At 46.5% G+C, this 60948-nt stretch overlaps 3 protein-coding genes across 6 annotated transcripts; 2 read left to right on the forward strand and 1 right to left on the reverse strand.

Moving 5' to 3' along the window:
• Positions 1 to 37863: 37863 nt before the first annotated feature.
• Positions 37864 to 39726, reverse strand: LOC136528352 (GDSL esterase/lipase APG-like). The gene is made up of 4 exons (XM_066521302.1): positions 39376 to 39726; positions 39161 to 39291; positions 38619 to 38852; positions 37864 to 38498 (listed from the first exon to the last, which is right to left on the reverse strand). The coding sequence occupies exons 1-4, from the start codon at positions 39641 to 39643 to the stop codon at positions 38046 to 38048; spliced, it is 1086 nt and encodes a 361-aa protein (XP_066377399.1). The 5' UTR covers positions 39644 to 39726; the 3' UTR covers positions 37864 to 38045.
• Positions 39727 to 50095: 10369 nt separating this feature from the next.
• Positions 50096 to 54199, forward strand: LOC136528336 (RNA-binding protein 2-like). Of its 3 annotated transcripts, XM_066521287.1 has the most exons (7): positions 50096 to 50246; positions 51000 to 51109; positions 51189 to 51543; positions 51631 to 51692; positions 52929 to 53010; positions 53078 to 53134; positions 53308 to 53431. In XM_066521287.1, the coding sequence occupies exons 1-6, from the start codon at positions 50153 to 50155 to the stop codon at positions 53116 to 53118; spliced, it is 744 nt and encodes a 247-aa protein (XP_066377384.1). In that variant the 5' UTR covers positions 50096 to 50152; the 3' UTR covers positions 53119 to 53134; positions 53308 to 53431. The 3 variants fall into 3 exon arrangements, with proteins under 3 accessions (XP_066377384.1, XP_066377382.1, XP_066377383.1); XM_066521285.1 differs by lacking the exon at positions 53078 to 53134 and having other exon boundaries at positions 53308 to 54199; XM_066521286.1 differs by lacking the exons at positions 52929 to 53010; positions 53078 to 53134 and having other exon boundaries at positions 53308 to 54199.
• A 2013-nt stretch (positions 54200 to 56212) lies between these two features.
• Positions 56213 to 59456, forward strand: LOC136527530 (mitogen-activated protein kinase kinase SIPKK-like). Of its 2 annotated transcripts, none has more exons than XM_066520292.1 (9): positions 56213 to 56426; positions 56543 to 56627; positions 57434 to 57568; positions 57723 to 57947; positions 58054 to 58236; positions 58344 to 58549; positions 58941 to 58986; positions 59092 to 59180; positions 59295 to 59456. In XM_066520292.1, the coding sequence occupies exons 1-9, from the start codon at positions 56359 to 56361 to the stop codon at positions 59311 to 59313; spliced, it is 1056 nt and encodes a 351-aa protein (XP_066376389.1). In that variant the 5' UTR covers positions 56213 to 56358; the 3' UTR covers positions 59314 to 59456. The 2 variants fall into 2 exon arrangements, with proteins under 2 accessions (XP_066376389.1, XP_066376390.1); XM_066520293.1 differs by having other exon boundaries at positions 59261 to 59437.
• Positions 59457 to 60948: the final 1492 nt, after the last annotated feature.

The raw sequence follows: 60948 nt of genomic DNA on the forward strand, positions 1-60948 counted from the left end.
CAAGTCTAGGAGATCACAGGAGGCAGCCCGACGAAGATGGGCCAAATAGGAGCTGACCATGGTGGTGCGGCCGCACCCCCACTGGCCCTGTTTGGCCCAAGACTTGGTCTGTTGATGCTTGCCGCCTTGCCCAACGTCGGTATGGTGGTGTCACCTAGGTTCAATGTACTTGGAGGTCGGTTTGGTGGTTCCATATGGAGATGAAACATTTTCAAAGACACCCCTCCTCCCTACCTATAAAAGGAGGCTCCCTCCTCATTTGAACAACAACACACCAAGGCAAGAGCTACACCACAAGAGCATCATTCCAAAGGGTCTAGGCCCTAGCTAGCTAGTGGACTTAGTTTAGGAGAGATGTGAGGGAGAGTACGGGGAAGAGCCAGACTTGTCGGTGTCACCCCGAACTTGTACCTCGGCGAGCACTTGTACCTCGACGGAATATTCGCTAAGTAAGTGATCGGGTTTCTTATGGTATAAAGTCTTTTGATTAGTTAAGCTTTATTCATAGTTGTTTGCGGGGTCGTTGTCCGTTCTCATAACGGATGCTCTAGTAGAGGGTCCTGATAAAGACGGATAACCCTGCGCACGTTAGAATTGTCAATGTTTCAAGTTGCCACTGACTAGTAAATTTCTAATATTGTGCGTCTGGCTCGGATGGTGTGCTAAGAGGACACGAGGTTTATACTAGTTCGGGCAGAATGTCCCTACGTCCAGTTCGTTGATATTGCTCGTGTTACTAGCACTGAAAGTTCATAGTAGGGGTTACAAACGGTCGAGAGAGGGACGCGTCCCAAGTCTCTAATGAGAGGAGCGAACGTGTGCCGAAAGCTCGGTCGGTTCCTGGCTATGGGCTTATGTGTTCTGATTGGTTCGATGCTCGATGGGTTTGAGTTTGAATTGATGCGATGTGTTGCGATGCCCCTTATGGGACGCCCTGCTTTCCCTTTTATAGGCTAATGGAAAGCACGGGTTATAGTGGAGGAAGAGAAGAGAACGAGAGGAAGAAGTCCTTCAGGATCGCCTGGTCCTTCTTCTCCTCTATGCGGGTCCCGCCGACCCTGTAGACGTCAACAGGGACGCTTCTCATCGTGGCCCTGTCCGTCACTGGCGCCATGTGCAGGCATCGTTTGCCGGTCATGGCGCTCATACAAAGAAGAAAAAAATAAAATAATAGCCATGTCTCAAAATAAAAGGCTAAGAGAGATCACTCACACAAAAGGAGTATAGAATAGATTTAGAAATATTTATCCACACACATGCACTTCTTAATCTAAGGGTATGACATCTTTCTCCTTGGATCTGAGCTTTGACTCAGCAAAATATGCAGAGTAAGTGTGCCTTCGTATTTTTCCCCACCCAAAGATCCACATATGCTTTTTAGAAGTAGGAAAGAAAGAAGGCAACACTATGATATGCCTTGGTGAGGAACCAAACACATATATGAGCCATTTGAGAGAATCATTTGAGGAGTTAAGCTATGTTTTTATTTTCAAAAATCAAATGAAAACCCAAGTTTCTAAATTAATTGATACAAGGGGATTTGAATCCATGCTGTTCCAATAGTCAATTACCCAAGATAATGTGGTAGATTGTAACACCCAAAATTCTTACTACAAATTAGCAATTAATTCTTATCCTTTAATACATTTTCTAGGTATTTTTAACTTAGGCCAAATAATAAATATTGGATAAATAAAATAAACTATAAGGTTTAGAAACTTGTTTGTTGCATTCATGCTGAAGCATATTGGTTTTGGACGAGTGTAGGGTTAGATGAATTGAAGTTGAATTCAAATCACATTTGAATTTGACTTAAAACTAAAAATAGAGGAAATAGATTTGGAAAATGATTTGATTTTGAAAAAATCATCTTCTTCCATTTTGGCCCAACACCAGGAACCAGCCCAGTCCCCATTTTTCTTTCCTTCCCACGCTGGCCCACTGGCTGCCCAGCAGCACCCTTCCTTCCTCTTTTCTTTTTCCCGGCGCCTGGCTTGCTTGCACAAGCCCACTCGGCAGCCTGCCCCGCACTGGCCCGCAATGGCACCGCACGCGGCCCAGCCTACCGCACCGGCCTTCTCCCTTTTCCCCACACCGGCTCGCAAACCGCACCGCATAGCCCACTCGGCGGCCTGCCGCACCGGCCTCCTCCCTCACGCACACGCACGCCAGCACGCGGCCCAGCCCAGCACCGCGGCCCTCAACGCTGCGCTCACCACTCTCTTTCTTCTCTCCCTCACTGCCCCGCAGGACCCGCCCGTCAGCGCCGACCCTTCCTTCTTCCTCGCGCTGCTTCTTTCCTTTCTTGCTTCCGGTGATGGCGCTCCCATATGGAAAGCCACCGTGCCGTCGCCCACAGAAGGAAAGCAACCCCTTCCGCCCGAATCCGCCCGCTTCCCTTCCTAATCCCGCTCACCATTGTAACACCTCTGGTGTTACGAGCTCATTTAGCGCCGAGATTTAGGCCTAAGAAAATTTCTAAAACGATTGTTCTCGGATTTAAAAAAAATTGGCGTATGTATGTCGGATAGCAAATAAAAGGGCGAATGGCTTGTTTATGTGATTAAGCGTGAAAAACAATTTTTATAAATAATTCGCTGTTCACATCCGCGTCGCGTTGCCGGACCACGTCGCCGTGTACGCGGGTTTGCTAGATATCGTCAACGGAGCTGTACCATAGTCTGCCTCCGTTGTCTCGTCGCGTTATTGTCTTTGTCGCAGCGTCAATGTCTGCCTTCGCGTCCCGCCAAGTTGAGTCGTCTCAGGTCTGCACGCACCCGCTTTGATGAGTTCATTTGTTTGTTCACTCATATATATATATATATATATATATATATATATGAGGGGGAAAGCCAACTTCACTAGGTGCCCTGTCCTTCCCGCCAGGCATGATAAGACATGCACAGCTAGCGCCTAGCTGCACTGTGCACCGACAGGCACATCTGCAGCACTACGTGTAGTACGTGAGTGTCACAGCAAATATATGTACCATCTCCTTCTAAACAAATATATATATATATTTAAGTTTCAATTTCTCTAAAATAGTTTTATGCACTGCTTCCATCCGACTGCCTGTGTCGTCGCATCACTCTGCTGCCTCTGTCTACCTCTTGTCTGGCTCCCTTTTTCCTTCTACCAGATAAGCAGCGCAGAGTCTTTACCACAGATCAAAGCAACGTAGCTCATCTTGTCGCGTACGTCGTGGTCCGCTGCCGCCGTGGCGCTCTAAGCCGGCCGAGTTTCACGCTGCACCGTCCTTGCCTACTTTGTCTGTATTGGCTTATCTCTATGCTGCCCTGGGTTCGCATTCAAGTGAGGGCCGAATCCTCTCGACTCTTTTCTGTCTGCTCTGCCTCCGTCTCCGTTGCTTTTTCTGAGCCGAGCATCCGTCTGGGCGGCGTCCGCAGTCGCCGTGCCTTCCACCGCACTCGGCTCCGCCGCCTCCCTTGCTTTCCCTTCCGTCCGCCCGTGTGCTACAGCGCCGCTCCACCTTCACGCCGGTTTTTTCCCTCTCGCAAGCGTGCCTGGGCCTGCCGTGGCCACAGCGTCGGTCCTCCTTTTCCTCCCTACGTCGCACGGTGCTGGCTGCCGTGCCCCGCCCGCGTCTCCGTCATCCGATTTCCACAGCACGCCCGAGTCACCATCGTCGGTCATCGTGCCCCTCCGGTGCCGCTGCTGCCCGGCACTCCCGCAGCCACCACCCCGAACCCGCACCACGGCCGTCCGTCGCCCTTCCCATTTTTCGTCGCGGCCGCGCACGAATCCTCTCGGCCGCATCGCTGCTCCTCGCGTGCGCGCGCTCTGCGCACTGGCGCAGCCGCGCCTCACTCCCGCGCCGGTCGTACCACACCGCTCGGCACCCCAGCGTCCGCTCAGCTCCTCCTCATGCGCCGCCCCTCCTTCTTCCTTCCCCGCGAGCGAGCTCCCGGCCCGCGCTGGTCCGCTGACCGCAGCACGCGTCTTGGCCATGCGCAGCTTCGCCTCGCTCTCTCTCAGCCCCGCTGTGGCATGCCGCGGTCGTCGGCGTCCCCTCCTCTTCCTCGCCGTGCCGCCGTGTGGCCACCGTGGCTACGCTGTCTGCCGTCCTCGCCGTGGCCTCGCCACCATAGTGGCCATCCAGCGTCGTCCCACGTCACCACCACGCCATCGGCGTGCCCTCACCATGCAGCCGCCCAGTCACGAGAGCCGACGCACGTGGCCAGAGCTCCACGCTCTATCTCCAGCCGAGCTGTGCCCACCTGTGGGTGTGCCCAGCAGCGGTCATGCCACGATGCCGCCTCCTCATCGCTGTTAATGGCCTCATGGCCGGATTTGGCCGCCAGTCGGATTCCCTGGCAGTGCTCTGTTCTTGTGAAGGTGAGAAGGTGAGGACGTAGGAATACAAATACGAGATTGTCCGAGGGTCTAGGTGTAAATTACGAAACTCATATAAATAGTGCTTTGGACCTCGGGTTGATTAGCGAATAGTGCAGGGTCCTTTTTGCATCTTTGCCAGATCGATATGGGCAGGCCGCGCATGGGCCGCTTGCGTCGCTGGGCCGCGCGCGCGCTGTGCGCCTGCAGGCCGAACCGGCTCGCCGCCGTGGGCCTCGCGGAGGCCGCGCCCACCGCTGGGCCGAATAGGTGGCCGCTGGCCCTTTAGTTTTTTAAAACATTTAGCTAATTTAGTTTCGGAATAAAACTTGTAAAATCTAAATAAAATTACGTAGGTGTCCAAAAATAATGAAACCAATTTTGTTGAGTTTCTAAAATCATGATCTACCTAGTAGTGTATTTTGTTCACATAGATTCAGTATGTTTTAGGGTTGCTCTAATTATTTAAAATGCTTAATATTGTTAAAAGGAGAACTTTTAGGAATTGTTGTGATAAAATGGTAATAGTGTTGAATCTGAAATTTTTACAGTAGACTCCTAGCCATATTAGGTACTCACTGTAATTTTTGTAGCTCCAGAATAATTAGTTTGCTAAATAGATAATGATGTCTTATTACGAATAAAGGTTAAATTGATAAAATAGAATAAAGAAACAACTTGGGTTTATCTAACTAAAATGATTGTTGGGAATTAGCGTCTTATCCGACAACATGGATATGTAGCCTAAGTACATACGTTGTTAGAGCGAGTTCGTTAGCTTATGAGGCGTGATCGTGTTTCTAAGCAATTCGGCTGTCGTTAATTATTTACATCTATGCATTTGCATCAATGCATATCATATAGGTACGATGATGGATCAACGAATCAATTGAAGGATGATTGAGAATCCGAAGATGGTGTAATGGTATTCTCTCCAGGAGATGATGCAATGGGCTTGTTATTCAGATGATGTGGATGATCTGAAGATGCAGATACTAACTTTTAAATATATCTTACCCAGGCAAGCCCCGGTGCATAACCCCTACTTTTCTGTAGTTTAAATTATATTTGTGCATTAAGTTTAAAGGAGTTGAACAAAACCCACTTGCATATATATCTTTATCCTATGAGTCTCACTAGTATGACAGGATCGTGTAGAATGCTATGCTACAGGACTCTGGTAGAAGTCGAGTGATTGCCTGTCACTCGCGAGAGATAGGAAATGTATTACTGTATTATTATCACTTGGAAAAATATAAATGTCGGAAAGGTAAACTGATGACCGGGCAGGGATATGGTTTGGGTATTGGTGGGTATAAGAGGTTGTGTCGCCGTGGATGCGGGGCATGGCTTGGTTACACCGCTTTCCCTGTCTGGTCGGTTAAGGACCGTTCGTTGCACGAGACTCTAGGCAGGTCACAAACTTATTATCCCGAGCACATACTTGTGTATGGGCGCTTAGAAGACTTGTTGCTCTCTTATCACGGATCCAGCTCTTTCCAGACCGACTGTCAGGGTTTCTTTTTGGTGGAGGAGGTCCTTGCACCGCACTTAGTCCAGGAGTTAGGGGCGGAGGCTTGGAGTCCCAGTTTAGATAGGGACCTAGACACCTAGGACAGGAGAGTGATGGGTTGGTCCTGGTTGTGCCTGGGGTACAAGCGGGGCATGTGTTTTCAGGGTGCCCAGCTGGGGGCATTGATTCACGAATCGTCGGGCGATCTGGTATGGCTTATCTACGGTTTAGCATCGTAGTAAGAACTGAAAGATGAAAGATGAAAGATGGAAAAAGGAAATCTGATTGCTTACCACCTGCTTGAAAGTAGCACATGTGCTTACATAGCATGGTTAGTTAATGAACCAATGCGGCAATTAATAAAAATCGAATATAAGAACGCACGCTTAGTAATGCTTCCTACAAATGCAATCCACAAGCTAGATAGCCTTGCATATCCTTGGAGTCTTTTCTTTTCTCCTGTCGGGTAAGTCTTGCTGAGTACAATTGAGTACTCAGGGTTTTATTCCCCCTGTTGCAGGTGATAGGTCGATGCTAAAGCTGACTCTTGTGTGTGAATTCCTCCTGGTGGGCTCAGCGAGGATTCCTTTACGCTGCGATCGTAGTGGTTATTTATAATTCTCACCAAATACTTTTATAAATGGAAGTTTCATAATCTGTTGTCGTAGTCTATATATCAATACTTCATCATGTCATTAATAGATGTTTATTTCCACTGTAACTCTATTCACATGTTTCTATTCCGCTGTTCAGTTAAATTGTTTATAACTCTGATAATATGATTTCATCTCGCGGTTATATTAATAAATATTATACTCTGATGTTGTATTAAAAGTGATGTAAGAAATGGTTACGAATGACGTAAGCTTATTTCTCTCATTTGTGATCCTGATGGCAAAAATGTGGATTTTTTGGTTCTCGCCTAGGGTGTGCCCGACGAAACCGAGTAATTTAGTGTTCTCCCTCGAGTGCTTAGTGTCTAATGGAAGACAAGCACTACTGTGAGGCATTAAATTAGGCGGTTCTGCCACAACCATCCAGCCTATAAAACCCCAAGCCGAGCCCCACCTCCTCTCCCATCCTCTGCTCGCAGCCAAGAACCGCCGCCGCCGTAGCTCTCGATCTCTCGCGCCTCAAAGCTCGACGCCGACGCCACTTGGAGTTTTGCCGCGACCTCCCACGCCCGTAGGTATCTTCCTCTCGTCGATTTGGTGACTCCATGCTCGGATTGAGCCTCACCCGCAAGCTCTCTCTCTCTCTAGAACTCCGCCGCAGTCGACCAAGCCTCTGGAGCCCGTCCCGAACGCCCAGAACGTCCTCAACCGACTCCCGGTGAGCTCCTGACCATACCCGTGCCTTCTATTCACGATTTTACGCCCTGGAACGCCGTACCGGCGAACCCCAGCTGTCGCCAGCCATGGCACCGCCGTTGGGCCTTTCTCCCCGGTGACCGCTGCCCCTGTACACGCCTGCGTCGTCAGATCTGGATGGGCGGCCCAGATTACCCCGTACCGGTTCGGTCCACCATGGGCTGTGGACTCGATCCACATAGCTGCGTCAGCACCCACGTCAGCGCGCCCACGCATGCGCGGTGCACCACGCCTACCAAAAGCCACCACGTGGCCACCCAGTCAGCAGCCACAGTCAAACCGCGGTCAGCCGTGCGCATTTTGCAGAAACCCCCCATATTTTCATAGAATCAATCCGCGGTACTCAACAGTTCAAAAGAATTTCTATTCAGTCCTGTTTTTATTCGGTTAAGCCCCTGTACTTTCCAGATTTAATGCCCGCAGTCCTATAACCGTGAGAATTTATATTTTTAATTGTTTTAATTCAAAAATAGGTTCAATTTATTTACAGAAATGCCATTACATCTTATTTCATGCATAACTTTCGCGTTTTAAGTTCGATTTGAGTGATTCTTTCGCTCACGTGTTCGTAGCGATGTGTAGAATAGATTTGTAAGCTTATCAACTTGTGTTTTCACTATTTGGTGTACTATTCTAATGGAAGTCTATCTTGTATGCATGTAATGATTGGTATGATGCTTAATTGATGATTTGATCACGATTAGAGGGTGAGCCATTTGAGGTGATTGAGGACCCCCAGCAGGATCAGCAGTACTCTCAGGATGACTTTGAGGAAGGCAAGTGTACCAAAGGCCCCTTGTTACCTATGAACTATTACCACTTACATTCATGCATGTGTTTAATTTGAAATGCCTTTAAGGACTTTACCTAGATGATTACTTGTACCACATATCCTTGATACATGGGATTATTGGGTAGGCATTTTGGATAGATGCTGTAGCGCTTAACATGAACTAATTGTTAAACATGATTAAAGGCTATATGCAATGTGATAAAATGGAGCTTTTTAGCAACAGATAGGGGTCTGGAATATGGGGTTGAGTACTCTAGTGCCTCTCCATAAGGACTTAATCCTGAAGCGGCAACTCAGGAGGGACCGTACAACCCCGAGTGTCACATGGCTCTAACTTTAACCTGTTAACTAGATTGTACTAGCTCGTCTGTAGCTCCAATAAGGGGTAAGAGGGTATCTTTCCTTTTTCTGTTAGGGTGTGCACCGTGCTGCGATGCCCACGCGTGCCATTCCTTTGTAGCTACGACCTATTAGTGCAACTAGCTAAGGGTTTCATAGTGAAACTCTACCACACTTTCTAGGAAGAGGTGTAGTGGGTCTCGTGAACCCCGGCATTGGGAATCATGGCTCGGTGGGTAAAGATGTACAATTTCCATAGAAATAATTAATCTGTTATAACAGCCGTGCTCACAGATACGAGCGGTCTGGATCCTTCGAGATTAGTGGTTACTGTGGATAATGGATGGCTAGGAATTGAGATAAAACTTGATGATACTTTAATACCACTCGGGAATTGGGACTGTTCATTAAAGTAGTGATTCAGGATGCTAAAATTTGATTAACTAAAATTGCGAACCATAGTCAAACAGTGTCAAGCCTTTTTGAGCCTCATAGATCCCTTTGATATACTTGCTAAGCATGGTGAGCTTACACTTGCTTTACATCCAATGAAAATCTTGGATGGGTAACAGATAATGGATATGAAGAGTTTCTGGAGGATGTCTAGGACTACTAGGGAGACGTTCACCAGTTGGAGTCCCTGTGGCAGTTGGGCTAGTTATTCCGCTGTAATTGTAATAATATTGCCTTTGAGCAAACTTTGTATTTACTTTATGATGAGATATACGATGTAATAAGTACTTTACTTTGATACTATTGCAATTTGTGATATATGTGTGTGTTTGGACATCTTGGGCGCACATATATGAGTACTTGGTTTTGCTATGCAAAATTGGGTGCGACAAATTGGTATCGGAGCTATAACTGACTGTAGGACGAACAACCTAGTTAGAAATGGACGTTTCTAGGCTCACATTATCTTTATTTTACTACCTTTAATTTGCTATAAAATTTTTGCTTATATTCTGCTCTTTATCTGTTGCCAAAAATTATTTTGTTCTAATACTCAACCTTTTCATTCTTATAGATGGACCGTACCAAGAAGACCCCGCGCAAGAGGACCATCCTGATGCCCACCAAGAGGATCAGGTTCACATTGGGCAAGCGTGTCCCGGCACATCTGGTGGACAAGGCCTTAGTGATTGAGAACAAGCGCCGTCAGATGGAGGACAAAAGGAGGAAGTTTTAGGGACAACAATCCAGGAGCAACTCTCACTTCCGTGCCAACCCTCAACAAGCTCAACCTCAGCAGCGCTATCAAGGTCAGACAGGTCCCAACCGCATCCAGCAACCCTAGTGTGCACAGCAGCAACAGCAGTAGTACAAAGCACCAGCTCAGCGCCAGCAATAGCCCAACAATGTATCGGTGAGGAATAATGCCCCCAATGCTCCATAGAGGAATGGCGCATCAAAAGCGCCAAATGCAGTTAATGACAATAAATGCTTCAATTGTGGAGAGCCGGGACATTACTCCAACAGATGCCCGAAGAAGACGGCTAACTCATAGGAGAATTATGTTTGGGGAAAGGTGAACCACGTGACTGCTGAAACAGCTTAGGAGTCACCGGATGTGGTGATTGGTACATTTCTGGTCAACTCAAACTCAGCTACAGTACTTTTTGATTCTGGTGCTTTGCATTCCTTCATAGCATATACATTCATAAAGAAGCATGGTATTCCAGTAAGTGTTATGAAGAAACACATGTTAGTAAGCTCACCTAGAGGGGTAATGAAAGCAAAGTAGATATGCTTAGCTACTAGTCTCAGCATAAGGGGGGTAGAATTTCAAGCAAATCTTGTAGTCATAAACTCCACCGGTATTGACGTCATCCTGGGTATGGATTGGTTAAGGTTGCAGAAAGCAGTTATTAATTGTGGCAATAGTTCTATGAATCTTACCACTTCATCTGGAGAGGAAGTTGTGTATGTGGCAACTCAGTCAGCTATAGAAATCTGTCGGGTTAATCAGTTGGAGGGCACAAGCTTAGAAGATATAAGGATAGTAAATGAGTACCTAGATGTCTTCCCTGAAAAATTGCCAGGTATGCCACCTGACTGAGACATCGAGTTTATAATTAAACTTTTACCTGGAACTGCACCCATAGCTAAGAGACCCTATAGAATGGGAGTGAATGAATTAGCAGAACTTAAGAAACAATTAAAGAAATTGTTAGATAAGGGTTATGTTCAACCTAGTTCTTCACCTTGGGGTGCACCAATACTGTTTGTAGAAAAGAAGGATGGTACACAAAGGATGTGCATAGATTACAGGTCACTTAATGAGGTCACAATTAGGAACAAGTACCCACTACCTAGAATTGATGACCTATTTGACCAGTTGAAAGGGGTTTGTGTGTTTTCCAAGATCGACCTTCGATCTAGATACCATCAGTTGAGGATAAGACATACTGACATCCTTAAGACTGCTTTTGTGACCCGATATGGACTGTATGAGTTCACAGTCATGTCTTTTGGTCTGACAAATGTGTCTGCTTACTTCATATATCTGATGAACAAAGTGTTCATGGAGTACCTTGACAAGTTTGTCGTCGTGTTCATTGATGACATATTAGTGTACTCTAAGAATGAAGAAGAACATGAAGAACATTTGAGGTTGGTGTTGCAAAAGCTTAGAGAACATCAGCTTTATGCCAAGTTTAGCAAATATGAGTTCTGGCTAAAAGAAGTATCTTTCCTTGGTCACATAATCTCTAATGGAGGAGTACCAGTAGATCCTAAGAAGGTTAGAGATATGTTGAGTTGGAAGCCACCTAAGTATGTTAGTGAGATTCAGAGTTTTCTAGGTATGGCTGGGTATTATAGGAGATTCATCGAGGGATTCTCTAAGTTAGCCAAGCCCATGACTACTTTGTTAGAGAAGAATGCCAAATTTGTATGGACTAAGCGATGTCAGGACAATTTTGAGGAGTTGAAGAAGAGACTAACTTCTGCCCTAGTGCTTATCTTACCTGATCTCACCAAAAGCTTCTCTATCTATTATGATGCCTCACGGCAAGAACTAGGTGGTGTTCTTATGCAAGAAGGCAGAGTTGTTGCCTATGCATCTAGACAGCTGAGAAAACATGAGTTAAATTATCTGACTCATGATCTGGAATTAGTAGTTGTGGTGCATGCTCTCAAGATTTGGAGGTATTACTTGATTGGTCATAAGTGTGAGATTTATATGGACCATAAGAGTTTGAAGTACATATTCACACAGTCAGATCTGAATTTGAGGCAACACAGATGGCTAGAGTTAATCAAGGATTATGATTTGGATATACACTATCACCCAGGAAAGGCTAATGTTGTAGCAGATGCCTTGAGTAGAAGGAGTTATGTGAACATGGCCTATACAACTCAACTACCTGAAGAGTTGTGTGAGGAGTTCAAATACCTGAATTTGGGTATTGTGGCCAACACCATGGAGTTAGAGGTAGAACCCACTCTAGAACAAGAGATTCGTAAGGGACGGTTGAATGATGAGAGGATCAAGGATATTGCGGAGCGTATAGTGATTGGTAAAGCCCCAGGATTCCACATGGATGATCAAGGAACAGTATGGTTTGGCAAAAGGATTTGTGTACCAGAAGTGAAATCTGTTAGGGAGTCTATCTTGAGGGAAGCTCATGACGTAGCCTATTCCATACACCTAGGAAGTACTAAAATGTATCTTGATCTTAAAGAGAGATACTAGTGATATGGACTCAAGAGAGATGTAGCTGAACATGTGGCTATATGTGACACGTGCCAAAGAGAAAAAGCAGAACATCAGAGGCCAGTAGATTTGCTACAACCTATGAACATACCCGAGTGGAAATGGGAAGAAGTTGGAATGGACTTCATAGTTGGATTACCCCGTACACAGAGAGGATTTGACTCTATCTGGGTAATTGTGGACCGTCTAACAAAAGTGGCACATTTCATTCTGGTCAAGGTAACCTATTTGGGTGCAAAGTTAGCAGAGTTATATATGGAAAGGATTGTATGTTTACATGGAGTACCAAAGAAGATTGTTTCGAATAGGGGTACACAGTTCACATCACATTTTTGGCAGAAATTGCATGAGTCCATGGATACAAAGTTGAACTTTAGTTCAGCTTACCATCCGTAGACAGATGGACAGACCAAGATAACAAATCAGATCTTAGAGGATATGCTAAGAACTTGTGCTCTGCAGTATGGGACAAGTTGGGATAAGAGTTTACCTTATGCCGAATTCTCCTATAATAATAGCTACCAAAAGAGTCTCAAGATGGCACCATTTGAGGCATTGTATGGCAGGAAGTGCAGAACCCCATTGTTTTGGAATCAAACGGGGGAAAGTCAAGTCTTTGGACCAGATGTTTTGCAACTGGCAGAAAAACAAGTACAAACAATAAGGCAAAACTTGAAGGTTGCACAGTCTTGTAAAAAAAGCTATGCGAACACGAGAAGAAGAGATTTGGTGTTTGAAATCGGTGACTTTGTTTATCTCAAAGTTTCACCTATGAAAGGAGTTAAGAGATTTCATACCAAGGGAAAGTTGTCACCCAGGTATGTGGGACCATTCAAGATCATCAATAGGAGAGGAGAAGTTGCTTACTAGCTAGAATTACCGGAGCAGCTCTCAGGTGTTCATGATGTCTTCCATGTGTCACAACTTAAGAAATGTTTGAGAGTACCTGAGGAACAACTACTTTTGGAAGAACTAGATATCCGAGGGGATCTATCATACAAAGAATACCCAGTGAGAATCTTGAAAACAACGGAGAGAATCACAAGGAGCAAAATAATAAGGATGTGCAAGGTTCAGTGGAACAGACACTTAGTGGATGAAGCAACTTGGGAAAGAGAGGAAGATTTGAGAACTGACTATCCCAATCTCTTTGAACCATCCGAATCTCGAGGACGAGATTCTTCTTAAGGGGGGTAGGTTTGTAACACCCAAAATTCTTACTACAAATTAGCAATTAATTCTTATCATTTAATACATTTTCTAGGTATTTTTAACTTAGGCCAAATAATAAATATTGGATAAATAAAATAAACTATAAGGTTTAGAAACTTGTTTGTTGCATTCATGCTGAAGCATATTGGTTTTGGACGAGTGTAGGGTTAGATGAATTGAAGTTGAATTCAAATCACATTTGAATTTGACTTAAAACTGAAAATAGAGGAAATAGATTTGGAAAATGATTTGATTTTGAAAAATTCATCTTCTTCCATTTTGGCCCAACACCAGGAATCGGCCCAGTCCCCATTTTTCTTTCCTTCCCGCGCTGGCCCACTGGCAGCCCAGCAGCGCCCTTCCTTCCTCTTTTCTTTTTTCCTGGTGCCTGGCCTGCTTGCACAAGCCCACTCGGTAGCCTGCCCTGCACTGGCCCGCAACGGCACCGCACGCAGCCCAGCCTGCCACACCGGCCTTCTCCCTTTTCCCCGCACCGGCTCACAAACCGCACCACGTAGCCCACTCGGTGGCCTGCCGCACCGGCCTCCTCCCGTGCGCACACGCACGCCAGCGCGCGGCCCAGCCCAGCACCGTGGCCCCCAACGATGCGCTCGCCGCCCTCTTTCTTCTCTCCCTCACTGCCCCACGGGACCCGACCGTCAGCGCCGGCCCTTCCTTCTTCCTCGCGCTGCTTCTTTCCTTTCTTGCTTCCGGTGATGGCGCTCCCGTATGGAAAGCCACCGCGTCGTCGCCCACAGAAGGAAAGCGACCCTTTCCGCCCAAATCCGCCCGCTTCCCTTCCTAATCCCGCTCACCATCTGGCCTATAAAACCCCAAGCCAAGCCCCGCCTCCTCTCCCATCCTCTGCTTGCAGCCGAGAACCACTGCCGCCGTAGCTCTCGATCTCCCGTGCCTCAAAGCTCGACGCCGACGCCACCTGGAGTTTCACCGCGACCTCCCACGCCCGTAGGTATCTTCCTCTCATCGATTTGGTGACTCCATCCTCGGATTGAGCCTCACCCGCAAGCTCTCTCTCTCTCTCTAGAGCTCCACCATTGTCGACCAAGCCTCTGGAGCCCGTCCCGAACGCCGAGAACGTCCTCAACCGACTCCCAATGAGCTCTTGACCATACCCGTGCCTTCTATTTGTGATTTTACGCCCTGGAACGCCGTACCAGTGAACCCCAGCCATCGCCGGCCATGGCACCACCGTCCGGTCTTTCTTCCTCGGCTACCGTTGCCCCCGTACATGCCTACGCCGTCAGATCTGGACGGGTGGCCCAGATTACCCCATATCGGTTCGGTCCACCATGGGCTGTGGACTCGATCCACATAGCTACGTCAGCACCCACGTCAGCGTGCCCACGCATGCGTGGTGCACCGTGCCTACCAGAAGCTGCCACGTGGCCACCCAGTCAGCAGCCGCAGTCAAACCGCGGTCAGCCGCGCGCATTTTGCAGAAACCCCCCTTGTTTTTGTAGAATCAACCCGCGGTACTCATCAGTTCAAAAGAATTTCTATTCAGTTCTATTTTTATTTGGTTAAGCCCCTGTACTTTCCAGATTTAATGCCCACAGTCCTATAACCGTGAGAATTTATATTTTTAATTGTTTTAATTCAAAAATAGGTTCAGTTTATTTACAGAAATGCCATTACATCTTATTTCATGCATAAGTCCAATGTGAGTGATTCTTTCGCTCACGTGTTCGTAGCAATGCGTAGAATAGATTTGTAAGCTTTTCAACTTATGTTTTCACTGTTTCGTGTACTATTCTAATGAAAGTCTATCTTGTATGCATGTAATGATTGGTATGATGCTTGATTGATGATTGGATCACGATTAGAGGGTGAGCCATTTGAGGTGACTGAGGACCCCAGCAGGATCAGCAGTACTCTCAGGACGACTTTGAGGAAGGCAAGTGTACCAAAGGCCCCTTGTTACCTATGAACTATTACCACTTACATTCATGCATGTGTTTAATTTGAAATGCCTTTAAGGACTTTACCTAGATAATTACTTGTACCACATATCCTTGATACCTGGGATTATTGGGTAGGCATTTTGGATAGATGCTGCAGCGCTTAACATAAAATAATTGTTAAATATGATTAAAGGCTATATGCAATGTGATAAAATGGAGCTTTTTAGCAATAGATAGGGGGCTGGAGTACGGGATTGAGTACTCTATTGCCTCTCCATAAGGACTTAATCCTGAAGCGACAACCTAGGAGGGACCGTACAACCCCGAGTGTCACATGGCTCTGACTTTAACCTGTTAACTAGATTGTACTAGCTTGTTTGTAGCTCCAGTAAAGGGTAAGAGGGTATCTTTCCTTTTTCTGTTAGGGTGTGCACCGTGCTGCGATGCCCACGTGTGCCATTCCTTTGTAGCTATGACCTGTTAGTGCAACTAGCTAAGGGTTTCATAGTGAAACTCTGCCACACTTCCTGGGAAGAGGTGTAGTGGGTCTCGCAAACCCTGGCATTGGGAATCACGGCTCGGTGGGTAAAGATGTATAATTTCTGCAGAAATAATTAACTTGTTATAACAGCCGTGCTCACGGATACGAGCGGTCTAGATCCTTCAAGATTAGTGGTTACTGTGGATAATGGATGGCTGGGAATTGAGATAAAACTTGATGATACTTTAATACCACTCGGGAATTGGGACTGTTCATTAAAGTAGTGATTCAGGATGCTAAAATTTGATTAACTAAAATTGCGAACCGCAGTCAAACAGTGTCAAGCCTTTTTGAGCCTCATAGATCCTTTTGATATACTTGCTAAGCATGGTGAGCTTACACTTGCTTTACATCCAATGAAAATTCTAGATGGGTAACAGATAATGGATATGAAGAGTTTCCGGAGGATGTCCAGGACTACTAGGGAGACGTTCACCAGTTAGAGTCCCTGTGGCAGTTGGGCTAGTTATTCCGCTGTGATTGTAATAATATTGCCTTTGAGCAAACTTTTTATTTACTTTATGATGAGATATGTGATGTAATAAGTACTTTACTTTGATACTATTGCAATTTGTGATATATGTGTGTTTGGAGATCCTGGGCGCACATATATGAGTACTTGGTTTTGCTATGCAAAATTGGGTGTGACATAGACACTCCAAAGTTCACAAGTGGCATTTTTTTTAATACTTTCTTAATCTATTTTTAAAACTAACACTGTTTTTTTTCAAAACTAACACTTTTGGACGTGCCTGTTTGCACGGCGCGGCTAATTCACGCCATGCATGGCGGTGCGGTAGGGGGCAATCAACAGCTGCGGTGACCGCTGACGTGGTAAGTCTGACGCGCCACCTATCACGGCGCGATAGGCCTACCGTTCCATGCATCACGGTGTGGGGCTATCGCGCCACGCATCACGGCATGGCAGACCCCTTGTTCTCTCTCTCAGTGTCTCCGTCCTTAGACGAGAAAACACGTCGCCGTGACTCCCGCTCGCCGTGCCCGCCCGGTGAGCCCTCGGCCACCACGCCTGCTGTGACCCGCCCAGTGCGCTCGCGCCCGACGTGCCCCGTCCGCCATGACCCCAGACACCGTGCCTCCCGCTGCGCCCACCGCCGTGTGCCCGTCCTCCCTCACTCCATCTCCATCTCCCCCTATGTCGTTGCCTCTGTTACTACCGCCGCCGCCCCTCCATCTCACCACTGCCGCGCGTCGCCCGTCCTCGTCGCTGCCCCTCCATCTCTCCACACTATCTCGAGCCATGAAGGACATTGCTGCGCTGCCCATCATCCTCCTCTAGAAGGGGGGATTGCCGCCGGTTGGCCGGCCATTGCCACTGCCCTCCAAAAGTAGGCCACTACCGCCGGCGGCCATCTCCTTTCCATTGGTGGATTGTGGTGACCCATAATCTTTGTCGAGGTAATGCTCTTCTGCATCTCTGTCATTTTTTTGCTAGGGTTAGGATTCAAATTTAGTTTGACTGGATAGAGATTTATATAATTAGTTAGCAAAGATATTTAGTGAAGTTAGTAAATATAAGTTATATATAGTTTTGCAATTAGTTTTGCAGTTAGCTAGATATGTATAGTTAGTAATGTTACTTAGTATAGTAAGTATAGGTATTAATATTAGTGTGTTTAGTGTAGTTAGTTAGTATAGTTAGATAGAATTGTTGGTATAGGTATTAATATTAGATTAAGTAGTATAGTTAGTTGGTATAGGTGTAGTTAGTATAGGTGTAATAAGTTAGTTAGTACGCACGACGATTTCGATGACTTGATGAAGTTTCTGAAATGCTTTGTAGATGGATTGTTGTGTTAGAGTTTTCTACGGAGAAAGTGTTAGGAGAGAAGATGGTATGTTTGAGGATATGGAAGAAGAATTGGAATAGTTTGATGAACCTCCTAGCTTCAGCGATCTTTGTGGCTGTTTAAATGGAAAGTTTGGTGGTGATTATACACTGAAGGGGAGGTTTGATAGTGGAAAGACTAGGGCACACTACGTGCTGATGCCCTTGCGAGACCATGCTCACTGGTCCCGCTACAATAGGGTAACCAAGGTTCCAATGTGGCCTTGGCTGAGGTGGTTGTGGAGAATGGGTATAGGATGCATGATCTCCAGGAGGGGCCGTCCTTCGATGATGATACTAAACAAGAATGTGGGGTTCATGTGGAACCAACTATGGGTATTATGGATTTGGATGGTCAGTTGACACATGAGCAGTTTCATTCAAGTCAAGTAGGCTATATAAGCAATGACTTCTATGTGAACGAGTTCGAACGGGAAGAGTAGCATGAGGAGGAGGACAGGATCGATGATGTAGTTAGCAGTGATTCAAATGATGACTAGGGATGTAGACATGCTATGCCCACACCGGTTGATGACATGCTAGTACCTGTTCATGGTATGCCATTACCAGTACCAACTGAGATTTTGCATGCTATGTCGGCGTAGGGTAGACTAATCATAGATTTGCTAGCTGATGATACCCCCTATGATTCATGGGGTAGAATTAGTAAAGCACAACAGTATATTTCACCACCACCTTACATAGCGATAGAGCTTGAGCAACTAAGGTCGATGAATATACCTTTCAGAGACGTTCCGAACTATAGGGATGTCAGCATGATAGATATGGTAGTTTGTGACACCAGTCTTTAGATGTGTAGGAACTAAGGCGGAGGCGTCTCCGGAGTACTAGAGGCAGGCTTCATCAAGCCGACTCACGACAAACAAGACTTTGAGAAGTCGCAGCTGTTTCAGAGGCTGATCAACCGTCTGAAAGACATGACTAACGAGTACTGGTAAGTTCCAGGTTCCGGATATCTGTTTCTCCCAAATCTACTAGCACCAATACAATTCTTGCTTCGCCTCAGATGTCACCACGTAAATGTCTCGATTCTTCTTAAGGGATATCCATGGTGTGTTTGGTTGAGCTGTGGTTGTAAAAAAAAGCTGTTGTGGGCTATGAGCTGTGGAAAAGCTGTTGTGGGCTGTAAGCTATAGAAAAGCTGAAAGCCATTTGATTAAACAAGTATAAAATATACATTCTATCTTTATTTCTCTTGAAACAACTATGAAAGAGTTTTTTATTCCACTAATTTCGAAAAGCAAAAAGCCAAAAGTCAAAAGTTTGGTCAAATCAGCTTTTAAAAATGTTATACGAAAAAACAACTGCTACTGAAAAAACCGCCTCCAAAAACAACCCTTTTAATTAGACTTTTAGTTTTTGTTTTTGAGACAAAAACCAAAGTCAAAAGCTCAACCAAAAGCCCAACCAACGTACCTCAGAGTCACAAGATTGGATACGTGAAAACGCCACGCCGGAGTGCAGCTCCCACTCCTCTGCAAATAGCGAATGGCACTGCTGAACCATCAGAGGGGAGTCCACCTGCTTCGATGCCACCCTTGGGATCCCACGGCAACTATGTGAATGCAGTTCCAATCGCCTTTGCGCCTCCTGGTTTCAACTCAACGCCAGTCAAAACAGAGCCTGTTGCACCAGGAGAGCCTATGGGGTGCTCTCCGTCCCAGCCAAACATGCAGACCATGCAAGTCATCAACCAGACGAGCTCACCTTCCATGGCGCCCGGCACTGGTTCCGCAGAGACAAGGAAGAGGAGGAATGAGGATGCTGCTCTGACGGTTGCGATTAAAAGGCAGGCTATGCAAGATTTGGCTGGCAGCAGCTCTGCTACTGATCAGGTTGGTAGTTAGTACAGACAGCATTGTTGTTCATCCAAGCTAGTACTACCTTTTTGGTGCACACTGTCGCCTTGATTGTTATGCGATCTCTATGTTATATTGATTTCAATCTCTTGGCGAAACAGGTATGCCAGTATATGGAAGAGCGAGAGCTGAGGGAATTTTCCTTCTTGAAGATGGAAAACCAGATGCTTCATGAAGAGTGAGCCTAACGATTAATCTTGCTTTGGTTTAACTTCATCCTATAGTGATTTTGCCAAAGTGGTGTCTAATGCATTTCTTTGTTTTGTGTTTTTTTTCTCTATAGGTGCTCGCATTTTGAGACGGCCGAGAAGGGGCTACTACTCAAGGTAAAATTCTCTGCCTTCCTGTGATGAGGAGTCTGACGAATTGAACCTGACCTTGTGATTATTTGTGTCGAACAGGAACAGAATCTGCGGCTCGAAATTGAGAAGGCGCGGGAGCAATACAAGAGCCTACTGGACGAACACGTTTCGGTGTCAGCACAGCGTTAGGTGTCGCTTCCGAAGTCACCGGGCGCGGTTTGCCATTGTTGAACCTGACCCTGACCTCGTGGAAAAAATTGTAAAAATGACACTCGAAAGATTGGCTCTTGATTATGATGGCACTCGGATGGATGACAAATGAGTTTATCTGTGTTTATGAATATGGGTCCAGTGTCAAATCTGCAAACGACTGATGTTTCGAGTCCCATTTGACCTCGTGCTAGCTCAGCTCTTCATGACAAGTGGTCATATTAGCATGCCAGAGAACCGAACACTGCCGGTGTAGACAACTAGACATGCATAGCGCGGAAGGCATGTATGTGTGCTCAGAAGCTCGATCGGCTTGGTTTCTTCTCCCGTGTACAGAGGAACTCGCTTGGGCAAAAAGGGGATCTTTCTTTTTTTTTGTAAAAAAAAAACTACCGTGTTGGCTTCTGTAGAGATGAAACCACGAAGGCACGACACGCTGGGCCTCCTCAAGCCGCAACTAGTCCACCTCTCGCCGGGAAGAACAAGAACCTCGGCTAGCTAGGCCAGGACGTGTCAAAAATATGGTGGACATGGGTTTGGGCACGTCAAAACTATCGCACGAGTCAATTATGCATTGGATGGCTGGGATCTTTGGCATACCACCAAGGCCATAAGCCCATTATTACTAATTTCATATATTAACAGTTTGTCACTGGAAACAACACCGTACACAGCTTTCCATTAAAAAACACTGCATCATGAGGGGTTCTCAGGTACAACTCCCAGAGGCCTTCCTCTGTGCAAATAGGAGGCAATCGGTGGTTGTTATCCAAGATCAGCCCAGCGACAAGCTGGGAATCTGGTGAGGAGTGAAGCTTGGGAACGTCGGTTCCTTCGGATCCTGAAATTGTGAACTACCTCGCTTCGCTGAAAAGTCAGGCTGTAAAGTACAGTTAACTGATTTATTGTGAGAGAAAAACATTATATCATAGCTGATAAGGCAGGCTGATAAGTTCAAGCGAACAAGACATAGTAGATACATAGGATCGAGTCTCTTCAGGAAAAAAAAAGACAATGTTCGAGAGTGTGGCTTTTAGAGAAAGGGTTCATCAGTAAGCGCCCGCCATCATTTTTTATGAAACCAATTCGGCTTCCGGGTGAAGCCAATTTCTCCATTTCCTGGAGGCTAGCTGGATCAAAACAATAATCTCAAGGAAAAAAAAACTCATCGTTTACAGACTGATTTCTACACGCAGCATAAAGAATCCGCTCCTCACAAATCCGAATGACACTTCAGTCCGTTGAAACTCAAATAGGCAGGAACAAAAATCTGTTCAGAAATCTGACAGAACTCTTTTTGACACTTCCTGCACAATGAGCGATGGAACAAAATTCTATGAATCAAGACGAGCAACACAAGAGCACCAAACATTAAAATTGTTAGAATCATGAGATCATTAAGGGAAGCAAAACAATGCCAGGTTGCTATTGTTGGTGAAACTACAGCGACAGCAAAGTCACCAATGCTACTGCTGCATCAACGATGCACAATCTTCGGCCCTGTTTGTTTCGCTGAAAAACCAGACTGAAAAGTACTGTTCGCTGATTTGTTGTGAGAGAGAAATATTGTACAGCCAAGCTGATAAGTTTCAACATTTCTTTTTTGAGACAGAAGCAACAGCTCTGAACAGAGGAGATCATAAGCTCAGGCTTATCAGATATGCTACAAAACTAAAATACGCAGGGCTACCCTATATAGCATATAACAAAATGAACTTCTGAAAGCTTCAATTCTTAGCAACAGAATCTTCATGCGCCACCTTCATCAAAACTTTTTATAGTCTCAATGTTTACATTAATATTTGCAGGATCTCTAAAAGTATGAAGAACGCTTAGACAAAAGTATTTATTCTAAAATTTTGCAGAACTCGGAACTTGTAAATGTAAGCACAAAGCCACAAGATTGAAATGAGAGCCCTGAAACCCAGGTTGAGCAATACTAACAGCCCTTTTGTGAAGTGAAATGTTCCTCCTGCTGCAGCATCGCATACATGAAAACACTAGCATCAACTATAGCTTGTGCACATGATCATTTAAACTTGAGTCTTAGAGAGTAGCTAGTAATTAATATGGTTCAACAACATCACAGCGATACTGATAAGCAGGCATCAGTCAATAAGAGTACAGATTACATAATATAAAGACCATGCGGAAGCTAAGCTGGCCTGGCGATACTGATAAGCAGGCATCAGGCAATATATAAGAGTACATATTAGGCCCCGTTTAGTTCCACCCAAAAACCAAAAATTTTTGCATAGTAACCGTCACATCGAATCTTGCGGCACATGCATGGAGTACTAAATGTAGACGAAAAAAAAAACTAATTACACAGTTAGCCGAGAAATCGTGAGACGAATCTTTTAAGCCTAAATAGTCCATAATTGGACAATTTTTGTCAAATAAAAACGAAAGTGCTACAGTAGCCAAAAGCCAAAAATTTTCGGAACTAAACACGCCTTTAGATAATCTAAAGACACTGCAGAAGCTAAGCTGGCCCGGTTACATATCACCAGGGAAGAGCTAGCTAAGGTTGGGATCTCCATACATACATATAAGGCCAAACTTCTTCATGGTCTGCTTATGTACGTACACACAAAGCTAAGATGAAGTTATGGCTAGAGCTATCTAAGTTGATCTCTACTTCGTTCCAAAGTAGCCATAGACCTTGCGCTGCTCTTTGGTAGAGACGATCAGGCAGGCTAGATGTGTCATTTTAGAACTTCCGGAGTTTCTGCCTGAACCCCGGCAGTTCCACGCTAGGAAGCTCACTGCGCCTTGTGGCGCCTTGTAGGCTGGCGCCATTGCCCGTTGAAGATCTTCTCGAGGATAATGTTGACAGACTTCATCAACCTGAGTGTCATGGCGTTGGCGAAGGATAGTGGAGTCATCATCCCTATACCTTCCAGGGAGCGTCTGGTGTAGAGGCTGAACACCAGCACAAAGATCCACCCTCCCGACTCCAGGAGTGACAGGAGGTGGAGCAGGCCGTTGCGGCAGGCGGGGGCAATCTTGGAGGTCCATTTGCGGATTCCAGCTTGGTCCCTCGCCATGAGAGGGGCCGAAGTTGAGCTGCAGCAGTTGCAGAGTCTGGCTTTGATCAAATCTGAGAGGTGGACAAAACATGTCTCCCAAAGGTCTGCTGCCAGAGAAGCCAGGAGTATACAGAAACAGGCCTTCAGTGGGTGGCGGAGGATATCCTCTAGCCGAGGTGCCGCCCGTAGCTGTAGCCACCCGTTGGCCGCTGGAGGTTCCACCACCCGTTGACCGCTGATATGTTCATCTCTATCGTCGAGTCCGAGGTCAGAAGCTGCTAAATAAGTTATCAGTTCAATCAAAATTTGAAGATGCCAGGCATTGGACACCAGAAATCATCAGATCGGAAATCAGTTGAATACGGAGTACTTTTATAATGCTAGTCCTAGTCTTATGTGTGATCTTCACAGTTGATAACAACAGCATTTGTAGGTGGCAAACACCAAGTTCATATGTTTTGACAAGCTAACTGCAACTGAACTTGTGCTTGTTTAAAGAACTGAAGGTGTGAAACTAACACAGAAACCAGTAAACCACAGCCGTTAGCTCTAACAAGAGTAGAACTGAAGGTGTGAAACTAACACAGAAACCACAACCCTTTCCCTCTAAACTAGAGCCAGCAACAACAACGGGAGCATGACGAGTTGTGAAGAAAATGCCTTCATGTGTGCAGTCACTAATATTATGTCACAAATAGCAACAACGGCTTTTGCAGGGTAGATTTTTCAGATGCAAAAGCCGGATGGCATTATACACACATATATTTCAAGATTTTTTCAGAAAAAAAGTGCAATTTGTCTTCAAAAAATGCTCAAGCAACGAGAGGTGCACATTGAAGCTTAGTACTAGTACATCAGAATCAGATGGACACATACTCTATTGCCGACTAAAGAACTACAGTAGGTTTGGGCCACGAAGAAAGAAACGAGGGCTTGCAGCTTACTTGGTGAGGGGAGAGGGCGTAATGGCCGGCCAGCGACAGTGGAGGTGGTGCCGCCTACGCCGTCGGCAGAGGGCAGCGGCGCCCGCTGGAGCTCTCCGGTGTGGCTGGTGTCGCTGAGAGGGAGGGGAGGAGAGGATTTGTAGGGGAGTGGCCTGGTGTGGAATGGAGTGAGGACGGGAAAGAAAAAGACTGCCGCATTGATGTCTGACGAATTGCTGTTGCACGTTGCACGTTGCACGCGGCACGCCGTGACCGAGCCCGAGGTGAAGAACAGTGATCGCTTTGTTCACCGGCCGTCGTGGGAGCACTCCCGTTCCATTCACTGATTCACGCGCGTAGCACGATAATCGTGCTCTACTGCTCTCCCGTGCCATGCCGCACGTACTGGCGCACGGCGAAGAAGGCCGGGGGTGGGGCCGGGCCGGAACTGCGACTGCGACTGCGACTGCGAATGCCGTTGTTTGCCCTCGCATGCGCCAACGACTCCTCGCGGTCCGGTGCGTTTCAACAAAACGAGTCCAGCAAGCAAGGTGCCGGCTTGGCTCCAGCTGCTCGACACTCGGTAGCACCGCTGCAGCCGGCACGGCGTGAACCGCCAGGGCGCCGGGTGGTTGCGACCGAATTTTTTACTTTTTGACCCTTTTTTCGAAAGTTTCTCTCAAATAGATCCCTGATGGAAAGAATTCCAGAAATGGACCCTTGGCTCAGCGCTAGGGTGAGTGGCGCCGAGTGAGTGGCGCCGAGCTCGGCGCCATAGTGACTGGCGCCGAGCTCCTGGCACGGGCAAACGGCCTGCAAGGGGCTCGGCGCCAGAGTGGATGGCGCCGAGCTCGGCGCCACTCACTCTGGCGCCGAGCTACCTGCATTTAACCCCCGCCCAGCCTTCTTTCCTGAGCGTTCTTCCTCTTCTTTCTCCTCGGATTTTTTTCTCGCCACTTCATCCTACCTCACGAATCGACATATTGGACCTTGAAAACCTTGATTTGATCCGTAGATCTTCGAGAGCAAGGTATACTCGCTCACCTCCTTGTTTTTCTCGTATAGATTCGGTACATATTAGTCGGATTTTTGAACCTAAGAATCGTCATCACTTAGGGTTTCATTGTATCCCTCAATATATGTATTATACAACCGTAGGTTCATTTCAAGGCGTGAAAAATGCTAGCAAACCAAGCCGCATGTAGTTATGTTATGGGTTTATTGTTGTGGATGAAATGAGAAACCCTAGGTTTAGGGTATAATGTTAACTGCTTTTGGTTCTTATAACGAAATTGATTGTATTGTAGTTATGGTTCTCATTGATATTTTGTTGTGATGTTTTTATTTATGTTTGCTAAATTACATCCTATTTGTTAGATGCAAGAAATGTTTCGGGAGGAGTTTTGGCGAAAATGGGGTCGTCCTCGCGAATTATACCCCGACGCGTCTAGCAAAGATGCCCCTGTTCCCCCTGACCTTCCTGTCCCTAACTGTGATTGTGGTTTCCCAGCCCATGTTTTTCAATCGAAACATCCGGACACAGCCGCGCGTTGCTTCTACACATGTAGTCGGTTTAATGTAAGAAATTATTTGTACTATCCTTTTTCTTTATTTGTTTAAGTATGGTACTAATATATTATTGGAATCTCGTTGTGTAGGACCATGAGAGGTGCTTTTTTTTCAGTGGATCGATGGTGCAGAAAAGTTTGATCCTAGGTACCTCTTTTTCGACGATTGGTTTAGAGGGAGACATCCACGTGAGCACTTCAAGCGATGGGTTCCACCCCCCTAACCCTCCGGCAATGACGGCTAAGGAGAAGCACCTAGCCGCCGTTAGACGACTCGAGTAACCTCCTCTATGCGATTGCGGAGATCGAGCTGTGATAAACCCTGAGAATACGTTGGAGTTTGTGTGTCCAAACAAGCATGAAGTAAGTGCAAAGTGTATGTGTTAAAATCTTGAGCTATATGTGTTTATGTACTAATGTCTCATTATTTAGGTGTATTCAATGGTGAAGTGTCGTTTCAAGGAGTGGTTGTATGGTCCTAAGAACCAATGGGCGGAAGAACCGCGGAGGGTTAAGGAAAAGAAGAAAGAACGTGTAATCTACAAAGCACCTCCTGTCATGTGCGAATGTGGTGTAAAATCCAACTATGGCCTAGTCCCTTCGGAGCTTGGAATAGGTCATTATTGCGGCCATATGATTGAGTATGATGAGGTTTGTTATAATTCTAGTAAACATGAAATCGTATTTTATTTGTTTTTCTAATACATATATGATATAATATTTGTTTTGAACAGAGTACTAGGAAATGCAGTTGGAAATGTTATGATGGTCAAGCTAAGTTCTTGGATGAACTGAAAAAGAGGCAAGTAATTGCACGGAAGAGGTGATATGGACCTGACTACGTCAACCTATTCGTTAAACATCACAAAGAAAAGATGTGTGAGTTTGCTAGACAGCGCGGTATTTGTAACCCGATCGATGTTGGGCTTAACAAATGGGGATTGGAGAGGCGAACGACGTTAGAGGAGGAGAGGGCAAGGAATGAGGCAAGGGAGGAGACAAGAGTACAGATGCAGGTCTTGGACGAGCATATTGCTACATTATGTGCCAGTGAGTGCTTGAAAACCTTTTTTCGTTGCCTGGTTTTAAATGTAATATTATCGAGTTGCTAACTAATTGCATTTTATACATCAAGGAATTGGTTGCAGCGGAGAACATGCTGCAGAGGTGGCTCGTGCAAGATATGAGGAGAAGAAGTTAGATGCCCATAGATCACGAGCTGGTCGCACCGTTCAATCATCGATTGTGCTGTGTGATGATGGAGACGAGGATGAAGACGACACTGGCAGACTGAGTGAGCTCATTGCTTTAGCAGAGGCGGGCATACGGGCGCAGGAGGCTGACGACGACACAGGCAGACTGAGCGAGCTCATCTCTCTAGCAGAGGCGGGCATTCAGGCGCAGGAGGCTGACGACGACACTGGCAGACTGAGCGAACTCATCGCCCTAGCAGAGGCAGGCTTACAGACAGAGGAGGATGACGACGCGTTCTTCACTCAGGCCGCAGCGGCTGCAGACGAAGCAGAGGCCGCTTACTACAAGCGACAGGCAGGTGAGAGCAACGCAGTTGAGCCTAGCCGCAGCAACAGGGTTGTAGTAGAGGACTGGTACTCGGATGATGAGTTGCTTACTCAGTACGTTTCAGATTAAGGATTTAAAAGTGCATTTGCCCCTTTGTCTACTGTCAGCACTTAATTATACTATTAATATGTTGTGTAATATGACATAGTATCTAACTTTTCATTATGTGGTTGTTTTCATTATCAATGGTCTTAATATTCTGCTTAATGATACAGACTTATTTCTATTTGAACACGTGCTGCAAAAAATAGTTAACGACATACGATATTATAGAAATCAACACACGAAACACATTAAATGGCAGGCGCGCGCGTCGCGGGGGGCGCGGGCCACGGCGGGCGCGCGGCGAGGTGGGAGCGCGGCGCGGCGAGCGGGTGCCGCGCGTGGGCGGGCGTGGGCGACGTCGGGCGCGGGCGGGCGTGGGCGTGGCGGCGGCGGCGGGGGCTGGCTAGGGCAACGAGATGGGGAAGAAGGCCGGGTAGATATTTAGGCCGAGCTCGGCGCCAGAGTGAGTGGCGCCGAGCTCGGCGCCAAGATCTACGGCGCCGAGCTCGGCGCCATCCGCTCTGGCGCCAAGCTCGGCGCCATCCGCTCTGGCGCCGAGCCCCTTGCAGGCCGTTTGCCCGTGGCCAGGAGCTCGGCGCCAGTCACCGTGGCGCCGAGCTCGGCGCCATTCACTCTGGCGCCGAGCCAAGGGTCCATTTCTGGAATTCTTTCCGCCAGGGGTCTATTTGAGAGAAACTTTCAAAAAAAAGGGCCAAAAATAAAAAATTCGGTGGTTGCGACATGTGACGCAGCTCACAGGGTGTTGCCGGAACGTCCGTGGTCTTGTCTTCACACTTGTTGTTTGGTCATCCTGAGCTAAAGTTTAGCCGTGTGACGTTGAACGTATGGATGCTAAACAGGATAACTAAGCATGAGTTAATTATAAAACTAATTGCACATGAGTAGACTAATTAGTGAGACGAATCTATTAAGTCTAATCAATCTATAATTAGCAAATGTTTACCAGAGCACCACATTATCAAATCATGGACTAATTAAACTTAGTAGATTCGTCTCGTAAATTAGTCTTAATCTATGTAATTAGCCTATGTTTAATACTCCTAATTAGTATAAAGATTCGATGTCACGAAGCTAAACTTTTGGCTAAACGAATCAAACACAGCCGCCAGCAAACTGCAGCCCCAGCCGAATTTTTTACTTTTTAGCCTTTTTTCGAAAGTTTCTCACAAATAGACCCCTGGCGGAAAGAATTCAAAAAATGGACCCTAGCTCGGCGCCACCGATGCTGACGCCGAGCTCGGCGCCAGCGTCCCTGGGCTAGGGCAAACTTACATGGAAGGAAGCTCGGCGCCGTTCACTCTGGCGCCGAGCTCGGCGCCGAGCTTCCTTCCATGTAAATTTGCCCCAGCCCAGGGGCTCGACGCCAGGGATGGGTGGCGCCGAGCTAGGGTCCATTTTCTGAATTCTATCCGTCAGAGGTCTATTTGTGAGAAACTTTCGAAAAAAGAGCTAAAAAGGTAAAAAAATTCGGCAGCCGCAGTGCTAACCCGGTTCACACTCAACGCCCTACGGATGGTAATCAACAGAAAAAAAAAAACGCCCTACGGATGGTGGCTCTGACGCTCGAAATGACTCCTCCTAAAACTCAGACCAAGGCTCGACTGTGCACGTCTGCCTCGTTTCAGCAGCCCATGTTTCTTGACCAAAATGTCACGCCATCACTCTGAGTGCTTGTTTAGTTCCCAGTCAAATTTCTAAAAAGTGTTACCGTAGTTATTACATCGAATCTTGTGATACGTGTATGGAGCATTAAATGTAGATGAAAAAAAACTAATTACACAGTTTGGTTGAAAATTGCGAGACGAACGTTTTGAGCCTAATTAGTCCATGATTGAACAATAATTGCCAAATAAAAACGAAAGTGCTACAGTAGCTAAATTTTCAAAATTCGTGAACTAAACACAGCCTGAGCAAGAACCGGCTTTGCAGATGCCTACACTGAGGCCCAGTTTAGTTGCCGAAAATTTTGGCAAAACGATACTATAGCATTTTCGTTGTTATTTGGCAATTAGTATCCAATCATAGTCTAATTAGGCTTAAAAGATTCGTCTCGTAGATTTCGTCTAAACGGTGTAATTAGTTTTATTTTTTATTTATATTTAATGCTTTATGCATGCGTCCAAAGATTTGATGTGACAGAAAATCTTGAAAAAATTAGTGTTTTGGAGAGCAACTAAACAGGCCCTGATTCACCAGGCCACCCCCTTCCACACCTGATTTGACGATTCAAAAGAGGGAAAGGCCCACACTTGGAACAATGATCTCATCTCCCACGTCTTCAGATCATTAATAATATTCAGATTGTCCCTTATTAGTCTGATATCATAAGATAGAAGCCGTCTAAAACAGGAACCGGCACCTCAAAAGAGGCTTCCAGGTACCTCAACCCAAGGGATGAAAACGGCGCGGAGAGACAGAATTCGTTTAAAGAGGTTTAAATCTATCCGTATTTGAATTCGGATATTCAACATTCGATACCGTATCCTTATTTGAATACTCAAATCGCATATTTATGATGTTGGTATCTAATCGTATCCTATCCGGCATGGTTGACACCATATGTATTCAAATCCGAATCCGGACAGAATTATGAAAACAAATGTAATATCAGTGATATCCGTCCGTATCCGATCCGTTTTCATCCCTACTCAACATTTTCTTGCATAAGGACATCCCTCAACATGAAGCTAGAGGTACTATTTCAAATCAGGCCATTACCATCCTCCAAAGAGTATGGAAACATATAAACAGCTACCTCCATGTATTAAAACGTTCACCTGGAGAATCAGAAGAGCCCTAGCAGCTGGGGTAAGAGGAGGGAAATTCACAGACAAGATAAGCAAAGAGTGCTCAACTTGCAATGCAGATGAAACTGATGCACACTTGTTCTTCCATTGTCCTTTTGCTAGAGCGGTATGGTTCTCTGCTCAACCTCCTTTATGCACATCTGCTTTGCCTATTGAACAGGATGGTGTACAGGTTGCCCTCTCGCTGATAATAATCAGCCAAACCAGCACTGATGAACAGATCCAATCAATACTAACCACTATGTGGTACAGTACATATGGAAAACGAGGAATGATGCCCGCTTCCAGAAAAAATATGGTCTCTTTGGCAGGTACACAATGCAGTCGCGGCTGACATCAGTACATCGTCACTCTATGTTAGGAACAAAGATCAGCAAAGGGGTGCAACGGGATGTAGTAATCAACAAACCTCCCAAGGTAAACATTTTCCTACTTTGCAGGAACAACAATTGATGGAGAGGAGCCAAATATGCCTATGTGCGACAGAGGTCTTGTGGCATGCAGAATCCTGCGCCACCCTTGTTTAGGGTCATGCTAGGATCTACACAGATGCAGCCACGGCACCGGGCTCCTATCCTCAAGCTGCTAGAAGAGCTAGCTTGGGTATCTTCATCATCAACACACACATGGACGGACCTACAGCCAGGGTATGCTGGGTGGTCCACGGCATACCCTGGGGTCGAGATGTAAGTGAACTAGAATATAATTTTTTATGTAAGAAAAAAAGAAAAAAAAAAGCTTACTACCTGGTAGACAAGCTCGAGTACCCGACGCCTCCCATCCGTCCGGCTTCTGTGCGGGCATGCGAACTCACGCATACGGCGCTCGGCGCAGTTACTCCGCTCCACCTGGCTCGAAACCCCGCCGGTCCCACGCATTGACTCACGCGCACCGCCTGCAACCATCCCGCTGGATCCGCGCGGTCACGCCGACGCCATCACGGAACGACGCCATGTGCCCACCGCCCACGCGGCCACGACGGTCGCCGACTCACCAGACACGGAGGCGCGGACGCGGCGAAGCCCGACGCTGGAGGGCGTCTCGGCCGGCTGCCGCTCGGCGAGATACTGAGACGCACAGCGGCAGACATGTTTAAGATTAATCTTCTATTCTTCTTCTTACTTGTGTACTTAAATAGTTTTAATTATTTATGTATGAGTCATTTTTTCCGGTTCGTGAGTTCATTCATCCGCATCACTGCATCAGATCAATAATTAGCATCCGGTCATTAGTCCATCATATCATGTGACTTGTGAGTTTTCTAACCGAAAGTTCCAAACAGATCGATTCTATATTATGAATTATTTGTGTTTCATTTGAACAATTTACATCGAGATTTATCGTCGTTTGTAGCTTAATCTTTTAATTTAAGGCTCATCATATTATTTAATGTAGTTGGTTTTACCGAATTAGAATATAGTTTACCGAATTGCATAAGAAAAAAAATTACGGCATACCCTATGATAAAATCGTAGGTCCGCCACTGAACACACAGCAGCCAACTCAAATTGCATTATACTCCAACCAACATCTGTGCTAATGCCTAATGGCAGAAGCAGCAGCCTTGACGCTTGCTGCTGATATTGCCTCAACACTCCAAATCCGGCAACCCACCTTTCTTTCGGATAATTAAATGCTAGTAACCTTTTTCAACAGGTCGGAGCATTCCAATCCTGCATGTTGGGAAATCAAGCATCACTCAGAAGTTTATCAATTGTTGCTCCACACTTCATGCCAAGATTTTCAAAATCTCAAGGAAGCTCAACAACACCGCACACATTCTTGCTTCTCAGGCTTTGAATACTTGTACTGATCATGAGCACACTAGCAACATAATGTGTACTAATCAGAATGATGTACAAGCTTGCCCTACTAGGGAAGCTCTCAAACATGTATCTGGAGGACACTTTCCTATCATTGCAGCTACATGCTGCTAATAAAGTTGCTTAACCGTACCTTTCATCAACAAAAAAAAGGTGGTTATCTGATGATCCCCGTCCGCGGCAGGCAGCGCACGCATGCACGCAGCAGGGGCGCAGGGCACAGGCGCGTTCAGCTGGGCATCGCATTTGTCCGGCAAGCCAATCGTCCGTCCGTGAGCCTGCCTGATCGTCCACGCCACCTCACTGCACGAGCTCGCCAGCTCGGTCTCTGCGTCGTTTTGTGCCAGCGAGTCATCGCTGCGGCCTGCTGCATAGCTGTGCTGCACCGCTGCACAGTCATCTCGCCGTGCAGCGCCACACCGTTCAAGCCATCGTCAGCAGTGCCTCGGAAACACAGGTTGTTTTATCTTCATTTAGGGTGCGTTTAGATCAAAATTTTTTTTTGGATTTTGGCTCACTGTAGCATTTCGTTTGTATTTGGTAATTAGTGTCTAATTATGGACTAATTAGGTTCAAAAGTTTCGTCTCGCGATTTCTCGACCAACTGTGTAATTAGTTTTTTTTTTCATCTACATTTAGTACTCCATGCATGTGCCGCAAGATTCGATGTGACAGTTACTATGCAAAATCATTTTGGCAACTGAACGGGGCCTTATATATGTCTCCTTGTCTCCTAATCATGATGGCGCAGGGTCAGTAGCCCAGGCAATCACGCTGCAACGTCCAGGCAGCCGATTTCGAGAGCCTGGCCACATATCGGCAACCCAGAAGTCTACAGGACCACCTACAGGACATTGGGGCCCCTGTGGGCCGTCAGCAGGTCCGATAGCCGGCAGACAACCTGTCGGCCAGCGGAAGCCCGACAGGAGCTAAAAAATCAGACCCCCACGCGCTCTCTCTCTCCTCCTCGCAAACCTGCTGCCCCCTGCATGCGCCGCAGGCCACATCGTGCACGCGCCCGCGAATTGCAGCTGGAGGTCTGGAACGATGGGGCACTGAGAGCCAGTTTGACAGAGACACAGAGGAAGGGAGTGCGTGGTGCATGCAGCAGCATGAAAAGCCGCGTTAGGCTGGTAGTTTCGGCGTCAAGGCCGTCCTCAGCGGCAACATGCAAATAGCTACGAGTAGCTACTCTCTCCGTAAAAAAAAACACACGTGATCATGTAGTTTAAATCTTGTCCAAAAAAATGTAAATCTAGGTTAGAGATAAGCTTTATAGTAGAATTCATGAATAAAAAATACACATACAATTGAAAAATCATGTTAACTCTGCACTTCCTTTGAAGATTTCAGATGATTCTTTTGAGTTCTAAGTGTGTTGACAAGGAGATAACAGAGACACGCGTGTAATTCTACATCTTCATTAGTGTGGCATTGAAAAGCGAGATTTACATGTTTTGTGGGACGTAGAGAGTAGAAGGGACTTATAAATAATAAAAAAAGAACACTACAGTAGAGAGTCATGTGAGCTGTGAGAGAGTTTGTCGACGAAATATGGTCGTCAGTCCACCGAGGGGGTGCCCGTGGTGGTAGATTGTCGGTAAGCGGTGCGTATAATCAGGAACCAGATGGTTACAGAGGCACAAGACACAAGATTTATACAGGTTCGACCGCCGTGTTGGCGTAATACCTACGTCATGTGTCTCATTATTCTGTATTGATTGAGGTTTAGATGGATTGTCCTCCCTGAAGGGGACCCCTGCCTCTCCTTATATAGTCTGGAGGAGGAGGGTTACAAGTAAAGTATCCTATTTGGTACTATTACAATATCTAGTACAACTTGTAATCTTGCCGTGCACGCCTCGATCTTACGGGCCGGGCCACCTCGGATGGTGCGGCCCATGTACCATCTTGTGGTACCCGGGGGTATATCCCCCACAGCTAGTCCTCGAGCGCCATGTATTCTGATGCGACACGCCATTTTAACCTTCTCCGAACAGTGAGGCTTGAGTTCTTGACATCTCCGACCACCGTTGTCGCCGGAGAAGTAGGTTGTCCGAAGAATGTATGGTGCTCTTAAGAAGAAGAAAAGATTTCCGTCCTGGGAAGTGTGCCCACTTGGGTTTCTGTGAAGAAACGTAAGGGTGTCTTGAAGCGTAGCGTCTTTGATCATCAGAGGCGTAGGGGTCAAAAAACAAGCATATTCACCGCAAGGTGAAGTGTGCCCACTTAGTCCCCGAGCCTGGTAGTAGGTAACGTAGGCACGTGGTGCCAGGGTCTAAAAAGAATTCCCAGTTAAGTTGAGAATCCAATCGTTGTACAGGCGATACGAGATGGACCGGCAGGTGCATCGTATCGATGTAGTCCCCGAGCTTGCTGAAAGGTGAGGTATGAGCCTTGTAGCAAGGTCTAAGTGGGAAAAAATATCCCAACTGTATGCGAGTCGCCAGTCGCATGTAGTCGAGACGCAAAGTCCCTGAGCCGTGGTCGGAGAGTGGTCGAGGCAGTCCCGAGCACAGGTCAAGGAGCGAGTGACGAAGTCCTCGAGCTGTGGTCAGAGAGTGGTCGAGGCAGTCCCCGTGCGTAGGTTGAGAAGCGAGCGACAAAGTCCTCGAGCTGTGGTCAGAGAGTGATCGAGGCAGTCCCCGAGCGTAGGTCGAGAAGCGAGCGACGAAGTCCCCGAGCTGTGGTCGGAGAGTGATCGAGGTAGTCCCCGAGCGTAGGTCGAGAAGCGAGCGACGAAGTCCCCGAGCTGTGGATGGAGAGTGATCGAGGCAGTCCCCGAGCGTAGGTCGAGAAGCGAGCGACGAAGTCCCCGAGCATAGCTCGAAATTCCTGCAGAATGGTAGTACATGGTGTATAAAATAACAAATTATGGAGAAAAAATCAGCGGTGAAGAAATAGCGTATGACTCTCAGCAGTCATTTGCAAATGAGCATGATGTGATAAAGCAGTTGGTGCTTGTAAACATCAGTGTTAAAGTGAAGTTTGTGTTTATACTTAATATAGACTGCCCGACCAGTTAGTATGTAGCTGAGTCTCCAGCCCTAGCTAGCCCGTTAACCATAACGCGGGGCACGGAGCCCGTGCACGTGTAGGAAGAACAAAGCGTCGCTAAGGAGCCGCTGCTGACCACCCATAACACAGAGGGCAGACGCTCGTGCACGTGTAGGGAGGAGCCGGAGATAGGGCCATTTCTGGAGACATCGAGCGTCAACATGACTGGTCGAGGATTTGCATTAAGTATAGTTGTATGTCATCTTTAAGATGGTATACATGGACAAACGTTGTTTGGAGAATAATCATGACGAGGACATTTGTGGAGAAACGTCGTAATGAAAATTGTATTAAATATAAATATTAGAAATGTACTTATCTTTGGATAGAAATCTGGTCGATGGCGATAAAGTTGTCCGGTCCTCGTGCTTTTCGGCCTGTTGTGACGGTGGTCGCGGTTGTCATAGCGTCGTTCTTCGTGGCGATCATCATTGCGACGTGGTCTGGTGGTCGAGGTGGTCGGAGCTCGGCGGAGCCGCTCGGGACGTGGTCGACGTGGTTCGTGGTCGACGTGGTCGGAGCTCGGCGGAGCCGCTGGGACGTGGTCGACGTGGTCCGTGGCCGGAGCTCGGCGGAGCCGCTCGAGACGTGATCGGCGTGGTCCATGGTCGACGTGGTCGGAGTAAGTAATATGGGCGATGTCGTCCTTATGTCGAGAGTCGGCCTTAGGCAGACCAGATTCGGAGAGATCGTTGACTGATCGGAGAAGCGATGCCGTATGGCGCTTTGATAGAAGACCGAGCGGAGTAGTCGGCCTATCGCGATGTCCATGCTCACCAACATCATGTCCCAGTTGAATAGTTATGTGTTTCACCTGGCAGTCCGGCACCACTATGGTCGCCTCCAAAACAATGCAAGACGTTGGTGTCTGCATCGGCGCAAAACAAAAAGGAACAACACTACTCCATCGACTCTGGACGACCTTTGTGTGTTTCGCCGTCATCTCTGATGCTTGTTCATTTGTCTTATAATCTGTACTTTTTATCTTGTTTTTTTAGTCGGAACAATATTTTTCTCTCACAACAAATCAGCCAGAATAGTGTTTCGGTTTATTTTTTCAGCGAAACCAACGAGACATGAGTATTACATGATGGTGCCTTCACCATGCCTATAGCAAGAACACCTAGCCAGTTCCGTGCGACCTCTTCAATAACCAGAAACATGCTCAAATTTTACATATGACCTCCGTGACGAATCTAAAACTATGCACATTTGAGGGCGGAAAAGTCTACTTAACCCCCCACCTTTCATACTTGGTCTACTTCACCCCCAACTATGAAACCGTCTGTTTTACCCCCTGAACTTTCCAAAACCGTCTATTTTACCCCCTGGGCGGTTTTACTACAGCAACAACGGGTTTGCTACAGTAACAGTGTGTTTACTCCATTGACGGTGTGTTTGCTAAAGTACCGGTGGTTTTGAATTTTCTTTTTTTTAGTTTATTTCCGGTGAATTTTTGAAAAATCATAGAAAAATCATAAAATAAAAAATCTAATTTTATTGGACTCCACATGAGTAGATCTACACAATGAATATATAATACGGTATGCTTTAGTACAAATTTTTTTGTAGCTTTAGATTAATTGAAAAATCCAATTTTGTCTGTAATTAATTAGAATAATTCATAGCTGCAGCTTCTATGATCCAATTGTGGTGAAATTTTTATGCTACGCTAATTATTGTATGCTTGAACTATAATAAAAATTTCGTACTCATTGGACTATATATAACTTAGTTATAGATAAATTCTAATTAATTACAGACAAAATTGGATTTTCCAATTAATCTAAAGCTAAAAAAAATTGTACTAAAGCATATTGTATTATATATTCATTGTGTAGATCTACTCATGTGGAGTCCAATAAAATTAGATTTTTTATTTTATGTTTTTTCTACGATTTATTATGATTTTTCAAAAATTCACTGAAAATAAATAAAAAGAAGAAAAGGCAAAACCACCGGCACGGTAGCAAAACACCGTTACTGCAGCAACCCCGCTGTTACTGTAGCAACACGTCGCTGAAAAACCGCCCAGGGGGTAAAATAGACGGTTTTGGAAAGTTCAGGGGGTAAAACAGACGGTTTCATAGTTGGGGGGTGAAGTAAACCAAGTATGAAAGGTGGGGGGTTAAGTAGACTTTTTCCATTTGGAGGGAATGAGATAAAGCCTGTTCGCTTGTTGGTTTTAGCCAGCCCAAACCAGCCAGCCAACAGTGTTTTCCTCTCACAAAAAACCAGCATCAAACAGCTCAAACCAGCACCAGCACCAGCACCAACCAGCGAACATGCCCAAGAACTACGATAGACATAGGGAAAAGATTCTCTCATTGCTTCGAATGTTGCCTCCCACCGTCGTACATTCCGTATCCTATACCCCACATATGAGTGGGATCCATGGTTGCGTTCGTAAGAAAGCTAGTATATTGAAAATTTTGACATCTCAATTCGTATGCCGTATAAAAAATGTTTAACGCTCAGTGCAAATGGTACATGAAGGTACGGTACCACAAACATAAACAGTTGCGATTTGCCACCTCAGCGTCCTCGATCGATAATGTTTTAGAGTACTTCTGACATGTGATCTTATTCCACTCCGGAAGGTACATTTGGCTAGAGTATACGTGGTTTGACTGGACACCACTCAAAATGGTATATTGGTACCCTGCAGGTTTGTGAGAGATTCAGAATTTCAGACTCAGGGTAGCACACATGTATCCTGAGCAATGCATGATCAGATAGAATCTGCCTCTTCTGTTGCGTCTACACACACAAACGTCACCTTGAACTTGACAATAATATAGGAGTTCGTTCATGTGCCGTATGCTTCCCAAAACATTAACATAAAAAACAAGAAAAAGGAATAATAATACAGATATATATATATATATATATATATATATATATATATATATATATATATATATATATATATATATATATATATATATATATATATATATATATATATATATATATAGGAGTTTATGTTTAGAACCTGATCCAGTAAGCACCTAACGACTTTTGTGTACGTATTTCGATCGATTTGAAGCAAACCAAAACCATATGCATGCCCCCATCCTATGAATAACCAACGACGATGTTATTTCCTTTCAGGCACGTTGCTCTGCTCGTAGTCGTAGCTCAGACGCTGGCTGGCCCCACGAGCAGTCTCCGATCCAGCGTGGTTTACGTGACGAGGATGAGGCCCTCGGTGATGAGGGAGTCGGCGAGGACCTGGTTGGCCGCTTCCGACGGGTGGACGGCGTCCCAGAACACGTAGGACGTGGCGTTGGGGCACGTCCCGATCGACTTGGGGTTGCAGAGGAGCACCGTGGTCTCGACCGTGCCCGTCCCGCAGCAGCCCCGCCTGGCCTCCGTGAACCCCTGCGCCTGCGGGTCGGTGGCCAGGTCGTAGAGCGGCGTGTAGATGTCGAACACGGCGATCTTCAGGTCCGGGTACCGCCGCGACAGCGCGTCCACGGTGGCGTTCATCTTCCGGTTGAAGCTCTGCGAGTCCCTGTTGAGCCTCGACACGCACCCGTTGCTGCCGTGCCCGAACAGCGTGATCGACGCCGGCAGGCACCCCAGCGGCGGCAGCGACGTCACGCCGATGCGCCGTGCTCCCATGCCGTACAGTTGCTGGATATGTACAGGCGTAGCAGCAGTCAGTTCAAGAGGATCGTCTCGTCGATCGGAGCATGCAGCAGGTTGGCGACGACGAGGAGATGTTGGTAGCAGCTAACGAGGTGGTTTGCTCACCGACACGGTGTTGTGGAAGATGCCGATGAGGCGGTCGGAGAACTGGTCGGCGGTCTGCGTCTTGTAGAGGAAGGGGTTGATGTAGTAGTTCTGCACGAAGTCGCTCGCGCCGGCGCTGATGATGTAGAGAGCGCCGGTGATGATGGAGTGGGCCTGCCCGGCGCCGGCCACCGCCGCCAGCTTCGACTGGTACTCCTTGAAGTACTCCAGCTGCTGGGACAGCGGGATCGCGTGCTGTGTGTTTGTCAAGTTAATACCAGGTCGTTAGAGATCGATCATGTACACCCACATTTATGCAAGATCTGCTCGCTAATCAAGTAGTGGTGGTACCACAAAAGGTATGTATTTAGCAACGAGATGGCGATAGATATCTGCATGATTTATGATGATCAGTGGTTTCATGATTTGAGAGGCTTGTTGGAGCATCTATCATGACATATGCACGCACTAGATGTTCAGTTCAGAGTTTATTTCTCTGTACCAAGATTTTGACGTACTCCTTGGAGTTGGAGAGGTCACTGATGAGTGATGATGATACTTACATACATCAGTGCCGTGTGGTCGTAGTACCCAGATCCCGCGGACGCGAAGTTGGCACCGATCAGGAGGTTCTGCCCTGACGCCTGTGGGCTGAGGTACGCCGCTGGGTAGGTAGTGAACCCCAACGTGTCAGCTGCAACCGTGCACCACAGGCGAAGTTGTGATCAGTTGTAACGCACAAGATCTCAATTCATCGAACAGAGTGTACCCTACGTACCAGTGATGTCGGTCGCCAGCTTGCCGTTGCAGAACCTCCCGGTGGCGACGTGGTTGGCGAAGTCCCGGCCGTAGGGCGGGAAGTTGGCCTTGATTATGGTGTGGAGGTAGTCGTTGTTCCCGACGTCCACCGTCGAGTCGCCGAACGTCATCACCGCCGGCACCAGCGGCTGCGCCTCGCTGCCGCGGGTTCCCAGTCCCACCACCAGGAGGAAGACCGCCAGGACAATCGACGACACCCGCCTCCCCTGCGCCTGCGGAGCCATCATCTGAGCTCCGATCGAGCGAGACGACGAGTGCTCTCAGCTCTGCTCTGAAACACTCCGACCACACGCAGCGCAGCGCACGTTGTGCCCTGGTGTAATGCAACCGGCCGTGTCTTGTGTGAGCTTTATATAAGTGACGACCAAGCTGTGCTGACAGGCACCCCGGCGGGCAGGCCTTAATCAGCAGGGCCCAGCTGTCTGTCACTCGGTGTCAGAGCACTCTTCCTTCCAGAACACTGGGCTGAGCCGCTGAGCAGGGCGGCACGCACTGTGCCGCGGCCCGCTGCCGCGTGCGGCATGATGACGCTGTGTCGAAACGGGACGTGCTCATGGCGAACCGCCGAGCCGAGTCCATGCTGCCCTGCCCTGCACTGCACTGCATCCCCCCATCGATTCGATTCTCCCATCTGCAATGGCGACTATTTATTAGGGTGATAGGGAAACACAGCGGTGGTTGAGACGACGACGGCACGAGCACGACGCTGCTGCGGCCTGCGGCTGACGCTGTGACGAACTGACGGCGCAGGCACGCGGCGCTCCGGTTCAGCTCCAGAAATGTTCAGGAACAGGATGAGGATTGAGGAGCACCAACAGCTACCAGGCAACCACTGGGTGAGTTATTGCACATGTTGTAGGCAACACGGGCATGTGATTCTGCAGATGAGGCTGTAGCTCGTGCACTGGGTTCAGTCCAACATGCTGTAGGCAACACGGGCATGTGATTCTGCAGATGAGGCTGTAGCTCGTGCACTGGGTTCAGTCCAACCGGGAAATGGCCGGCAGGAGCACCCCGGTGGGCAGTGGTCCTGTGGTGAAGAAGAAGCAAGTGCAAAGGATCGGAGCTAACAACTGGAATGAAGAATAGATTTGCAGAAGTACAGGGTTCCAGCTTGGAAGGCTTTATCACCATTGAATCTGAAACGCCCCAATGCTACCCCAGCACTGTGACTTCCTTCAATGCCTGCCAGCGATCAGACATATCTCTTGACCAGGATCATATATGCTACTACGGAGTAGTACTGAACAAGATGTCAGATTGAATGCGCCTTGTGTTACCGATGGATGCGTCAACCATCAATCCAGCGACCCAGATTATTGTGGCAAGTTTCTAGTAGTAGTTCAGGTACTGAGAATCTGCTCTGTTTCCAAATGGTGAATGCAGTGGTCTTGTACAGTGCATACTATTACTATTCTAACTTTCTAAGGGTCTGTTTAGTTCCCCTCCAAAACGTCAAATTTTTCAAGACTCCCGTCACATCGAATCTTTGACGCATGCATGAAACATTAAATATAAATAAAAAATAAAACTAATTACACAGTTTAGACGAAATCCACGAGACGAATCTTTTAAGCCTAATTAGACTATGATGGGACACTATTTACCAAATAACAACGAAAATGCTACAGTAGCATTTCGCCAAAAAAATCGGCATCCAAACGGTGCCTAAGATGCATGGATGCACCAAGAGCTTTCATAGAAACAGCTAACAACATGGCCCGTTTTCCTCGAAGCTAAGATGAGCCTATACCGTTATACCAAACAAGGAGCATGCCTGATTTTGACATATACCTGTATTTTTGTAGATGCCATGGCTTTAAATGGCTGCCCTCCTGTCCACTATATGATACTAGCTGGCACTATATGTGCTCATCACATTACTTCTGAAGTTCTCTGGGCGATAGGACGCCGAATTTATCAGATGTGCTGTAATTAACATCAAAGTACTACGGAGACATCAACGACCTGCATTGGTTCATCCGTTCCATCTGTATCAAATAAAAACCATGGATGTACCAACACTAGGCTTCAAGATGTACTATAACCTATTATAGAGAAGAAAAGCTCAAAACTTCTGTGTAAAATTAGGCAAACTGGTATAAACATGACAGAATAAAGCTAGTGAGGACTGAGGACAACAAGATCAGGTGAAATGTATACATATATAAACGTTTTGTTTCACTTATTTTCAACATTAAAAACTCTACCCAAGTTGGTTGTTCCTGTCAGGTCATTAAAAAAACATGTAGCTTAGTTTAATGATCAATGAACGACAGGAGTTAACGGTGACAGCTATTTTTTGGAAACGAACTTCAGCTGATGTAAATGAAAGAAATGGAACACGTACAACTATGAGAAGCAAGGTAGAGCTGAGTTAGTAATGTTTGGTTGGTGGCATAGGGTGGGATGGGAGGGGGGTGATACTACTTTGGAGCTGTTTGGTTGAGAGGTGAGGCCGTCCTACCGTCGTCCTACCTGGGAATATTCTCAGTTGATGTCGTGACTCCCATCCCTGTTTTTTGGACGGACAGAGTCGTCCTCCCTGGGATCAGCCACGACGGGGAAGACGAGCGCGGGCAACGAGAGGTGGCGCATGTGGGTGAGCTCCGGCGCTGGCCATGCCGCGCGGTTCATCTCTGCCGCCAGCCATGCCACGCGGGTGAGGAAGAGGCGGCGGCGCGCGTAGGCCCGGCGGAGCAGGGGGAGGAAGAGGAAGAGTGAGCGAGGTTCGGCGCCACCGCGTGGGCCAACCCTGCGAGCGCGCGGGCGAGATCCGGCCTTGTGCCGTGTGGCTGAGCTCGCCGGTGGAGGAAGCGCTCAGTGGCTCGCTGTCGAGCTCAGGGCAGAGGAGGCCCATGGCGGTGGGCGTCGGGAGGAAGAGATAAGGAGAGAGAGAGAGAGGAAGAGATAAGGTGAAGAGAAGGAAAAAGATAAAAAAAAGAAAAAAAACTTACAAATGGGTCCCACTTGTTGGCAGCTCATCCCACTTTTTATGTCTCTGAACCAAACACAAAATGGGTCGATCCCGTCCCTCGTCAACCAAACAGAAAATGGAGCCATCCTGTCCCCGTCCCGTCCCATAAATCAGAGACAGGACCGTCCCACTCCACCTTGACTCCCAACCAAACGCTACTAAGAGCACCTCTAGGAGTTACCCTAAACTTAATTCTCCTAAATCCTCATGTAGGCAGCGGCGGATCCAAAGGGGGGGCTGGGGGGGCTCCAGCCCCCCTAATGGCTTGATTTCAAGCCTAATTACTGTAGCAAAAGTTTGATTTCACTATTAAATCTTCATGCAAATCAACATCTCCATTGTTTTAGCCCCCCTCTTATCCCGCATCGTGCATCCGCCACTGCATGTAGGGTACATTCTAACAAAAAAATCCCCTCTAAATATTTCTCTTCTCTAATAGTTACCCTATCTCAAATCAAATAATATACAGGGTGGACGACATGACATGTCAAAATTGAGAGGGGCCTGGTGCAAGTGGTAGAGCCTTACCGTCTGTGACTGGAAGGTCACGGGTTCGAGTCGTAGTCTCCTCGCATTGCACATGTGAGGGTAAGGCTTGCCACTAACACCCTTCCACAGACCCCGCACAGAGCGGGAGCTCTTTGCACTGGGTACGCCCTTTTTTTACAGAAAATTTAGTATGACACTAAATATAGGATGTTGAATAGGGGGGACTGTTAGAGAGTGCCTTTGTTACAGAAATCTTAATTTTAGCACTAGGGGATGAATAGGGGAACTCTTGGATGCTGAGGGCATGTTTGGTTAAAAGCTAGCCTGGATGATTTGAATGGCAAAAGGTATTACCTGAGAGTTGCCAATAAAATTGATGACTTTTAACTGGTTAGGCGAGTTGAATGAATTTATGTTTGATTGGAAGACTATGCCTGAGAATACTAACAAAAGAAAAGAAACACTTCTTAATCTCTGTATATAATTTACTGCACACTATCCATATTTAGAAGGGCAGGCCTGGTGCAATGGCGAGAGCTGTCTCACTGAGTCACCAGGTCGCGGGTTCGAAGCAGATTTTACGAGGGGAAGGCTTGCCTCGGTTTTTCCCTTCCCCAGACCCCACTTATGTGGAGCCTCCGGCACTGGGTCTGCCCTTTTTACACTATCCATATATAGTAAAGTTATTAAGTTCCTCTTGAGGGAAAAAATATTCTAATAATAAATGTTTAATTAGGGTACTAATTGGTTTAGTCAACTACAATGCAGCGGTGCTCCAACCACAAAAGAAAAATAATATAATAGAATAAAAAAGAATAATGAGAACTTAAGAAAATAAGAAAAGAGAGGATAATCATATGAGCTAGCAAATATTCAGAGTTCAGAACTGAGATAGGTAAAAGCTAAGGTAACAGGCAAGACAGGTTTAAGCATAGAGACGGGTAACTGAATCAACTGTTCAAATCATCCCACGTGGAACAACGAATATGAAAAGGGACATACATGACAATGTTTAATTAGCAGAAAAAATAGTTGGATGTCACATCGGCATATTCATATTTCTACAACAAGACAACCTTCTTAATTTCTTTTAAAACGGCGCAATACAGTTCAGTACATTGAACAGAAAAGAAGGGGAAACAGGAAAGATCATTCATCATAGACTGAGTTATGAAACAGTTGTGCAGGTTTCATCATAATTGGCATTTATTCATAACAAGACGAGTTAAACTCTCACAGGATCCATTAACTCTTAAATACGAAGAACAGAACATTTGTGCAAACAGCGATAGTGCAGCTACCATCATGAAACATACAAGAATGGAGACATCCTTTCCTTATAAAACAATGAGTCAACATGAAGAGCATTCAACTGCCACAATCATTATTGAAATGCTTTGCATTGTACTTTGAGGTGCAAGATTACCTGACCATATAAGGTTCAGTAAACTCGGAAAGCCTACAGAAACTATATAAAATGCATAACATAAGCTAGCTTGCTCATCCGGTTACTTCAAATTATGCACTCATAAGAGAAAAATTGGACTATCCTATACCGGATATTTGCCATAATGAAGATTAAACACAAAGGGTGTTTCACTGGGTAGCTTAAGGCTGCAATCCTGGGATCTGAAAACTACAGCGGTCAGCAGACAACAGAGAGCCTTCCACTGTTCTCTGCAAGGTAGGTTCCACTACTCATCCACTGTTACTAACTGCTCAACAAATACGTAACTGACTAACTAATGAAACAACTCATCCATCAATAATTAAATTCTGCGATTCTGAATGCAGGATAGGATAATTTTGACAACTAATGAAACAAAGCATCTGATGCTGCATCTATAACTAAAGTAGAAGTGAGCAAATCCTTCACTGTCAATAGGATCATCATCATCATCCAAAAAGACACGTACCATCAGCAAATGGTCCAACATATATGCTACCTGTCAAGCAAACCAATGGCCACGTTTCGCACATGCTTTACGGCAGGTTCAGGCCTTCAGCCGCTGGCCCTCTGCGACCTCCTCTCATGCTGCGCCCATGGGAAGAACGGCACCGCCATGAGGCCAGTCACCTCCCAAGGCTTCTCACCACCTTCCTCCTGTGCACCAGCGTCACCATCGCCTCCGTTCGTCATCCCACCATTGTAATTGAACTCCGCACCATCAAGCGCAGACGCGCGTAGCATAACCTCCCCGTCACAAGCTCTCGCCTTGGGGTCACCATTGCCCACCACTGCCGACGGCTTAGCCGCGCCGTCCTCACTCTCCACTTCACCATCCGAATCGGTCGTCTTGGACTTGGACAAGGCGACGCCTCGCCCGCAGCCCGGCGGGTACCTCCTGACGGCCGAGACGCGGGGAACGCTCACCGCTGTCGCGGCCTTCCTTCCGTTCCCCACGCCACGATTGGGCGCCTGGGACCCGAAGGAGGCGGTTGCCGGGAGGGTTCGTCTTGCCGATGGTGGGGCGGTATTGGTGGCCGCGCGCGCGGAGGGGTTCGGGAGTGTGGGTTTAGTTTCGGCGGCGGCGGCGGCGGTGGTTGGAAGTCGGTGGTACGGCGGAGGCCCCGCCGCCACGTTGTGGGGGCGGCCGCAGCCCGGGGGGAAGCGGCGGACGGCGGAGGGCCTGCGGTTGCTGGCGAGCATCACGAGGGTGAGTGTGGAGCGGCCGTCAGGCGTGCAGCGTGCTCAGGCGAAGATTGCAGGAGAAGGATTTCATTGGGGTCCACCAGTTGTCTTGTTCCTATTCTTTCCCCCAACTTCAGCCCTTGTTTAGTTCCACCCCAAAATCCAAAAAGTTGCTACAGTACCTGTCACATCGAATGTTTGCGGCCCGTGCATGGAGCATTAAATGTAGACGAAAAGAAAAACTAATTGCACAGTTTGGTGGGAAATTGCGAGACGAACGTTTTAAGTCTAATTAGTCAATGTTTGGACACTATTTGCCAAATAAAAACGAAGGTGCTACAGTAGCCCCAAAGTCTCATGCTATAAGTACATTCTGCCGAATCTCATGCTATAAGTACATTCAGTTCCTATTAATAAAAATATTCTTTCCATTCAAAATTACAGTTCACTTTAGATTTATTCTAAGTTCAACTTTTTTTTACTTTCATGACAAAGTTTTTTTAATAAAAAAATATATTATACCATCTACAACTTCAAATAAGTACACTCTCAAGAGATTGCATGGTGAGTTGATGAAACTAATTGGGTGGGGTATAGATGTTGATATTTTTATATAAATTTGGTTAAAATTAGAGAGACTCAACTTATGATAAAACTAGTGTTGCAAATACTGGGTTATAGTGCGCGCTATGGACTAGGTGTCGCTGAAAATACTACATATATTACCGCTATGAGCGCTATTTCGAACATTAGACTGTCTCCAATAAGGAGCCGCAAACGCAAAATCGGCGTCGCACAGTACTTTTGCATATCAAAATCACGCTCCAACAGAAGACCCATTCAAGGAACCCATTTTGGGTACGACGCCGGCAAGAACGCAAAAAAGCGTCATCGAGGAGAGACGACGCAAAAATCTTGCGCCCATGGTGGTGGGCGCCGCCGCGCCAGGGGAGGGGGCGCTCGCCCAGGGCCGCCGCCAGGGGGCGCGCTCGCCCTAGCGCCGCCGGCCGAGGAAGGGGCTCCCGCGCCTATGCCGGGGGGCGGGCACCGTGGACGCTCGGTCGCGGCTGCGGACACCGCCGAGGCCTGGCCGCACCGGAGCGCCGGCGTGAGCACCGCGGGGGGCTGGTGGGGGGGGGTGCGAGAGAGAGAGAGAGAGAGAGAGAGAGAGAGAGAGAGAGAGAGAGAGAGAGAGAGGAGGAGGAGAGGGGCGAGGAGGGGGCTAGCCGCCGCCGAGGCCCAGCCGGGCGCGCCGCCACGCTGGATGGGGACGCAGAGGCGGGAGGAGAGAGCGAGGCGCTGCATGCCGTCGACCATGGTGGCCCAGTCGCGCGGGGGAGGCTCGGTCGCGGGGCGTGCTTCCCCCGGCGTTGAGGACGCTGCCGGCCCCGAGGTCCGTGAGGGCGCGCGGCGTCGCGATGGTGCGCTCGATCTGGGCCATCTGCGCTGCCTTCTCACGCAGCGTCATGCGGCCCAGCAGGAGGGGAGCGGCGGTGGGTGGGCGTGGATTTGGGTCTGCCTGTTGGAGAGGAGATATTTGGGTCCGTGGTTTTTTTTACTGTAGATGACCTATAATACCAAATGGGTGTTGTATTTGGGTCCTCTTTGTTGGAGTTAGTCTTAGCAATGCTAAAACTTTAGCGGTGACTTAACTTAGTGGTTAAATGTGCAATCAACCGACCTACCAAGTAATCAGCCCGTTCGCTGGTTGGTTTCTAGGCTGATAAGCCCGGCTGGTGCTGGTTTGTTGTGAGAGGAAAACACTGTTGGCTGGCTGATAAACCCTGGCTGAAACCAACAAGCGAACATGCTGAACGAGACCCAATCAAATTTCTGTTCGTCCAAATGTAGCCTATTTATACATGGTGTATAGGCATGCTCATGAAACCTAGCATCTCCGGTTCTCCCCTCTATATTCTACGAGGCCATGCTTTGAGATCTGAACCTTTTTTGTGCCAGCGTGATGATGGTGTGCATAGAGGCAATGATGGTTGTGAACTACGGCCCTCTTCGTTTCGCTGAAATTTAACCTATGCTGATTTGTTGCGAGAAGAAAATACTGTTCGTTCACTAAAAAATACTACTGAAGTAGTTCAAGCGAACACGGTCTATGAACAATGACTATGAGGTACCAAGAGTGACTTCAATGCTAAACGGTAGATGACCTATAAGTCAAATCAGCATAAGTCATGGCTGTCCCCTATGCGTATGTGCAGCAGCCTCAGTGCTAAACGGTAGTACAAGCAATCCAGCAATATTGTCCATTATTATGCATGTCCACGAATGAATCGGTCATCCATCTTTTCGCCCATTGCAGCTATTCAAAGCGAATATGGGAAGCAGTACGATCTTGGACACATGAAAAATTTCCTAGCTGTGAAGGATGAAACAACATGGACTCTGTGGTCCAGCAGTGGCGTACGGTTGGGACGTCAACAGCTTCTCCATGTTAAGTAGTAAGATCGATGACGCTTCTCGTCACATGGGAGCTTTGGAGAGAGCAAAATGCAAGGATTTTTTAGCATCAATATAAATCGCCGACAGTGTTAATTGCAAAGATCAAGGAAGAGGCTCAACTATGGTGTAGTGCGGGAGCCAAGCGATTACGAGAAATTTTGCCTATGGATCAGGCCGTTTACCTCTTTTGTCTTGACGGCCTAAATCCCTCGTTTGGGCCTATTGGTTTGTTATTTTGGACTTTTCACTTGTACTTTGATTGTTTCCTGTTCTCTATCAATATATTTGCCTGGCATAATCCAGCCAGCAATTTTCGGAAAAAAAAATCCAGCACCGAAACAAAAAGGAAGAATACGACAGTCAGCAACGAAGACAGATGCAATTCAGTAATGCCAAGCAATAATATGCATCTTTTTTGAGAAAACGCTAAATGCCCTAGCTCCGCTATAAAGGTCATTATAGCTTGCTAGCATATTTGTGAAGGCTCCACTAAATACCTTAGCCTTCTATTAGACAATAATTTAGAAAAAGGGAATATGCTAACTTTTATTTTAAAAAAGTGGAGTCGGCAACACAATGCAATACAAAGAAGATTTCTTTAATTTTTTATAGTAGCATGTATCTGAGAGCGGAAAACATGTAGTACTAGACTACCAGTGTACTGATCCCATCTATGCTTTGATGGCCGAGAGCATGCCATCTTGGGCGCGCAAGGAAATTGACTCTATATGTAGAAAATTTCTCTGGGCAGGCCGGGATGATTCAGTTAGAGGAAAATGTATGGTAGCATGGCCTTCTGCCTGTCTGCAGACTAACCAATCTGGGCGGCCTAGGTATCAGTGATCTCAGATTAACCGGCTTTGCCCTTCAAACCCGGTGGCTTTGGTTACAGAAGGTCGACCATGACCGGGCTTGGAGCCAGCTGCCGATAAGCACCGCACCAGAGGTACAAGCATTCTTCAGGGCGTCCACTTTCACAGCCATCGGCGACTGCCGGCAAGCACTGTTTTGGGAAGATAGATGGCTGAATGGTGACTGCATCTCTGACATTGCCCTATATCTCGCGCAACTAGTCTCACTAAGAATCAGACAAAGACAAACAATCAGAGAGGGATTGACAGACAACAACTGGGTGCAAAGCATAACAGGGGCGCGAACTACTACGGCCATTGCCGAGTACATAGAACTGCGGAACATGATGACCAATGTTCAGCTCAGTGAACCAGACAAGACAATTTGGCGATGGACACCTGATGGCCGCTACTCTACCAAATCTGCCTACACCATGCTGCACGCCGGGGCAACCAAGTTCGAGGGTCACCAACTAATCTGGAAAACCTGGGCGCCATTAAGGGTTAAGATCTTCATGTGGCTGGCATTCCGTCGCCGGCATTGGACAGCGGATCGCCGGAGAAGACACGGCTTGGACGCGCGAGACAATTGTTTCCTCTGTGATCAAGAGCAAGAGACAGTAGACCATATCGCTGCATCCTGTGCTTTCACCAGGGAGCTTTGGCACCTCATGTTCAGGCTCTGGGAAAGCAGACCCCGCAACCACAGCTAACAATCAGACGCCGGTGGCGACAGCTACGCGTACTTTGGACCGGCCAACAGCGAGCAGGTCTCGACAGCTTGTTCATGCTGATCTCATGGCAGGTCTGGAAAGAACGAAACGCCCGCTGCTTCAGGAGCTCGCCATCCACTATGAATGAGATGATCCAGATAACCAGAGCTGAAGCCGATCGGTGGATCGAGGCCGGCGCGGTAGGCTTGGCTGCGCTTGCAGGTCGTTAGCTTAGGCAGCCGATGTCCATCTTGGTTTGTTTCCGGTCACAATGTAGCGCTCTTCAGTCACTGTGGCGGCTAGACCGCTTGTAAATTATAAACTTTCTTGTTAATGCAATTCCAGAAAAAAAAACTAGTGTACTGATCAAGTGAATTATTAGCTAAGTACTACCAAAACTAGGCAGTGTCACAACCTCACAGGCTATATATTTTGGACTCTTGGCCCAAACACGCTGCGTGGATGAGACCAAAGTAACATCCAGGCCTGCTCGATTCGAGGCCCAGTCGAATTTCTACGTCCAAAACAGGGTCCGGAGTCCGGACTGCGTTTACGTTTCGCCCTGTCTTTTTACTCGGCTCACCCCGCCTGCAGCCAGCTCTCTCTCACTCTCGGCGATGGATGGGAGACCGCCGCCGCCGTACCACGCCAGGTCTTCCGCGCTTCCCGAGGCCTACGGCAGGCCCTTCGCCGGCGAAGAACACCCATCAGGTACGCCCGCCCCTTCTCTTCCCGTCCTGATGCGCGAAACCGAGCAGCCAAACCCTAACTACCCTAAGCTATTTGTCTGTTATACTCTGTTTGTATTCGGATCTGATCTGATTACAAGTGCGTATACATGTATACGTATTATTATGCCTACTAACTTCGATTTTATTTTTGCAAAAAACATCGGGTGTGTATTTGTAAACCCATGCCCTTTACTCGGTCCGCCCAGAAACTTCGTAGAACAAATTCAATTCTGCTGTAGCTAGTGCCCAGAAGAGTCTATGATTTACATTTGCAATAGTACTGTGGAAGACCGATTTTCCTCATGTGTAGTGTAAGACTTTTTTCACGTGATGGAACTACTCCCAGCCTCTACACCAATGAGACATTAATTTGTTAGCCGTTGGATATTTTGTTTCTAGATATTTGACATGATGACCGAGTGAGTGACATTGGATATCCGATTGCTATATCTAGCTACTAAATAACTTTTATAAGTGATAAGTTTTGAGTAAATTATTAATTTAGTTATTTGTAAGACTACTTTTCAGGCAGAGTTATACACTGTGAAGATGAATATAGTACTCTGATACAATTTCATGCCTTAATGAGACATTCTTCATGTTTTTTTTTGTTTCTCTTCCTTTTTCTTTTTTTGTTCTTGATTTTTGCAATGATGTTTGTTCTTGGATTAGAACTGATTGACATGTTTTTTTGTTTTCACTGGCAAACTTCTTAACTTCGTTTGATTGGCAGATTCCCGAGTTGGTTATCCTAGTTATCTTGCACCCGAGGGCTCTGTAGCATCTTACTATACTTCAAGACCTTCTGTTCTACCGGGTGGACCAGACGTTCTTAGAAACGATGTAATACAACTCAGCTTTTGGAGGATTCAGAGGAAAGGAACCACCTTTATTTGACAAATGACTTAGTTTTGTTCTACAGGTAATGTTGCAACCAAGAGCGTATGGTTTCGATGGTCCAGCAGGAGTGATGAATCCTGCTTTGGCTGGCCTGACTGGACTACCTGTTGGAGCTATGGCACGAGGGTCTAGTGCTTTGGAAGACCCGTCTTTGGCTGTGCTGAGTGGACGTGCTCCAGCCAGGGCACTGGGACCTAGTCCTTTGAAAGAAGAACCGGATGTAGTAGGGAGAAGTTCTTCTCTAGGCACTGGTGCTAGTATTCCAGATGTTGAGCGCCACAGCTCACTTCCAAACTTTGATGGGCCCTCAGAAGATGAATCCAACATTCTTTTTGTTGATTGTCTTCCTACTGATTGCACAAGGAGAGAAGTAGCTCGTATCCTTCCCGCTTAGTATTGTTCTGCATCATATTTCCTCATCTTTGTAAGTTTCATTTTTTGCAAGCCTTGACTTTTGCTGGAAGATTTGTTCCGTGTTTTTCCTGGCTTCAAGGACATCAGAGTAGTGCACAAGGAGCCCAGACGTGTAAGTACTTGCCTTTTCAATGCATCATCTCGTCTCACTTGGAAAAATGGTTTAATTCTTCTTTGCTAGAATGCTACTTGCCCATTCTCTTGCAAATCTGAGCATTTTCACATAATTCATATATTTGAACTTGGCTTATGTTAAAGATATGGTTTATATAGTGCTCATTTTGAAAGCAAAAGAGCCGCATTTATTAGATTAAGAGGGGCGTACAGATTATGAAGACAAAAACAAGACACTGCACAAGCCACAAGGGGTCCTCAGATACAGATCTGAGTTTCTTAGCACCCATTTCTACCCATAGCCTGGCGATATCCTTGACTTGGCAAATGAGTTCTGTCACAACCTTTTCCATTTGTTGAAAGATTAGAGATCCTTGGATTGCTCTCTTTCCATATTATGTAGATGGTTGTCCTTATTACTTCATGGCCACTTGACATAGATCCATTTTGTCATGTCCATCAAATTTAGAGTGTTTTTACTTTCCAGTAGGTGGCCATTCTTAGAGAGTTGATTTCGTGCTTCATGGCCACTGAGGATACATCCATGACATTGTGAGTCCACCAAATTGGGGGTATTTCCTCTCGGTGTGGTTGTTTTCTAGAATTCTAGGAAGGGTGCTTGCATCTAGACTGCTACTGCATTCCAGACATCTAGGAGTAATGCAGTTAAGCACAGATGATAAGCTGTGGCCAAGGATTGTATGCATGATGGGGAAAAAATATTTTTGGGCCCTGCCCTGGCTAGTAGCCCATCAGCTGGCAATATCTTTCCTTGACTACTAACCAAGCAAAGAACATGCATTTCGAGGATGGGGGGTCCAAGACTCATATGGTCTTCATGAAATCTGCGGTGGTTTTTTGATGACATTGAGATCACTCACCATGTACTAAGTGAATGCTTATACACTGGAATAAATATTCTTTCCCTACATGGAAACAAAACAATTTTTTAATGAACATATATGGAACAAGAAAGTACTAGTGCAATATATTTATTGTATGTAAAACCCCTGTCAAGTTCGCTACTCTAATGTATTTCTTTCTAGGCCATTTCTTCAAATTCTTAGGTGCTGACGTTAACATCTGCTGCTCTTTGTGTAATCACAAAAGCACAGAGCCCTTATTTACTTTGGTGACTTATTACTGTATTAGTGGTGGTGAATTTTCAAGTGCCGTCTTTTAGTGTTATTTTGAGTCAACTTTATGCATGTTATTTTCGTGCTGCTTCTTGCAGAGTGGTGACAAGGCTTATGTTCTGTGCTTTGTGGAGTTTGAGAATGCAAAATGTGCACGTGTTCCTATGAAAGAGTTACAAGGTTCCAATTCTACTTCCTTTGGGCTTTGGTTTGTTCATGTTTTCATTTTTTCTGCATATTCTTGTAGTGGAGTGGAGGCATATTCTTTATTTGCACAATATAGTCTGAATATGAGCTTTCAGAGGTATGAAACATACATGCAGTTATCTTCATGTAATCCTTTGAGATCCTTTCTGTGCATGGATAGTTTTCTTTCCAGCAGTTAAGGGACAGTAACCCTACCTCTTTTAGCAAGTCAAGTTTCAGATAAGTTTGCTGAGACTGAACTTCCACCTGACTGATCATTTTATTTTGCAGGATACTGCTTTGATGACCGGAAGCCTGACAGCCCTTGTCTTAAGATCCAATTCGCAAGGTTCCCTTTCACTTTGCCTGCCGCCCAGGATCATAGGAAGCGGTAGCAGTGTAGCCTGTGCAGTGGGCACCGTAGATGGTGTATGATCAGCCATTCAGCCTGTATGTAAAACTGTTTTAGTGAGCTGTTAAATGAAGATGCCTACTGTCAGGAGTCTCCTGTGACACCAACACATGGAATGAGAGGAATGCGCCTTTGTTTGGCCCCATTCGTGCCTTCTTTTCTATCATAGATTTTTGTTTTCGCTACCATCAAAATATGCTAGCGATAATTGGCATACATATTAACTGGTGGTGAGCACTGTACATGACGGCAGGTAAATGCCAAAAGCTTCAAGTATTCTGAGAAATGAGGATGACACCTTGTCGTGGATGCCGATCTGATCCCACTATCTCCACCAAGGTCCAGACTTCAGAGCTGTCACTCTTTTATGCAAGTATAAGCAAGTTGCTATCCAAGTCTTCAGCATCCGGCACAAAAGCCTTCGCCAGATGTCATGGTCACTCAGCTCCTCATCCGTGCGAATCTGAAGGCGGCGTGCGGACGACGGAGAGGTCAGCGGCGACCCCGGGTCGGCGAGGAGGACCTGCTTGTCCGGCGCACCCCGCCGTCGCCGTCACTCTGGACCGGAAACTCGCCGGAGTCTTGTGGTCCGGGGAGTGGCGGAAAATCTGGCCGCAGTTTCCAGGCTACTCGTATCCGTCGCCAAGTGCCAACGTGTTTGCCGTGGCCAGTCAGCAGTCTCCGGTGGCTTGGTGACGTTTTGCTTGTGAGGTCAGTCCGGCCCGGCCGTCCCTTTTGCTGGTTGCCGCTGGTAACCATGCTTAGCCTATCTCCAACGACAGCATCCAAAATACAAGACTCATTCGTCCTTTAGGTAGCGTTACAGGCACATGGTTAGGCTATCTCCAACAACAACATTTAAAATACAAGACTCATTCGTCCTTTAGGTAGCGCTACAGGCAAAAGGTTCAATACTTATTCGGCATCTTCTCCAACGAGACCTAAAAGAGAATCTTTTCTGTAAATAAGTTTCCAGAAGAGAGGATGTCCATATTTAGGTTGTGCCTCTCAGACAACTCAAAATAGATCTCCCGTATAGATACTCTGTTTGAGACTGATTTTAGGTCTCTTGTTATCTATTTTAGGTTTGGGTGCCCATATGAATTTTTTATTTGCCTATCCATCCACGGGGCATTCCGATTTCGGCGCTTGCAGAAATGATAAGAGAGGGACGGCACCATACCACTTGCACTTGCACAGTTTGATGTTCCAGGGCACTAGTAGAGAATTAGAAAAAGCAACATGTTGCCAATCATCAGTGCATGGGCTCTATATAAGTGTAGATACGGCGGCGGCGGCGGCGCCCTGGGCCGCCCAATCCGGGACTCCGGAGGTTGGAGATTATGGTGCAGGCCTGTCATTGGCACGAAAGCTATCTGCTGCCGTCCATGCCAGGGCAGAGGGCACACTAACGCTTCCAGGATCTACATAAGGTAGAGAGGTACCATCAGGCCTTTAGTCTTGCAAAAGTAGACAAGTAGTCAAGCCATTTTCTCAGGACAGGTGCTACTCTCATAATTCCTCTCTCTCAAAAGATTAGCAGAGAAGGAGACAAAAACTCCATCTCTTAATGTTGCTCGGCTTATTAGGGACCCATTTAGTTCGTAGTATTTCTCAAAGCTAAAGCTCTTCAAAAATACAGCTTACAGAGAGTCGAGAAGGAGCTCCGGGCCCACAATCAGAGGTCAATGTTCACCCTGTACAAATGTACAATCCTTGTCCTTCTCGTTGGCTCATCAATTTTCACCGAAACCTTGTCTAGATTTCATTTCAGTCCTTTTGGGCATGGTTTTCAATGGCATTGACTCGATAGCACACGTGCCGGACACCAATTATGTCGTGCTTTCAGATTTGAGAATAACGGAGAGAGGAGGAAAAGTAAGCACAAGTTCAGAAAAAGCAGAGCCTCAAAAGGAGAGGAGAGGAAGGCGGTCTCCAACAGTAAGCCGGGGCAAAATACCCGATACCCATTACCCGTACCCGAATTACCCGAACCCGGACCCGAATTACCCGAACCCGAGGTACCCGATTCCAAATTCGGATAGCGATTTTGATTACTCGAAATTAGTTTGGGTAATTCAGGTAATATCCTCCGGTACCCAAACTACCCGAACTACCCAAAGATTTGTTTTTGTCTTTGTATTTATCATGTGTTGTTAGCTGAACCATTTAACTTATCACTTTATTAGAATATAATTCTCTCTATTTGAATGAGTGACTGTAATATATTATTCTCTACAAATTGCTATTGAAATTCTATACAAATTGCTACTGAAATTATGTATAGATCGCTACTGAAATTTAGTGTAGTTTGTTGTTTTATGTAAATTTGGGTATATCGGGTAATACCCGAACCCGAACCCGAATTATCGGGTACCCGAATTTGCGGGTAGTGTTTTTTCGGGAGTAATATCGGGTAGCAATTTTCATTACCCGAATTTTGAATTACCCGAATTACCCGACCCAAAAAAATCGGGTAACCCGAATGCCCAGGCTTATCCAACAGTGTTGCGAAACCTAAACTTAAAATGAGTCTTTAGTATAATAGTTGTAGCAGTACCTATATAAAAGACTTATTTTGTTTGTGAGAAGAGAAATAACTTAAATCTAAGTATCCTCTCTTCTGAAGATTTATTTATAGAAGTAATTATTTTTTAGATCTTATGGTTAAAGAAGACTAAAAATATGTATTGAACTATTTGTCGTCTAGCGCTTTAAAGGATGAACGAATCTTTTATTTAGGGTCGTCTTCGTTGTTCGTTGGAGACAGTTAAGCGCTGCAGTGCTGCGCTGGGCCGAAGGTGCCAACCACTTCAGATTCCCGAAGGAGACCACCAGCTTTGCACAACCAGCCCGTCCACTCCCCTCCTTTCCCCCGCGCGTCTCCTCCGTGCTCCGGCGAGGAATCCGGCGCCGGCGCCGGACTTCCGATGGCGACGCCATGGAAGCCAATCAAGCTCACGCTGCCGTCCCACGAGACAACCATCGGCAAATTCTTGTAGGCTTTCAGCTTTCAGCTTCCCCTTTGCTTTCTTTCTCGGCTCTTTTCTTGTTCTGCTGATTAATCGCCTGGCCTTGGTTATTGGGGCTCATCAACCTTTGGGTTCCGGGCAGGACGCACAGCGGGACGTTCAAGGACGGGGATCTGCACGTCAACAAGGACGGCCTCCGCATCGTCTCGCAGAGTGAGGGAGGCGAGGTAAGCCGCCCCACACCCAGGACTAAAAATCGCGTCTTGGCGTCATACGTCTGGAAATCGTAGGATCGGGATAGCTAAAATTGGCTCTTGTATTGGTTTCTCTTGAGAGCGCTGAGATATGAATGATTGTTTCGTCAGGTCAGGTAGAGATAGGTGTTCTGAATTCACATTTTAATAAGCTCTGTTTGTTCGTGGAATTGGTACGCGTACACCCTGTCTCCGGGAATCTGGACGTTGCTTAGTGATAATTACGTCGCATTTTTTTTCCATATTTCTTCACGGTAATATAAAGCAGCTGGCAAGCATGGAGATATTTTTGGCAAAGTTTCTGCACTACTAGCTTTTTTCACTTCACAAAAGCTTCGTAACAGCATGTCTGCATATGCTGTCGTTTCAGTCCCCTAATTATCTAATCAAGATACTGATTTGGGGAAAACGATATGTAGCCTTGTGGCATTTTTACGACTTTTTCAATTTGATGACTGGGCCGCCATCCATTGGTATTCTAATTAAGATACTAGTTTATGGAAAACGATATGTAGCTTTGTGGCTTCTTGACAACTTTTCCGATTTGATGAGTGAGACACAAATAAGGCACTAGCAATAAATATCTGTACGAGCTATGGCCTACTGGAATTATATATGTATCTGTTAGCTGAAATTGTTCTGAATGGGACTATTCACTTGCTTATAATGGGAAAATGTTCTCATACCATTGTTGGTGTTTTACTCTCTATTTATCTGTTATAAAAATTTCTGACACTATTCCCACATTTTTTTCCTGACTTGTTCAAAATGTTCTTCAGGCTCCTCCTATAGAGCCACTGGATAGTCACCTGAGCTTAGATGATCTAGATGTTATAAAAGTGATTGGGAAAGGTAGCAGCGGAAATGTGCAATTGGTCCGCCACAAATTTACTGGCCAGTTTTTTGCTCTGAAGGTATTTCTGATGCAATCATTCTTTGATGCTGCTTATTTATGGTTCTTTACAGTTAAGAGTCTTAGTATGATCTCTGTATTGTATCTACTTTGTGTAATCTTCCTAACTGTTGTAAATGGTTTTTGCCTTGATCGGTCTGCCACTGTGTTTGCAGGTTATTCAACTAAATATTGATGAGAAAATACGCAAACAGATCGCCAAGGAGTTGAAAATAAACTTATCAACGCAGTGCCAATATGTTGTTGTGTTCTATCAGTGTTTCTATTTTAATGGCGTCATTTCTATTGTTTTGGAATACATGGATGTTGGCTCCCTTGCAGATTTCCTGAAGACTGTTAAAACGATTCCAGAGGCCTACCTTGCTGCTATCTGTAAGCAGGCCAGTGACATGTGGCAGAAGCTACAAATAGTCTTTCCGCTAAAATTAAAATGCTACACTATCATTACATGAACCTTATAATTGAAATTGCACCTTTCTTGTGCAGATACTAAAAGGACTGATATACTTGCATAACGAGAAGCGCATTATACACCGAGATCTGAAACCATCAAATATATTGATAAATCATAGGGGTGAAGTAAAAATATCTGACTTTGGTGTAAGTGCCATTATTTCTAGCTCCTCTGGACAACGAGATACATTTATTGGCACACGCAACTACATGGCGGTTAGTGCAAGATTTACAGCTCACAGATGTGTCTTCCAGTTTGAAGTGAAATAAATTGTATTTTATTAGCTCTGATGGCCCAAAGCAATTTTTTCTGTTCTTGACAGCCAGAAAGAATCGATGGAAAGAAACATGGTTCTTTGAGTGATATCTGGAGTTTGGGACTAGTGATACTGGAATGTGCAACCGGCAACTTTCCATTTCCTCCTTGTGAAAGCTTTTATGAACTTCTCGTAGCTGTTGTTGATCAACCACCACCATCTGCACCATCGGATCAGTTTTCGCCAGAATTCTGTGCGTTCATTTCTGCATGGTAATCTTACTGCTCTATACCAATGCTGCCTATAGACGCCCTTTTTTTTAAACAACTGGCAGGAGTTCTGGCTGGCCTATAGACACCCTTACCTGTGGTTAAGCTACTCGACATGTTAGCAATTATTTTGGCATTGGCAATTTTGATCTACTCCTATTTTAAAATGCCATCATAGGGGTGCTTGCATTTCTTGTTCACGGTTTTATTGCTCAAGTCAAAATGCCTGCTTTGTATATTACATATGCACAGAAAAGCATATAGAAGGTAATATCAAAAAAGTTTGGATCATATGTTTCTGTCTTGGTATACTCTATCTGCAGATTTGTCCAGCTATGTAATCTGTCCAGAGAAGGTTACTATCTGATGCATATGTTTTCATTGTGATTTTCAGTCTCCAGAAGGATGCTAATGATAGGTCATCAGCACAAGCCTTATTGGTAAGCCAAAAAAAAAACAGCTTCACATCTTCATGTCATTTCAGGAATGGTCTGCAAGACTAAACCACTTATCTTACCCTTCCCTTCCTGTTGTCTTCGACGCAGGACCATCCATTCCTGAGCATGTATGATGACCTGCATGTAGATCTTGCTTCGTACTTCACTACCGCAGGATCTCCCCTTGCCACCTTCAAGTAATAACAGTGTCCTTGTTGTTCTTTTTTTCTGTATCCATTTTTGCGCACAGAAGTGATACATTTTCTTTTATATACAGTTCCAGGCAACTCTAATTTTTTGTCCTCCTTAAGCAAAGGGTGTGGCGACTGAATCCAAGCATGGTGGATCTCCTGGAAGGACTGGTAACACCTCTGGAAGCTGATGATGTCCAGAGCTGTAGTTTACTGACACGAATGTTCGAGACCCCCCTGCCCCCACTTCTCTCTTGTTTCCATTTTCGACAAGGCTTGGGTTGTGTAATGATCTTGTGTGTGTCATGTGATTGGTTCCATCACTACATATATGACATACATGCACAGCATTTTAGGATGAATGAGCACGGAAGTTTTGCCTACCTGTATATCGGCAGCACCGTTTGGTCATGTTTGTTTCGCCTTGTAATGTATTGGCTCAGTTATTGGATTGGCCATTATCTAATTTGGTGTATGAGTCAAGTCCAAATTTTCTTGTATCCTGATGTCTTTTTTTTTTGTTTAAAGACTCGAGACATTCCGGTATCGGTAATGCTGGGTATAGGACGTCCGTCCGCCCGAACGGTGCCGATGGTGGGCTGCAACGCAGCCCAACAACAACATCTTATCTGCTCGTCCAATCGTTCTAAAAAAAAACTTACCTCTACGTAGTGCCGTGATAGCTCTGTGACTGCGCTCCGCCACGCCGCCTCGGCGACGGCGCTCTCCACCGTGCCTCCCTCTCCATCGCGCCTTCGCTCCGCCGGTCGGCATCTCCTCCGCGCCAGAGCATGGCATGCAGCCCGTCTTCCTCTCCACCGCAGGCTTCTCCAGCGCACTGACCCGCTGCAGCCTTCTCCACCGGAGCAGCGAGCTCCGCGCCACCGGCGAGCTCTACACCGATGAACTCCATGCGCCGACGTGCCTCCATTCCCAAGCAGCAAGATGTTGCGCTGAAATCGCACGTTGCAAACATATGTTTCAAGTGTTTCAGAGGTATGTTGCAAATATTTCATATAGATGCTGCAAAAGTAGATCGGGATATTGCATATGCTGCAAGTATTTTAGAGGCATGTTGTAAGCATTTTGATTTGGATGTTGCATATGTTTCACACATGTTGTAAGAGTATGTTCCAAATGTTTCAGCTGTTTTATTTTTATGTTGCAGTAAGTATTTCATATTGCAAGTGTTTTATCTGGATGTTGCATATGTTTCACACATATGTTGCAAGTGTATGTTCCAAATATTTCATCTCCTTCAAATTTATGTTGCATTCAAGTGTTTTCATGTTGCAAGTGTTTCGTGTTTCAGAGGTATGTTCAGAGAGTCATGGAGGCACAGCCCGGATACTGCAAGAAGGTACACGGCGAGCCGAGGGCCGGTAGATGGGGCGCACGACGCGCATGGGGTCCTACGGATGGGGCGTGCTCGTCCTCATCCGGGCTCCCGGGTCCCGCCGCGAGGAGAGAGGAGGGGGTCAGGGGGAAGGAGTGACGAGCGCAACCAGGGTGCGGGTGTGGGGTAGGGCGAGGCGGACGGGAGCGGGTTTCACGTGCGAGGTGGGACGAGGTAGACGGGGGACGGACATGCACACACAACAACGATACAGCGTAGCGGCATGTACGGGTGAGCAGGCTGGGGTAGCAGCATGTGCGGGGCGTCCGGATGTGATCATCTGTTCCGGACGTCCGGGCGCTGGTAAGTCCCTTCAAGTGCATATTACGGTGGCGTTTAGGGTTGAAGACATTTTTGTTGAGGGGAAGGGTTGAAGAC

Source organism: Miscanthus floridulus, chromosome 19 (assembly GCF_019320115.1).
Source record: "Miscanthus floridulus cultivar M001 chromosome 19, ASM1932011v1, whole genome shotgun sequence".
In the NCBI taxonomy this organism is placed as follows: Eukaryota; Viridiplantae; Streptophyta; class Magnoliopsida; order Poales; family Poaceae; genus Miscanthus; species Miscanthus floridulus.

What these genes read in the sequence shown, in the direction of transcription:
- LOC136528336 (XM_066521285.1), top strand. Translation starts at nt 50,153, where the DNA reads ATGGATGGGAGACCGCCGCCGCCGTACCACGCCAGGTCTTCCGCGCTT. An exon ending in CACAAGGAGAGAAGTAGCTC is followed by an intron (nt 51,544 to 51,630) that starts GTATCCTTCCCG and finishes TTTTGCTGGAAG; the next exon opens with ATTTGTTCCGTGTTTTTCCT. An exon ending in TGCACAAGGAGCCCAGACGT is followed by an intron (nt 51,693 to 52,928) that starts GTAAGTACTTGC and finishes TGCTTCTTGCAG; the next exon opens with AGTGGTGACAAGGCTTATGT.
- LOC136528352 (XM_066521302.1), bottom strand. Translation starts at nt 39,643, where the DNA reads ATGATGGCTCCGCAGGCGCAGGGGAGGCGGGTGTCGTCGATTGTCCTG. An exon ending in ACCACACGGCACTGATGTAT is followed by an intron (nt 38,853 to 39,160) that starts GTAAGTATCATC and finishes ACAAACACACAG; the next exon opens with CACGCGATCCCGCTGTCCCA. An exon ending in TCTTCCACAACACCGTGTCG is followed by an intron (nt 38,499 to 38,618) that starts GTGAGCAAACCA and finishes GTACATATCCAG; the next exon opens with CAACTGTACGGCATGGGAGC.
- LOC136527530 (XM_066520292.1), top strand. Translation starts at nt 56,359, where the DNA reads ATGGCGACGCCATGGAAGCCAATCAAGCTCACGCTGCCGTCCCACGAG. An exon ending in ACAACCATCGGCAAATTCTT is followed by an intron (nt 56,427 to 56,542) that starts GTAGGCTTTCAG and finishes GGTTCCGGGCAG; the next exon opens with GACGCACAGCGGGACGTTCA. An exon ending in CGCAGAGTGAGGGAGGCGAG is followed by an intron (nt 56,628 to 57,433) that starts GTAAGCCGCCCC and finishes AATGTTCTTCAG; the next exon opens with GCTCCTCCTATAGAGCCACT.